General features: G+C 42.3%; 3 protein-coding genes and 1 pseudogene across 3 annotated transcripts; 1 reads left to right on the top strand and 3 right to left on the bottom strand.

Annotated features, from left to right (window-relative positions):
* The first annotated feature begins 641 nt into the window (after positions 1-641).
* Positions 642-47,782, top strand: RNF175 (ring finger protein 175). The gene is made up of 9 exons (XM_021698736.1): positions 642-707; positions 9,907-9,944; positions 12,691-12,832; positions 30,240-30,394; positions 34,814-34,921; positions 38,218-38,338; positions 42,121-42,251; positions 45,282-45,383; positions 47,610-47,782. Exons 1-9 carry the CDS (start codon positions 642-644, stop codon positions 47,728-47,730), a joined length of 984 nt encoding a protein of 327 aa, XP_021554411.1. The 3' UTR covers positions 47,731-47,782.
* LOC110588559 lies at positions 25,029-25,476 on the bottom strand (annotated as a pseudogene).
* A 5,073-nt stretch (positions 47,783-52,855) lies between the features above and the next one.
* On the bottom strand, positions 52,856-55,457 carry TLR2 (toll like receptor 2). The gene has a single exon (XM_021698803.1). The coding sequence runs from the start codon at positions 55,445-55,447 to the stop codon at positions 53,090-53,092; it is 2,358 nt and encodes a 785-aa protein (XP_021554478.1). The 5' UTR covers positions 55,448-55,457; the 3' UTR covers positions 52,856-53,089.
* Positions 55,458-61,804: 6,347 nt separating this feature from the next.
* LOC110588386 (toll-like receptor 2) lies at positions 61,805-70,536 on the bottom strand. Its single transcript, XM_021698735.2, is given in 8 exon segments — positions 61,805-61,947; positions 65,036-65,389; positions 65,862-65,965; positions 67,486-67,566; positions 67,788-68,424; positions 68,427-68,506; positions 68,508-68,668; positions 70,486-70,536. Coding segments are annotated over 8 exon segments (1,611 nt in total).
* Positions 70,537-72,089: the final 1,553 nt, after the last annotated feature.

A 72,089-nucleotide genomic window follows, 5' to 3' on the forward strand; every position in this document is an offset into this window, starting at 1 on the left:
CTTCATCAGGGACCTGTCCAGATTATTAAAACTGCAGACAACAGGGAAGGAGGGGCGCTGGGCCCAGGAACAGGAACGCAACTGGAGATGAAACCAAAGTTCAGTGTCCCAGTTTTGGACAGCCACCTGAACTCCCGTCTTCGGATAAAGGCTTCTGAAGGAAAGAGCCAAGAGAAAACGACCCCTCGCTCCCTCTCTCCTCTCCATTTCTCACTCTCGGTACTCCCCACATGTCTTCCCACCTTACTTCTGAGCGGCTCTCCGGCCCTGCCGCCTGGGACAAAACCGCCGGCAGGAGCCAGGCGCAGGACGCGGTAAGAGCCACGGTGGCCGACAAGTGCGTGACTGCAGAGGGAAAGATCCCCAAAGGCTCTCCTGGGCAGTGACAGGGAGGAGGATCCGGAGCCCCCGCCTCTGCGGGCGGCGGGGGCGCGGGCGCGGGGCGGAGGGGCGGTGCTCCCGGAGGCGGTCTGCGCGCGCTACCGCAGGACCCGGGGAGGGGCCGCCGCAGGCACAGCTCGCCCCCGGCGCGCGCGGGGCAGGGCGGCCCCCCCACCCCGCCCCGCGTCCTCCCGGAGACCCTCCCCCGCCCGCGCGGCGCGAGGGACCGCGCGGCCGAGGGCGGGCGCCGCGGCGGAAGCATGGCCGCGGCGGCCGCGGTGCGCAAGGCGGCGCGGGTGCTGGAGGCGCCTCCCCAGCACGAGCAGGTACCGGGCGCGGGACGCGGGGCGCAGGCCGGGGAACACGGTGCTAGAGTCCCGAGGCTCACGTTGGGGCTGGGTGGCCGCACGGACGGGTGTCCGAATCCCCCGCCCCGGCGCGGGATGGAGGGGCAATGACCTTTCTGGAAGGTGCTCGTTGCTTCGCCTCACCCTACCCTACCCCAGGGGAGATGAACCCCTCTCCATTTCCCTCTTTCCTTCTCCCTCTTCTGCTCCTTCTCCCCTTTCTCCTCCCCTACCCCTCCTTCTTCCAGCTTCTCCCCCCCCTCCCCCCCCCCCGCCCACGCAGCGCCCCCTTCCCCCCCCCCCCCCTCTCCTCCCCCCCCCCCCCCCCCCCCCCCACGTCTCCTCCTGAAGGACCCTTATCCGACTCATCCCTATCTATTCCCTGTCCTCCGTACTGGCTGCCCCTCTCTCCTCCTCGCTCCCTGGCAGAAGCCCCAGGGCCCAGGTGAAGGCCGTGGGCATTAAAAGAGGACAGCTGAAGGGTGCTGGGTGTACCTCACGCTTGACTTTACGGTTCTCAAACTGCAGCGTGCATCACAATCACTGAAGGCTAGTTAAAAAGCAGATAGACAGTTGGGCTCTGCCCCCAGCCAGGGTTTCTAATTCCTGACATCAGGGATAGTGCCTGACTACCTATTTGCAAGTCTGACTAGTTACCAGGAGGTGCTGATGCACAAGCTTTGAGAACCTCTGGGCTAGCACTTTCCTCCCCCAGACTCTCCCCCCATTGCCCTTTAGTGATTTCAAATCCAAGTCATTAATATTTTTCATTTATAGACGATTCGTAGGCCATGATCACATACTGGGAACTGTGCTACTCATGGGTAAAGAGGCGGTTAGAGGTATACTCTGGGAGTTCACATCCTGGGAAGAAAGTATAACAAGGATAAAATAACTCATAGAGGATGGGAAGAGATTACTGTCCCCAAAGAGGTTCGAGTGAAGTTTTGTAGGATTTCTAGGAGCAAGGAATTGCTTCTGACAGGGAGGGTGGGCAAAGCTGATTGGAGGTGGGGGTGTGGCATGGCTATTGTGAGCTGGACCTCAGAGGATGGATGAGATTCCACGTGGCCATGAGGGGAAATGAGAATTCTCCATGGAGGAAACAGGAATACCAAATTACTTGAGGTGAAAAAAATTGTTGGGGAGTGGTCGTGGATATTCACTATGATCCTGGCAGAAATCCAGGGTTCATGAAGGCTTGTAGGAAGGCAGAGCTGAGTTATGACAAATCTTGTAACACACTATGCATTGGGGATCTATTCTCTAAAATGGGGAAGCTATAAGGGAACTCTATGACTTACTTGCTGGTTTCAGACCCAGATCAGATCATTCACAGTGGGTTATGGATGAAGAAGTCTGCAAGCTGGGAAGGGCAGAAGACTGGCAGAGTTACTTCGGCAGCTGATGTTTGCTGTCCCTTAAGGCTGTCATCACTGCCTTGCCCACTGCCCTCAGGAGACATGGTCCCTTGTTAACTCTTCCCCAGGAGGAACTCACAGCTTTTCCCTCAATCCCCCATAGCAGAGCCATGTGGTCCAGGGACCAACAGCCAAGGTGTCACCTGGGAGCCAATTAGAAATGCAGTCTCAGTCCCCCACCCCAAACCTGCTGGCCTAAAATCTGCATTTTAACCAAACCCCTGGGTGACTGCACATCAAAGTTTGAGAAGTACTAATTTAAAACAGACTTTATAAGAGCTGAGGATAAGACAGGAAAAATAGATATGGTTACTGACCACCCCAACCCCGTAAGAATTTACTGACCACCCGGGGCGCCTGGGTGGCTCAGTCAGTTAAGCGGCTGCCTTCGGCTCAGGTCATGATCCCAGGGCCCTGGGATCAAGCCCCGCATCGGGCTCCCTGCTCAGCGGAGAGCCTGCTTCTCCCTTTCCCTCTGCTTGCTGCTCTGACTACTTGTGCTCTCTATCTCTCTGTCAAATAAATAAATTAAAAAAAAAAAAAATCTTTAAAAAAAAAAAGAATTTACTGACCACCCTGTATATTACAGCACCCTCTGACTCTAAACCTTACTTAGTTTCATTCATCATCCTTATTACCCCCTGAAGCATGTCTAGTTGTATATTTGTTTTTCTGAGAACCTCCATCACCTTGGAAGCTCCAGCAAAGGAAGCACTTGATCTGCTTTGCTGGCTACTGTATTTCCAGAACCCAGCACAGAGTCTGGCAAATGGCAGGGCCTCAGGAAATGTCTATTGGACAAATAAGTGAGTGAATAATAAACATACAACCTCGTGATCTGGGACTTTAGTCTGCCCAGCTCCCTGTGTTACCTCTTTATGACAAACACCATCTCCCTATTCCCCACCCTCCTCCCCAGCTATATCCCCTGTGGTCTTGAGAGCCAGCTACACCCTATCTGCTCCTGAGACTCCTCAAAGTTGGGGTGCAAGAGAGCAGATAGCGGGGATTCAGCAGTTTGTTCTTCTGCTTGTCTGAGGCCTGCTTTGCAACCTCTGATTTCCCCCAGAGGACCTACCTCTGCCCCAGCATTGTTCTCTGCCTTGGAGTAGGCCTGACATAACCCCTCCCTCCCCCTCCAGCCATGGAAGCTTTGTCCTCACCCGGTGACATGGATTCCATATCACTAAACACAGCCCTCCAAGCCTGACACGTCCTTACCTCCCTCACATACGTCCCAGGGACACCAGTAGTTTGAGTTGACTGTTCTGGTTTTGTCAGGCATTTTAGCAAGATTTTTCTTTTTCTTTTTTTTTTTTTTTTAAGATTTTATTTATTGAGAGAGAGAATGAGATAGAGAGAGCATGAGGCGGGGAGGGTCAGAGGGAGAAGCAGACTCCCCGCCGAGCAGGGAGCCCGATACGGGACTCGATCCCAGGACTCCAGGATCATGACCTGAGCCGAAGGCAGTCGCTTAACCAACTGAGCCACCCAGGCGCCCCATAGCAAGATTTTTCTAACAGGTGGGTTTTTGTGAGGAAAAAGTTGAAAGTGGGGAAACCCATTTGGAGGCAGCAGCTGAGGTGAGAAATGGTGAGGGCTGGTGCTGGGGGGGAGGCAGTTTTCAGATACACTTGACCCTTGAACAACACGGGTTCGAACCGCACAGGTCCATGTATACATGGATTATTGACAGTGCAGTACTATAAATGCATTTGCCTTAGGGTTTTCTTAATAACATTTTCTTTCCTGTAGCTGACATTATTGTAAGAACACAGTAATAATACATATAACTTACACAGATTTGTTGATCAGCTGTTTATGTTATTGGGAAGGCTTCTAGTCCACAGCAGGCTATTAGTAGTTAAGCCTTGGGGAATCAAGTTATACCCCAATTTCTGACTGTATGGGGGCCTGGCACCCCTAGTCCTTGCATCATTCAGAGGTCAACTGTGTCTTGACTGAGTGTGTGATGTGCCAGACAGGGGGTAAGACCAGTCTGGCACATGATGTGCCATTCAGGGTGGGGTAAGACCAGTAATAAATCACCAGTGACTATGCTGTGTGGTAACAGTGTTCAGTGGACAACAGATCTACTGGAGAGGCCTAACCCCAAAGGCTTCCTGAAGGAAGTGGAATCCAGGGCATCCCCAAATGGTGCCTGGGGGTGGAGGAAGAGCATTCAGGGAAGGAAGGTTCTGCTTGGCTGGAGCAGAGGGTGTGTAGAGAGAAATGAAGCTGAAAAAGGCCACAGGAGCCATGTTAGTGACAAGCGTAGCCACTTGGGTTTCGAGCGGGGGATCCGGTGTGATCAGTTTGCTTGTACTTGGATCACCCTCACTGTCTGAAGGGAGAAAAGGAGTGAAGGCAAGAGTCCCTCCGGGAAGAAGGGAACACTCTACACGCCGGGTTGGATCTCTCCTCAGGCTGAGGGAGGCCTTCCCTTGCCAAGCCGTCTAAAGGGTAACAGCCCCTCCCTGTGCTGGCCCTTCTTTACCACACACTCGGTTTCGTTTCTTCATAGAATTTACCACCTTAGGTCATCGTTTTCCTTACTTGTTTATTGTCCATACTTTCTCTAGAACACAAGGCTCCATTCATGAGAACAGGAGCCTTGTGTGTCTTACCTTTATCATATGCCGGCTCTTAGCCCAGGGCCTGGCGCCCAGGAGGTACTCAATAGATATTTGTTCAATGAATGAAGAGAATGGTTGGCATAGAGGCCGTTGAGGTGGAAGGAAGTGGGTTGCCGGGTATTTTCGTAAGGTCAGCAGGAGAGTACTGGGTTGGAGGTGGAAGGCTAGGGTCAAGAGTGGTGTCCCATATTTCTGTTTTGAATGATTGGATAGATGGGATGTGGAGCTGCTGAGTGAGAAGGGGGAACTGAAATGGAAGCAGGTTGGGGGTAAATTAATATGTTCAGGTTGGGGCAGGTTGAGTTTGTGTGTCTGAGGGACATCCAAGTGGAGATCTGTAGAAGGCACTTGGGTAGAAGAATCTGAAGCTCAAAAGTGAGCTAAAAGGGGAAGAGAGATAAATAGGAATGTGCTGCAGGGAAAAAGGACTTGGCGACTCAGAGACAAGGAAAAAGGAGAAGCAGAATCAAAATGACTTCTTCAACTGAGGGTTGTTGGAGTGGAGGGATGGGGTGGCTGGGTGATAGACACTGGGGAGGGTATGTGCTATGGTGAGCGCTGTGAATTGTGTGATGAATCACAGACCTGTACTTCTGAAACAAATAATACGTTATATGTTAATAAAACATTTTATAAAAAGTAAAACATGTTATTCCTAAAAAAAAAAAAAAGACTTCATTTAAGTGACATATGTTCATGCAGAATAGTCAATATAGACAGGTATAAAAAAGGAGTAAATATTCCAATAGACATCAGCATTCATGGATCATTCCTGTTAGCACTTTGGTGACCATTCTGGACATCTTTCTTCCGGATGGTTCTTGATTCTATGTGACTCTATATTTACATTAATAGGTTTACATTATATAAAACTGTTTTTGAAGCATGCTTTTTCTCTTAACAGTATGTCATGGAGATACTTCTATGTCAATAAATATAGATCTGCACAATCATTTTAAAGAGCCAACAGATTTCCTTTGTTATAGATATATCATAACTCATTAACTGATCCCGCATGGGTTGACACACAGATTGTTGCCAATTTCTCAATATTATAAATAAAACTATGCAAACACCTGTGTCATCTTTCCCTGTGTATTTTTCTCTTCATTTTGTGAGAGAATATTCCTAGACTATTCTACATAGGATAAACGAATACTTAAAATTTTGACATGCCTCGCCAAATTTCTGTCCAGAGAAACTTGTCTTAATGTACACAACACATCTGAAGGGCATGAGAAGACCATTTTTCCTCATCAGCTCTGGCTACTAAACGTTTTTCCCCTTGTCATACTTTTAAGTGAAAATCATATCTTACTGTTATGGACGTTTTTTTCCTTTTAATGTTAATTTTTATTAAAATTATGTACGTCCACATTTTAAGGAGTCCAATAGTTCTACAAGACTTAAAACAAAAAAAAACAATGGGACCCCATGACCACTGCACCCTTTCCCATTCCTGATTTCCCACTCTCCAGAGGCAGCAACCTTCAGCTGTTCTCAGGAACCAGTGGTGGACCCTCCCCAGCAGGCGGCAGGCGGCAGGCGGCAGGCGGCAGGCGGGGGTCCGCACAGGGCAGCAGCGTTCTCATCCGCACAGAAGATTCCAGGGCTCAGAGAGCTTTATCCTTCCCAATCCCACGGATGTCCCTTCTCACCTTCAGCCCTGCAGTTGGAGGGGGGGGGTATCCAGAAGCAGGAGAGTGCAGGGGCTACTTCCCAGCCCACCCCATGTATCCCACCTCCCCACCCCCAGCCCACAGGCACCCTGGGTTCTCTGCCCACAGTAATCAAGTGATTGTGCCTCATCCAGGGCTGGAGTGAATGGACAGCCACTGTACCTTTTCCCCTAGTCTCTGCCTGTCTGCCCCTGGCCCAGCCAGCTACCTCACTGTCCCTAAGAGAAGGTGGGGCTGGGGGACCCTGGGGTCTAAAGATTCAACTAGCCCTCTCAATGGACCCCATGAGGCTCTCCATGTGACCCCAACCTGGTTTCTGGTCCAACCAAATTCCCCAAAGTCCCACAAGTTTTCCACCATCCCTCTGGGCAAGCCTCGGACTCTGAGCTCCTCCTGGCTAACCACCCTCACCCTCAAAATAAAGTTCCAACTTTCATTCTACCTAGGAAAAAAAAAAAAAAAGTCTGTTTTTGTTTTTTTTACTTAATAATTTCTGATCTCTACCTCGTACTTAAAAATACTTTGTCCACTACATGATTATTAAAACACTTACCCATATTGTCTTCTAATGCTTTTAAGACTTTCTTTTTTACGTTTAAGTATTTGATCCATCTGGAATTTATTTTGAGATGGGGTATGGATACAGCTCTATATTTTTTTCCAAATGCCCAACCAGTTGTCTCAGCAATATTTGTTGAACAATCCATTTTTTTTTCTCACTGACTTGAAGTGACTCATTTATCATATGTGCTTGGATCTGTTCCTGGACCCTGTCTGTGTTCTGTCCACTCATCTGTCTTCCTATTCCTGGACCAGTAATACTCTCAATTAATTTCTGTGGCTTTATTGTGTATTTCAGCATTTGGTAGGCCACTTGTCCAGTATTTACTCTTCTGAGTTTTCCTGGCTATCCTTATATGCTTATTTTTCCAAATGAATTTTAGTGTCATTTTAATTCCAAAATAAATCCTCATAAGATATTAAATGGGCTTGCATAATAACATACTAGAAAAATTGTCAAAAAGTAGACTCCACCCTAGGAAAAAAATAGTGTACTATAGGGAACTATTACTAGAAAAGAGATATCTGTGAAAATATCATCATCATCATAATCATTATATTCACTTTTTCCCTAGGAAATGAGAGTATTTTTCAGTACACTTGATCTAACGAAGTTCTTAACTTGTGTTTAGCAGAAAACTTTTCAACTCTAATTTCCACTCCCTAAGCTTTTCTGGTCTTCAGTAGAATAATTTATCATACTTCACTAAAAATGACTTAGAATCTGGTGGATAGTTACACATTTAGGCCCAGGGCTATATGACTAGTAAAAGGCAAAGGTAATTTTTCTTCTCAACTTAACTAAAAATTCAGTTCCCTTTTTTTTTTTTAGATTTTATTTATTTACTTATTTGAGAGAGAGCATGAGAGAGAGAGAGAGAGCACCAGAGGAAAGAGAGGCAGAGGGAAAGGGAGAAGCAAGCTTCCTGCTGAGCAGGGAGCCCGATGCCGGGGCTTGATCCTAGGACTCCGGGATCATGACCTGAGCTGAAGGCAGATGCTTAATGACTGAGCCACCCAGGCGCCCCCTTCAGTTCCGTTTTTTAAGTTGACTTTAATAAGAAGCACTGTGAACCCCATGATCCTGAATAGCAAAAAGAGAAGCAGCCAGGGAATCCTATAGGTTATAACTCTTTTTTTTTTTTTTAAGATTTTATTTGTCAGAGAGGAAGAGAGAGAGAGCAAGAGAGCACAAGCAGGGGGAGTGGCAGGCAGAGGGAGAAGCAGGCTCCCCACGGAGCAGGGACTCCCATGTGGGGCTCCATCCCAGGACCCTGGGTCCACGACCTGAGCCAAAGGCATCCGCTTAACCAACTGAGCCACCCAGGCGCCCCTAGATTATAACTGTTAATTGAGTTAATTGGCCTTTGGATTAAGCACCAACAAAACTCTTATGTAGCATCTTATTTATACTCACAATATTCCCAGCAAAGTTAACAAGAGCAGCTATCCTATCAATCTCCAGTTTCTAATACGGGAACTGAGACAATCACAGGATAGTGCTGTGCCCAGGGTCACCCAAGGAACCAGTTAGCTCAATGTTCAGTGCCGGGTGGTGCTAAATAGATGCATGGTTCAGGGCTCTAAACCCATGCAATATTTCTTTACCCCGAAGCAGCAGTCCGCAGAGAGGGAGGGACCTATCAGACAGGGGGGACTCCTGTACTACTACTCCCTAAGGGTGGCCCCTAAGGCTTTGCTCCTAGAAGGCAGCACTGGAGCCCAGCTGTTTGAATGTCGGGGACCACCTGATGGAATCATCCAGAAGCAGGGGAGCCATAGAGAAGCTGCTGGCATCACCGGCTGCTTCACCCACTTCCCCTTTCCTGGCATTCTCTAGCAAGTCCTGGTACTGTGCAAATTTTGCCTAAGCCTCTCCCTAGCAGTGTCATCTGAAGCCTTGTCCTCTCTTCTAAGGGAACCCCTCAAGCCTCTGGCAGAAGCACAGGTTTTATTATGGAATCTATTTATCCTGAGTCAGAGAAACCTAGACTGAACTATGGATGGCACTGTTTTTTCCCATCGGTCAAACTTGGTGGTGCCATTTGAAGATACAGAAAGAACACCTAGTTAGGATCATATTTGTGTAACAAATGCTTTATTTTATTTGCCTTCCCTTCTTTGCCATCATTGGGGATTTTCGCTCTAAACATATAGGATGAGGGATTAAGCTCTCTGTGCTCTCCATGAAAATTATAAGATTATGTCTTTTCAAGGATTGCCTTAAAGGTCTCAAATGACCAAATGTAGTGGATTAGCTGTGCTCAAGGGAAGGCAGCACGTGGTACAATCTGTAGGTCATCCAAAAGCACTTCCTGGGGTGGGGTCTGTGCTCTCCAGCTCAGTCTGCAAGGGCAAGGCTGTAGATTAAATTAGCAGGACACAAAAAAATGCTCCAAACAAGTAAAGCGTCTGGTCATCTCTGTGTCTAAAACCTTGAACTTGGAGATATTTACTCACCGGCATCATTTAATACACCAGCAAGAGATGTTTTTTAGGATTCCCATATCCTATCCCAAAAGCCAGGGTGACACTGCCTACTGGGAGGCCACTCTCTACAGTCTTCACTGAATTGCCAAATAAACTATGGGACTGGCGCCTCATCTGGTTCTCTGACTTAGGAGCAGAATCAAATATTTATTAATACTAACCTGAATACTCTTGTTGTGTGTGTGTGTGTGTGTGTGTGTGTGTGTGTGTGTGTATGTTAGTTCCGGAAGCAAATATTCTACTAGGGCTTTCATCCTAAGTTACTCTAGTACTAGGAAACATCACTGTTTTTCATGGTTTGGGTTTCCCAAGTAATGCTATAAAATACAAGCTGAAAAAACAAAGAAATTTTGAGAAGGGGTCTTTTTGTTTTTTCTGTTTTTTTTTTCAGATCTCTCACACAAAGCTTTCTGCGGATGATGAGTGGAAGTAAGTGATGAGTCTTTTTTTTTTTTTTACAGCCGTTATACTAAATATTACATTTCCACCTTAACAGTTTGAGAAATTAAATGAAGCTATGATTTATTTGTAAATGTCTCAGGCTACAGACGGCGGGCTAGCACAGCATGCATGCGCACTGATAGCATGAACCAAAACCACAGGGATTTCACCTGTTTCCTACAGTGTGCTTCACGCAGTCCCACAAAGCTAGATTTGTATGTCCCTTCAAAATAGGGCAGTGTCAAGTTAGTTTTTATTTTAGGCACAAGATACATCTGGTTTTCTTTATATGCTGTTTCCCCTGTGTTCTGGTACTTACTAGGGGGCCATTAGGGCTCTGTGGGCACCAAAAGAAATGAAACAAAAATGAAAAGTTCCTCTTTTTTTGCATTATGGTAATCAATTATGAATGTATTCCTAATCAAAATAGGAAATACTTACTATATTTACAAACTACTTTATACTTTCCAAAATACTTCCACATAGGCTAACCATTTGAGATATGTTTTCATTATATTTATATATACACAAAATAGATGAATGTCATAAAGCATATTTTGTTTTATATCTATGCAAGCCCTGTTTTAGACCAATGATAAATTCACTTTTCTATCTACATGGCCTAAGTTGAAAGTCTATTCATTAAATAGAATATTAAATAGTTATTTTGGATTTGGGGCTGTAAAGACTATAAGTGCTTGTACCCTTTTATTTTTCTTCACTTCCCATTTCTTCAAAGGAACGAGTGTATTTTTTAACGAACTTCTGAAAATCATTCTTGTCTCTCAAGCTCAGCTTCCAACGCAGAGACTATTAACAATGTAATTTTATTCAGGTTGCTTACCTGATATGGACTTCAGCCTCTTCATTTGATAAATGTAGGGGTTTCAGTACATCTAATGTACCTGCCAGCGTGAAGGTTCTAAGATTCCATCTCAAAGGTGAACTCAGTATTTACTAGGCTCTGCAGGCTCATTTCTACACATTCTCCAGCAGGGGGCACCCTCAGTGCCCTTTTCAGAGGCACTTGGCACTTTACTCTTTAGTGTAGCTGTAGAAATTACCGGTAAAGGGGGAGAACCCAACCTGCGTACCCAATGAGTGCCTTTAAAACGTCACAATCTTATGGCACAGAATCTTACCCTGCAGTGTTTTCTGATGGGTACATCAAATGCACACTATAACCAGTCATAAGTGGAAACTTCAAGAGATTTCTTGACTGATGGTGCCCCATTGGGGGTGAAATGCTAACCACTATTAATAAAGTATTTGATTGGCGACATTCATAATTTTCCCATTTCCCCTAATCTTGACCCTGGACAGCTCTCTCTTCCTCTAACCCTGTGGTTCTCAATCTTGGCTGCACCTTAAAATCACATGTGGAACTTGAACTGCCATGACAAGTACCACAGCCCTGGTGGCTTAAAACAACAAAAATTTACTTCCTCATGGTTCTGGGGGCAAGAAGTCAAAGGTCAAGGTGTCAGCAGGTCTGGTTTCTCCTGACACTTCTTGGCTTGCCTGCCTTCTCACGGCACCTTCACATGGTCTTCCCTCTGTGTGAGTTTATATCCAAATAGCCTCTTCTTAGATGGACACCAGTCGGATTGGGGCCCAATTCAGGGATGGCATTGAACCTTATTTACCTCTCTAAAGTTCCTATCTCCAAATACAGTCACCTTCTGAGGAACCAGGGGGCGGGGGGGTAGGACTTCAATATATGAATGGGGGTGGGTACGGGTCAGCCCGTAACACGCAGAAAGGGTCATTTAATTGACCTGGGCACAGCTTGGACACTGGGACTTTTAAAAGCTCCCTAGTGATTTCCAATTTATAGCCAACATCAAGAACCACTGCTCTAGGCTTTCTTTGAAGTCACTTTGGCTATAGGAAGTTAAACCAGATTACATACTGTTATAGTGTTTTCTCTACCATTACGCAAACCCAAGAGTCCAGCTAAAAACTGAGACATTCAGCCATCATCTGAATGTTTGTGCCGGCCTAAGATAATACGTGGGCTTCTCCTTTCTCCTTATAATGAAAAAAACATGTATACGGCTCACTCAGGAGTGTTCTGGATCCCTTTGGATAATAATCTCTCCATTGACACCATGTGCAGGATATCCTTTTACTTCAGAATATTAAAAGTTACTTGAAATTACCACTATTTTACTGTTTTGACTTTCAAAAACAGCAATTGCATATGATTTAACCTAATAATCATTATTATTCCTCATTTAAGAACAAATAAAATAACATGGGCTTTGCAGTTTTAGAACAATCCTGTGAAGTACAGAGGGATCATGATTTTAAGTTTGCAAAGGAGGATACCGAGGTGCAGAGAGGATGAGTGACTTTCGAGAGTCTGTATGGCGACGACGTGGCAGATTGGGGACTGGCACCCAAGTCTTTCCAGAGCCCATCAGTGACTTTTTTGGCCCCATCACTTCACTTGAAAGGACAAGGCCGAGGCTAAAACCACACAGGCTAGCTAAGGGCTGAGAGGAATTGGTTTCCCTGATGAACTCAGGCTCCTCCTCTCTGCAGCCCCCTCCTCAAGCCTGGGAGAAAAGGAAAAACCAAGAAAAACTTAGGAAAACTGTAATCAAACTTAAAACCCCCTACATTCGAAATCTCCAATTGCTTTCCATGAGCCCAGACATTTTTTTTTTCCCCTAAATGTGCTGTGCAAGGGTTGAAGGCTTTTTCAGATGACCTCATTTGCTGGTTCCAGCTTGCAGCAGGAGAGGATGTACAAGATGCACCAGGGCCATGAGTCCATGCACGTGGAGATGATCTTGATCTTCCTCTGCACCCTGGTCATCGCCCAGATAGTGCTGGTACAGTGGAAACGGAGGCATGGCCAGTCCTACAACGTGAGTTGCCCCAGGGGCTCTGGAAGCCTGCTCCCATTCCTGCCACATCCCTCCTTTCTTACCGCTTTGAAGGAAATGTTTTGGTCTAAGTCAGTGGTTCTCAACTGGGTGCAGTCTTGCCCCCAGGAGATATTTGGCAACATCTGGAAACATTTTTGATGGTCATGCCTTAGTGGGAGGGGAGAGGGGGATGGGAATTGCTTCTGGCATCTAGCGGGTAGAGGCCACAGATGCCGCTAAACATGCACAGGACAGCTCCTCACGGTAAAACGTCAATAGTGACAAGATGAAGAAACCTTGGTTTAAGTAAAGCAGTTTTCCTTTAGCATGAACAACTTCTGCCAATGGCCTAGGAGAAGGAGGATTAGGAATAGTAGCAACAAAAGATTGAGGCTAACTTTGTTTAATTAGCAATAAATTCTCTTGGCATCGATAGCTGGCGTATCTATGGAAATGTGTTAATGCAAACGTTGCACTGACCTCAGCAACACAGAGCATGATCCCCTTTGCACAGACCAATCCCACTTGAGCATGTCCATTGGAACTTTGCCATCTTGGGGCCTCAGGATCATAGCCGGGGGCCATCTTGGACCTGAGATCTTGCCATCGTAATGTTTCAGCCGTGGTTCTCAAATCTTAAGGGGCATCAGAATCACCTGAGACGTGAATCACATTGTTAATCAGATTCCCAGGTCCCACCCCCAGAGTCTCTGATTCAATAGCAGCCCAAGAATTTGCATGTCTAACAAGTTCCCAGGTGGTGCTGATGCTCCTGGTCCGAGACCACATTTGAGAAACAGTCATTTAGACTAGAGTATGTTGCAAAGAAAGAAGGTCCTCAATTAACGCTCCACATGGTGCTGGCTCTTGGACTGGTCATTGTATAAGAAGACTTGTCTGTGACATACGAAGTGCTGGCTTAGACCAGTATTTTATTGTATTTTATTTTTACCCATCATAAAAACTATTCCCGGTGTAGCACAGGATCTAAAGGAATTCTTTTGAATTCTGTATAATGTTTAAGTTTAGACAATTTGTAAATTTTATTTAGAAAGGGAAATCTTGTCTTTTTGTTGTTTAAGCAAACACATTTATTTTCTGTCGTGCCACCATTGTCTTGTCAATTAAAATAAACATCCTCTATATTGTACTTGAACAAACTGTTTATAAAAGAAAAAGGCTAGAATAAAACTTCATTAGTTATTCACTCATATCAAAGAAAAGCTCCTTAAATATATCTTAACCATGGTTTTCTTATCTGCAAAATGGAAATAACCTAATATACAGAATTTCTGGACTCCTTAAGTAAGAAGAAAACTGGATTCCTAAGGAAACCACTCGTAGCCCTGCTCCATCAGTCCTTTATAACTGATAATGATCTCTGGATTAGATATTTTAAAACATGCTCAGTTTCCATGGCAACACAGGTGTAGATGTTACATAGAAAGCCCCCTGCCCTGGAAAGTAAATGCCTCGTGAGCCAACTGACCTACACTATGTCCCACTAGGAATCTGTCCCTGTCTTGTATTTGGAGAAATTACCCCTTTGTCAACTCCCTGAAGATGTATATCACGGCACCAGTCGACATGGAGCTCACACACTGGCTCTGCCTAGCCACAGATAGATCTGCCCGTGAGTCAGAGGCCACTTGAAGGACTTGTTGCCTTTGGAGTTTCAAACCCTTGATGACTCAGGCTACACCGTCACCAGGTAGACATCCCTGAGCTTAACAACTGTTGGTTAGCTGGAGTGGTCTTCCCAAATTGTTTCCTGTTGCTCACCGTCACAAGCTGTGCTGCCTGAAATAACTCTCTGGGCTTGTTACTTTGGCTGGCACCCCATCCCTCACCAATAACTGGACTCCCTTAGTCACCCCACTTCCGCTCTCCAAGGTTGCTGTTTCTGTGTTCTTCTGTCACACAGCTCCTCTATTTTATGGTTACCAACAGGGGCTCTGTGGTCCTAAGGATCCCCTTGGAGGTGACCAGATGCCTGTGATAGGAGCCTCCCTTAGAGTGATCCTGCCTGGCACTTTAGCAGAACCAGGAGCCTAGGTGAAGATACCCCACAGTGGTCAAGGACAGATTTGGGGTCATGGTGGCCCTGTTGGGATTCTCCTAGATTAGCTCATAGACATGATTGGCCTCTAGAATATTTTCCACTTCTTTGCCCATCAGTCCATCTCTATCCCAAAGGAATGTGTGGAGTAGCCCCTTTCCCCTGCATGTCTCTGTTGATAATATTTGGCTCAAGGTGAGAGCCAGCACATGAGGCTGGTATTTCTCATACTGCTGCCTCAAATTTGCCCCATACTTTGCAATTCTTCTTAAGGGTTCACCCAGGCATCAGAACACGGCCATTTCAGGAACTCTTGGTGGTAGCTGCAACCACTGAATCTGGAAATGGTTTCCAGAGCAACAGTAGCTGATTCCAGCCCTGGTTTCCAGCGTTCTTATTGTACTCTGCGTGAACCGTATCAAAAAAACCTGCGTCTGACATCCTACTCAACTTAACATCTTTGGGATGGAATTTGATATGGTCATGTTTCCACAAATGCTGACCTGAACAGCCTTATCATCCAGGGAGAACCTAACTTTTAAATTGTTTCTCTTGGCATCTAAGATTATGTGACACCTCGCAGAGCTACAGAGAGCTTTGAACACATTTATAAGATTCATGGCTCTTTTTTACAAGGGGCCATATAAGAGAATTTATTTCTATTATTCAATTTTGTAATCTCCACCAGTATATTAGTAATATATTAATATTTATAACATGTTAATTATGATTACTATAATATATTTATATATGTTACTATATATAAAGATTTATATACAAATTACTATTACTATTATAGTTGTGGTAGTGTGCTTTTTATACATTAAGTTACCTTGGGAGATAATTATTTTTTATTCCCTTTGTGAAATATAGTTCAGAGAGATTAAATAACTTGGTCAAGGTTATATAACTAATTAGTTGCAGAGTAGAGACTAGAATCCAACCTCCCTAGTTATTTTTTTTTCATATCAAGGATAAGCTCCTTAAATATCTCTGAGCCATAGTTTCCTAATCTGCAAAATGGAAATACTGAAGAAAGGAACCTGTTTCCAAAGTTACTGCGATTCAAAAACATTTCCCTGTGAGAACTTCTAGCATAGTGACTGATATATAGTGAGTGTTCAGTACCATTAGTTGACTCTGAATACATTCAAGGGCTATTGATATATGTAACAGTTTTACAAATTTAGTCATACATTGTAAAAGCAGTTTACTAATGAAAGAATCCTTTTCTGAACGCTTTTGTAAAGCTAAAGTGAATACTCAGCTATTAAGGTGTTAGGAGATTTCAATGTATTGTTTTTTCAAAGCAGTGCACCTGTCTCTCCTGCCTTGCCACACCCTCTGCTCTGCCATATGCTTTACCTGTAGAGTGTTCCCCAGGCTGATTTTGTGAGATATATTAATAGCAACCAGAGGCAGGATGGTGAATGGCAGAACACCAGCTTAGGAATTAGAAGACTTCAGCCACTCATTTAACCACAGTGAGCCTCAGGTTCCTGATCTTACAAATGATGAAATTTTTTAAAATAGGAAGGACTTTTGGTTATAGCTCTAACATGTAAAAAGCTTGAAAATCATCATCCCCATCTTATAACAAGAAAAAACTAGACAAACTGAATGTCAGTAAGTTTTCTTGGATCGATCAGAGAATTGAGGTCAGTGGAAAAACCACCACCATCTGGAAAGACAGGAGAATGGAGGGAATCACATCTGAGATCTGGCGACTGGGAGCAGAAGTTGTAAGAGCCACACAATGGTAGAAACCCTTAGGGGTAACTTCGAAGAATTGCTGCAAGTGGAGTTTAGAATAGTGTATGAGTGAGAAACTCTTGGGAGCCACAGTGTTAGGGGCTTCCCCATTTTTTTTTTTTTTTTTTAGGTTTTAGCTCTAGGAACCCCACCAGATTCCCATGGTATAAAGCCAAGAAAAACCCTTGTGCATCTGACAGGGGGAGGGAAAAGTAATTATTCTGAACTAGACCCAGAGTGTTCTCCATAACAAAGACCTACACAGCAATATAAATCAGAGCCTTCTCCACTGTGGGGGAAGAGAAATTACCCAACTCCAGCCCCCTCTAGCCTTCCTGTCTCACCTAAAGGGAAAACAAAATATTTAAAGCACTTGTGAAGGTCATGGTGCAGAGAGAGAGGCCCATGAAAAGATCAAGACTTAATCACAGAATAATAGAACACTTGCACTGTCCCCATGCCTTACCACCACATCAACAGGTATCCAGTATAACAGAGCATTAGAGCTGAAAGAGCTGCAAGACTCAGATGCTATACAAGAAGGAGTTTTTATGGAAACCCAAAGACAAAGAGGGAGACACAAACAAGTATACTAGTGGAAATTGAAGCCTCTGATATCTACAGCAGACATTAATCACAGCACAACTCCTAGCTAAATTAATACAAAAGATTTATGTCAGTTCTTATTACTCCACACATTATGTCTGCCTTTCAACCAAAATATAAAAGTCATGCTAAAAGGAAAATAAGACACAATCTGAAGAGACAAAGCAAGCATCAGAACCAGACCCAGATATTGCAGATTTGGGAATCATCACACTAGGAATTTAAAATAACTATGGTTAATATGCTAAGAGCTCTAATGGAAAAAGTAGATAACATGCAAAAAGAGATGAGTGATGTAAGCAAAGAGGTGGAAATTCTATGAAAAAATAAATGCTGGGGTGCCCAGGTGGCTCAGTTGGTTAAGTGACTGCCTTCAGCTCAGGTCATGATCCCAGAGTCCTGGGATCGAGCCCCACATCTGGCTTCTTGCTCAGCGGGGACCCTGCTTCTCCCTCTCTGTCTCCCTGCTACTCCACCTGCCTGTGCTCTCTCTCTCTCTGTCAAATAAATGAATAAAAATTCTTTAAAAAAATAAATGCTAAAATTAAAAAAGAAAACTGTAACTGAAATGAAGAATGCCTTCAGTGGGCTTATTAATAGACATGGTTGATGAAAGAATCAGGGAGCTTGAAGATAATATTAGTAGAAACTCCCCAAACTGAGATGCAAAGAGGAAAGAAAAGAATTTAAAAAAAACAAGAATATTCAAGAACTGTGGAACAGTTCCAAAAAACATAATATACACACATTGGAATACCAAAGGAGAAGAAAGAAATAATGGAGCTGAAGAAATATTTGAAGTAATAATGGCCAAGAATTGTTGTTTAATTAATGACAGACACCAAACCATAGACCTAAGAAGCAGAACAAATACTAATCTATACCTGGACATATCAAATTCCTTCTGCAGAAAGACAAAGAGAAAATTTTAAAATAGCCAGAGGGAAAAAACAGCTTACCTACTGAGGAATGAGGATAAGAATTGCATCAGACTTTTCTTCACCAACCGCATATGCAAGAAGAGAATAGAGTGAAATATTTAAAGTATTGAAAGAAAAACCCCACCAACCTAGAATTCTATATCCAGAGAAATTATCCTTCAAAAGTGGAAGTGAAATACTTTCTCTCTTAGATAAACAAAAGAATGAGGGAATTCATTAATAGTAGACTTGATGGCAAGAAATGTTAAAAGAAGTTCTTCAGAAAGAAGGAAAATTATATAGGTCAGGAACTCAAGTCGACATAAAGAAATGAAGAGTGTCAGAAAAGGAATAAACAAAGATAAAATAAAATCTTTATTTATTCTTAATTGACCAAATAGATAACTATTTGTTCAAAGTAGTAATAGTAACAATGTACATTTGACCCTTGAACACCAGAAGGGTTCGGAATGCTGACCCCCCACATAGCTGAAAATCTGCATATAGCTTTTGACTTCCCAAGAGCTTAACTAAGCCTACTGTTGATCAGAAGCCTTACCAGTAACATAAACAGTCCGTTGACACATATTTGGTATGTTATATGCTATATACTGTATTCTTACAATGAAGTAAACTAAAGAAAACGTTATTAAGAAAATCATAAAGAGGAAAAAATACATTTATGGTACAGTACTGTAAAATATCCACATGTAAGTGGACCCATGCAGTTCAAATCGATGTTCTACTGTATTGGGTGATTGTAGTATATGGATAAATGACATGAGTGACAGCAGTGTTATAAGAACGATGAGGGAGGATTTGGAATTACTGTGTTATAAGGTACTTGCACTACCAGTTAAACAGAATAGTATAATTTGAGAATGGACTTGGGTTAGTTGTAAATGTATATTGCAAACTCTAAGGTAACCACTAAAACACTTCTTAAAAAATATGTAATTGGAGCTCCTGGGTAGCTCAGTCAGTTAAGCATCCAACTCTTGATTTTGGCTCAGGTCATGATCTCAGGGTCATGAGATTGATCCCCGTGTCTGGCTCCGTGGCATGGAGTCTGCTTAAGATTCTCTCTCTCCATCTCCCTCTGCCCCTCTCCCCCACTTGCATTTTTTTTCTCTCTCTCTCTCTTAAAAAATACATATACTAAGAGAGGAGAGAAAATAGAATCATAAAATTCTCAAAGCCAGAGAGGCTAAAAACAGGAGGGGGGCAGAGAGGAAAAGAAAGAAACAAAAAACTATGCAACAAACAGAAAACAGTTACAAACATGATAGATATTAATCCAACTATATCAATAATCACTTCAAATGTGAATGGTCTAAATATACCAATTAAAAGACAGAGATTGTCACTGTGAATAAAAAACAAAAAAGAAAACAAAAAAACAAAACCTAATTATATGTTGTTGACAAGAAACTCTTACAAGAATACAGATATAGCTATCAGGGAGAAAAAGGGGTGTTACATAATGATAAGAGAGTCAGTTATTTAAAAGGACATAACAATTCTTAATGTGTATATACCTAACAAGAGAACATTAAAATATACAAGGCAAAGATTGATTGAACTGCAAGAAGAAATTGACAAATCCACTGTTTAGTTGGCAATTTCAACACCCTCCTTCAGTAATTGATAGATCAAGAAGGCAGAAAATTAGTAAGGATAGAGTTGACTGAAAAGCACCATTCATCAATCTGCATTAATTGATATTTTTAGAATACTTCATCCAACAACAGAAGAGTACACATTCTTCTCAAGCTCACATAGAACATTCACTAAGATGGACCACATTCAGGGCATAAAACACACCAAAAATTTTTTTAAAGAATTTAAATCATACAAATTATGCTCTCAGACCACAAAAATTAAATTAGAAATCAGTAACAGAAAGATAGCTGGAAAAAATCCTGAAATATTTAGAGAGTAAACAACGCATGAGTCAAAGAGAAGGACTCGAGAAATTAAAAAATAATTTTAACTAAGTGAAAGCAAAAATACAACATATCAGAATTTGTGGGATGAAGTAAAAGCAGTGCTTAGAGGGAAATTTATAGCATTGAATGCCTATCTTAGAAAAGAAGAAAGATCTAAAATCAGTAAATTAAGCATCTACTTTAGGAAACTAAAGAAAGGAGTAATTTAAACTTACAGCAATCAGAGGAAAACATAATAAAAATTAGGGCAGAAATCAGTTAAATTAAAAACAGGAAATCAATAGAGAAACATAATCACCTCTAGTTATGCTCCTTACAGCTGGCTCATCCCTTTCCTGGGATCCAATCTCCTTTTCCCCAATATTATGAACAGCTCTATACCCACAAATCTGATCAACTAAATGAAATAGACTAAGTCTTTGAAAAATACAAACTATACCAAAACTCACACAAGGAGAAATGAATAATTGAATAGGCCTATATCTATTTTTTATCCAGATATAATTGATATATAACACTGCATTAATTTTAGGTGTGCAACTTAATGATTTGATATGATGTGAAATTATTACTACAATAAGTTTAGTTAACATCCATCACCACACATAGTTATAATTTTTTGTGTGTGATGAGAACTTTCAAGATTTTCTCTCTTAACAACTTTCAAATATACAATACATTATTGTTAAGTATAGTCACCATGATGTACATTACATCGCCAAGACTTACTTATCTTATAACTGGAAGTTTGAAGATTTGTACCCTTTGACCACCATCACCCGTTTAATACACCCCACACATCCTGCCTCTGGCCTGCATCTATTTTTAAAAATTGAGTCAAGGCACCTAGATGGCTCAGTCTGTTAAGCATCTGACTCTTGATTTCAGCTCAGGTCATGATCTCAGGGTTGTGAGATTGAGCCCCGCATCAGGCTCTGCACTGGGCATGGAATCTGCTTAAGATTCTCTCTCTCCCTCTCCCCCACCAAACCGTGCTCACACTCTGTCTCACTCTGTCTCTCTAAAAAACCAAAAACCAAAACCAAAAAAACTGAGTCAATAATTAATAACTTTCTAAAAAAGAAAGCACCAAGCCCAGATGATTTCGGTGGTGAATTCTGCCAATCATTTAAGGAAGAATTGATACCAATTCTTTACAATCTTTCAGAAAGTAGAAGTAGAAGGAACACGTCAGAACTCATTCTTTGAGGCCAACATTACCCTAATACAAAAATCTGACGAAGACATTACAAGAAGAAGAAATTATACCAATATCTCTCATGAACATAAATGTAAAAATCCTCCACAAAATATTAGCAAATCACATTAAACAATGTATGAAAAGAATTATGCATTATGACCAAGTGGGATTTATTCCAGATATGAAAGGTTGGTTCAACAACTAAAAATGAATTTATGTAATCAATCACATTAAGAAGCTAAAGAAGAAAAATTGTATGATCATATTAATAATGTAGAAAAAAGCATACGACAGGGTCCAACACCCATTCATATAAAAACTATCAGCAAACTAGAAATAGAGAAGAACTTCCTCAAATTGATAAAGAATATCTATAAAAAATCTACAGCTAACATTACACTTAATGGTGAGGAACTGGATGCTTTCCCCTTAAGATAAGGAAGAATACAACTTTGAAAGTCTCCTCTCACCACTCCTATTTGAATTGCACTGTAAGTATTAGCTACTGCAATAAGACAGAAAAAGGCAGGCAGATAAAAAGTATACAGCTTGCAGACGACATGACTATGTGGAAAACTCCAAGGAATCAACAACAACAAAAAAACAACCCTGGAACTAACTGATCTCAGCAAATTTGCGGGATACAAGGTCAATATACAAAGGTCTATTGCTTTCTTATATACTAGCAATGAACAACTGGAATTTCAAATTAAAACATAATACTATTTACAATAGCACTCAAAAAAATAAATAGGTATAAATCTGACAAAATATGTACAAGATACATATGTAAAAACTGAGAAGACCTAAAATAAATGGAAAGATAATCCATATTTATGGATTGGAAGATTCAATATTGTTAAGATGTCAGTTCTTCCAAGCTTGATCTATGGGTTCAATACAATCCCAATCAAAATCATAGCAAGCTATTTTGTGAATATCAACAAACTAAATCTGCAGTTTATATGGAAAGGTAAAAGACCCAGAATAGACAACACAACACTGAAGAAAAACAATGTAGGATTGACACTATCCAACTTCAAGACTTACTGTAAAGCTATAAGTAATCAATACAGTGTGATATTGGTGAAAGAATAGACACATAGATCAATGGAATAGAATAGGAAGCCCATAAATAGACCCACACAAATATAGTCAACTGATCCATGACAAAGGAGCAAAGATAAATCAATGGAGAAAGGATAATCTTTCCAACAAATGGTGCTGGAACAACTGGACACCCATATGAAAAAAAAATCTAGAACATGTATTTTACTAAAATTAACTCAAAATAGATCACAGATCTAAATGTAAAATGCAAAACTATAAACTTCTAGAAGATAACATAGGGAAAACAAAATCTAAGTGAACTTGTGTTTGGTGATGGTTTTAGATAGAACACCAAAAGCATGATCTATGAAAGAAAATATTGATAAGTTGGATTTTATTGTAATTAAAAACTGCTCTGTGAGAGATACTATGAAGAGAATGAAAAGACAAGCAACAGACTGGGAGAAAATAACTGCAAAACAAATATCCATCCCAGGACAGTTACCCCAAATATGCTTAAAACTCAATCCTAAGAAAATAAGTTAAATGGCAAAAGATCTGAAAAGAGAGCTCATCAAGGAAATATACAGATGGCAAATGAGCATATGAAAAGCAGTTCATGGGGCGCCTGGGTGGCTCAGTCGGTTAAGCGACTGCCTTCGGCTCAGGTCATGATCCTGGAGTCCCGGGATCGAGTCCCGCATCAGCTCCCTGCTCAGCAAGGGGTCTGCCCTCTTCCCTCTCGTGCTCTCTGTCTCTCATTCTCTCTCTCTCAAATAAATAAAATCTTAAAAAAAAACAAACAAAAAACTTATTAAAAAAAAAGAAAAGCAGTTCATCATCATATGTTATTAGGAAATTGCAAATAATTAAAACAATAAATTAAGATACTAATACATACCTATTAGAATGATTAGAATCCAAAAATATTGACAATGCCAAATGTTGATGAGGATGCAGAAAGCAGGAAATCTTGGTGGGAATGCAAAATGGTAAAGCCACTTTGGAAGTCAGTTTGGCAGTTTCCCACAAAGCTAAGCATAGTCTTCCTACATGATCCAGCAATCACACTACTAGGTATTTACCCAGCTGAACTGAAAATCTAGATTGACACAAAAACCTGCCTGCAAATATTTAATAGTGCCTTTATTCATAATTACCCAAAACCGAAAACAACCAAGAGGTCCTTCAAAATAGGAATAGATAAGCAAATTGTGGTATATCCATACAATGGAATATTAGTCTGCAGTAAAAGGATATAAGCCATCAAGCCATGAAAAGACATGAAAGAATCTTGGTTAAACCAGGTAATATGAAAAGGCTGCATGCTGTAGGATTCCAATTATATAACATTCTGAAAAATGCAAAGCCATAGATCACTGGCATGATCATAATAAATCGTTGACTATCAACGGTTCAAGGAAGGAAAAGGGAAGAACAAACAAGTGAAATGGGGACTTTGGGGCTGTAAAATTGACCTGCATGATATCCACCATTAGGTGGATACAAAACTGTATGCGTTTGTCAAATCCCATTGAACAGTACAGCACACAGAGTGGAGGTTAAGACCTGCCGATTTTTAAAAATTCATTTAGGAGATTAGAGAATCCTCTGTAAATGAGGATGGTGACAAGAGACTCTAACTGCATTACAAATGTATGAAACAACCTCACTGAAGGGAATTAGTGGGGAAAGGTGCTGCCCTAAGTCCCTCTGGAAATCAGAAGAGTCTGTAAGATTAAGGCAATAGGAATTGCACATGAGCAGGGTACCTCACTGATAAAAGGGTCCTTTGAGAGTATGGATTAACAATTCCGATACTGCTCCGTATGTATCCTGGAAGGAAACAATTAAGTAAATAGATGGTAGATGGTGGGAGCCAGGTTACTTATTATTTATTTACGCCTTGAAGGTATTATTTACTATATATAAAATAGTATTAGTTTCACATTATTTCATGAATAATTTGGATCCTGTATTTCAGAGGTGAGGGGACTAATCCAAAATGCTGAAAACATTTTCAGATTACAGCTTTTAAGAAATATGTCTGGGCGCCTGGGTGGCTCAGATGGTTAAGCGTCCACCTTCGGCTCAGGTCATGATCCCGGGGTCCTGGGATCGAGTCCCACATCGGGCTCCCTGCTCAGCGGGGAGCCTGCTTCTCCCTCTGCCTCTCTCTCTCTCTCTGTCTCTTATGAATAAATAAATAAAATCTTTAAAAAAAAAAGAAATATGTCTATCTTCTGAAGTGACCGTCTGATTTGTCTTAGATTCTGTTCCATGGTCTGTAGGAGCTGTGTATGTCAGAGCAGCTTATTATAAATACCTAAAGCAAAGGAAACATGTTATTTAGAAAACAGTTTAAAAATACAACATTAACTGCTCCTACGTGATGTCAAAAAGTGAAGAGAGAAAGTAGATCGGAAGTGGAAAATTCTTATTTTGTTTGGAATACTACTAAATATCTGGATGTTACCAAATAGTCACAGTTTTAGTACAATATACACAGAGCATCTGGATATTTGAATTTTTCTCTTTTCTGATCATAGTGTTGATATGGTGTGGACATGGCAGAACTTCAGAGTTAAATTATTTCTAAATGCTTTTTTTTTTTAAAGCACTTGTTAGCATTTAATGAACCCCCCCCCACCAATGTGGCTTCAAGCTACTAGAACGCAGGCGCCCCTGACACCCTTAATCTTCTCCTCTGCTCTTCTACTGAAGAATTTGGCCTTCACGATGACAGGCTGTTTTGGGAGTTTTCCCTTTCCCAAAACTTTGTAGTAGCCCGATCACACCACATCAATGATAGGAGCAGCTCCAGTCTTGTTTTTGGCGGCATTTACCCGTGTCTGCTCACTGACCAAGGTCCACAGTTTATCAAGGCTGACAGTTGGGCAGAAGCTCTGATTCCTCTTTAAGTGGTAATGTCTCATACCAACTTTTCCAAAGTAACCTGGGTGATACTTGTCAAAATTGATCCCGTGGTGATGCATGCCACCAGCATTACCCCAGCCTCCTGGGTACTTCCGGTGCTTGCCGACGCGGCCGTGGCCGTGGCTCATGTGGCCCGGAAGTTTCCGGGTCTTCCTCAGTCTGGATGGCATGTCGGCAGCCCAGACGGAAAAGCTTGCTTTTTTTTTTTTTTTTTTAAAGATTTTATTTATTTATTTGAGACAGAGAGAATGAGAGACAGAGAGCATGAGAGGGAGGAGGGTCAGAGGGAGAAGCAGACTCCCTGCCGAGCAGGGAGCCCGATGCGGGACTCGATCCCGGGACTCCAGGATCATGACCTGAGCCGAAGGCAGTCGCTTAACCAACTGAGCCACCCAGGCGCCCCGGAAAAGCTTTCTAAATGCTTTTAACAGCATTTTTTTTAACACATTTAATTAAAAAATAAAATCTCATTCAACACCACCCTCTCTACCTTCTTTTTTTATATCCTAATTTCCGTATCTGCAGGAAATAGGGGGAAGGTGCCAAAAAAGAATCCTTGTACCTCCCTTCAAATCAAGAGAAGGCCTGATGACTCCATACACAGGATTTGTGCTTCAGACACACTGTTAACTTGCCTCAACATACAGGCAAATAATTTGCCACAGATTGAAATATTGCTCTATTTAAATCAACTTCCTGCCTATTAATAGCTGTGAAACACTAGAACATATTACTGTACCAGTAAAGCCTTATGCCTGCCTCTTTTTAAAATGAGACAACACACAAATACATACAGAGTTTCATACATACATAACATTGCAGAATCCCCTTTAAGAATTTAAAGAGCAAAATCAACAGTCTGAATTGATTTGAAGGTAGAAATAAGGACCAAGTGAATTTATAATGGCCCTTCGTGTGCCAAGATTCCGTCCTTTTACTTGTTTGATTTATGTCCACACTCCTTCATTGCCTTTGTACTAACAATAGCGGCAGTATTTCCTGGAGCCATTTATTTACTTGATAATTTCCTGCTTACCTCTGGCATCTCCTTGCTCTTTGCTCTATCTCCACCTATGCAAATACACACAGACACAGGGACAAATGGCTGCAAATACTTAGGGATTTGCAGTGCAAAGGAAATAACACATAACTTCCTCCCTCCTTCCCTACCTCCTTCTCTCTCTCTCTCTCTGTCTCCCTCTCTCTCTCCTCCCTCCCTCCCTTTCCCTCTCTCTCTCTTTTATGTTGTGTGATCCATTCATCATTCTGTATAATTAGGCAAATAAAAAGCTATCTTTGTTTTGAATTGATTTGCTATTCTTTTCAGATTCATTATGTGCCTAGCTTCAAGAAAAAGCATGGTACCTTTGCAGCATCTGATTCATCAGGAAATTCCTCTGCCACAACGTGTGGGTGGGGAGAACATTTGGTGATGTGATCCAGATGCACAGGCTGCCCTTCCCAGGAATGCAGCTGTGTTTTATATGCACATGCCCAGATGGTGACCCCTCTGGCATTATTAATGTGTCCCAGCTGCCAGGCCTCCTCCTTTGCATGCATGCACCTCGATTTCACATATTTTGTGTATTTATTTATGAGGCACCAAATTCCTACATTTCATATGTGGCAGTTGATATTAAAAAGGAAAAGTTTTAACTGCTCTGGAAATTGATGAAGAATCTTTTAAACTGATATGAAATGTGGCCCTCATTTCAAAATGACCTCTACAATTATTGAATCCCTAATGCACGTTTCTGATCTTTCCTCTTACGTGTTGAGAAAATACGGCACTTTAAAGATAGTTAAGAAATTACATATTTGCATTCCTGATATAATGGTTTTTTGCTTTTGTATTATTTCTGATCTCTCGGGCCTATTTTTAAAAAGTACTGTTTGTATACATTTGAACATTGTTATTCACTGCTAATTAAACCCAGGCATCAAGAGAAATTTGGGATCTTCTAGAAATGGGTTGTACTTACAGATTCACAAGGAGAACTAGTATTATAAAAATATAATCCAATCATTGCTCCAAAATATTATAGATTATAATAACTCCATGGATTTGAGGAAATGTATTAGTCTTGTCTATTTTGCCTTATGATCTAAAGTATAAAATATAGCGGCATGGGAGTTTGCTGAATTAAAACAAACTGACTCTTACTATTTTTTAAAAATTCAGGATTTTAACAGGGGAAATGTAAAGATGAATCAAATTGGGGTTTGTTTGTTTGTTTTTCAAATTTCTACTTAAATTCTAGTTAACATACAGTGCAATGTTGGTTTCAGGTGTAGAATTCAATGATTCATCACCTACATACAGTACCCTGAGCTCAAGATCAATCGAACTGTTAAGACAGAAAGATGAAAAATGCTAAAGACAGATGATCAGATTTTGAAAGATGGAGTTCATGTCCATTTTCTTTTTAATATCAGAAGTAATGAACTAAAAAAGCCAGAAAACATATCATTTATCATAGATAACTATCTCCAAAATCAGCTATAGGAAATAAATGAACCAAATACTGGTGTGATCTTCTTTTAAGGCACCGCACACCTTTACTATCAAGAGCAGAGGGTCACAGTTACTAGTGCTGAGTGCTAAAGTAGGTCTGTGTTGAGTCTTACTTGGTATGTGGTTTCTGGCCCTCAGGAACAGTCTTCTACTTCCTTCCGTAAAGCCTGTCTGTCCTATTTAGATATATATTCATCTTGACTTCATAAATAAAGGTGCTAACTCATGTATTCACTATAACCACACTCAGGAGGTAGGGTAGAAAATTAAAGCGATTATAAGCATACCCCAGAGATATGGTAGGTTCGGTTGCAGACCACCACAATAAAGCAAGTATCGCAAGAGAGCGAGTCCAATGAATTTTTTGGTTTTCCAGTGCATATCATAGCTATGTTCACACTATCCAGTAGTCTATTAAGTGTGTAATAGCCTTACATCTAAAAAAACAATGTACATACCTTAATTAGAAAATATTGCTAAAACAATGCTGTCACCTGAGCTTTCAGTGAGTTATAATCACTGATCACAGATCACCGTAACAAATATAATAATGAAAAGGCCTGAAATGTTGCCAGATTTACCAAAATGTGACACAGAACCACAAAGCGAGCAAATGCTGCTGGAAACATGTTGGACGCAGGATTGCTACAAACCTTCCATTTGTAGGAACACAGTATCTGCGAAGCCTGATGAAAGGAGGCATGTCTGCATCTGACTAATTCAGGCCAGAGTAAAGAATACTCTTCCCTGAAAGTCCTGCCTGGAATTTGAAAACATAAAAAGGAGGTTATAGGGATATTTTCTCCCGCAAACGCTCCAGATAGTCCCCTCAGATTGGTTCCATGTGTAATTTTGCTCAAGTACATGTGTTCAGTAACAACCCTAGTGTTCTCCCAAAGATTTAGGGCAACTCTCAAAAGACTTCAGATCAGGTCGTTTATGGGGACGAAGCAATAAAAAAAATGAAAAACCTCAGAAGTGTCTTCTTATTTGATGTGGAAAGAGGAATGGCTGTGGCCTTTTCTTTTTCACGGACATCTTGAAGTCTTATCACATAATTTTGGTTCTTGACCTTAAGGCTATTACAACCAAGACCTTATTAAAGGACCCAAAAAATATATCCAGAGGCTTTTTTTTCCTAAGCTGCCTCCTTTTATCACAAAGATGAAGAAAGTAATAAAAATAATTTAAAAATTTTAAAAATGACATCAGTCTTTGTTCTACTCAGATGACAAATGTATGAAATGCGTGCTCTAACAACTCCTTCCACATTCACCGGCAGACATAATTAACCAATCATGGTACTCTTTACACCAGGCCCCGGGGTTCAGAATCCCCCTCAGCAGAGCATTGCCCGGTGCCACCACCAACGAACGTCCGCACCTGAGACAAACCCTCTTTGCCATCTCCCTCTTACGTTGGTGCTGAGCAAATCATAGGTGGTTAGTCTGCATGTGATCAAACATAAAAGATCTTAGGTTTTGGCTATTGTTTAAACCTATCTGCTTTTCACAAGAGAAGGGATAGCTGGTATTCAGCCTGATCTAAGGAATGGGCATGTCACTGTGGTAACCATATCAAGTTGACGCATGAGCCGGCAGCTCAGTCCCTCCTGTTTCTGCCACATGGCATTGGGGCCAGCCAACTTAACCCTCTGAAGGCCGCTCGCACTCAGGTCAGTGGTAAAGGCCGCAAGGAGTTACACACAGATGAACAGGAAAGAGTCTGCTCCACATCTTGGCTTGCCTGGAAGAGGCACCAGTACCTAAAAAGGAAAGGCCAGAAACAAAAAGATGGGCTGCATATCGAATAGTCCAGGGGGTGAGGGGGTCCCACAGTTGGGACTCCAGGGTTAACCCTGCAGGATGTACTGGGGTAGCAGGCAAAAGAGGTCCCGGAAGCTGCTGTGACGTCACTTCCTCCTTTGACATCACTGTGCATTTGTACATGTGCTCATGATGGAAGAAACAGCCGCTTGGCTCCCTGTATTACATACTGTTTCCAGAGCACTTTCCCATCTGTGATGGTTTGATACCCACCTCAGTCAGCACAGGCAAGCAGGGCAGGCATTGTTATCCCCTATGTTACAACAAAAGTGAGGCTCATTTGTCCAAAGTCACTTAGCTTTTGAAGCCCAAAGTTGCTTTCATCTGAAATATCTAGGCGAAAAGAGGTAAAAAAAAAAAAAAAAGAATATTTTGGGTTCTTTCCCATTTGAATTTTCAGAGGATCATACCAAGTCCCTCCAAAACTTTGCATGTATAGAAGAGCTTACAGCTGGATGGTGAGCTAGTTGCATATTATAGACGGGATGGCAGAGGTGGTTTCCCCAGAGTAGCTTCAGAATCATTTACTAGTGGACTTGACATTCTGGGCCCTCAGTCATTGAAAGAGACTTTCTGTTCATTTTTCTGACAGCTGGTGACACTGTTGCAGATGTGGGTTGTCCCTCTCTATTTCACGATAAAGCTTTACTGGTGGCGGTTTCTGTCTATGTGGGGAATGTTCTCCGTTATTACCAGTTACATCCTCTTCAAAGCTACCCGAAAACCGCTCTCAGGGAGAACACCAAGGTATGTATTCCATTCGTCCCTTCTCTGACATCCTCTTTATTGTAAGCACTAAGAAGTAAACTTTAATTCCATTTTCCCGGGTGGGGAAGGAGGGCATTACACTTCTTTTGCCTTCAGTAGCAAAACTATTTAGATTAGCTATACTGCTGTTAGTTCATGTTCATTATTTAATGGAGACTCAGACACACCTATAACATTTATTACTTCAGATGAAAGCCAGAAGAAAGAGAAGTGAAAGTATTGTTTAAACTTTCTAGAGCACTATTTGCATATTTATTTTCAGCTCAGCATTTTGTTTGACTCCATATAAGTTGGGTTACACACCTTTTTATAATAGAGCAAGAATTAGATGTTTGTATTTCTAACAACTATGTATTTTATATCGGATAAATCATAAGCAATGGACAACTTATTCCGCTCATAACAAATGAGGCTTTAATATTCCAATGATCATCTTAATTACCATTGCCAACCTCTTGACATTTCTATAATTCCATCATATTGTCTACAAATCTCTCCAAAGTGCTTGTAATCTTATAATGTGCCCCTACGTTTGCTTTTGCTCTCTTTGCTCTCTAGATAAAATCTGAATCTGAATCTAGATAAAATTGAAATAGGATAAAGAGAAAATGTGTAAAGTGTTACATGTAATAGGACAATGTCAAATTTTGATCTTTGTTGAAGAATAAACCGTAAGCTCCTGTGAAATGCTCTTATGAGTATTTAGCCATTCAGATGTTTGTTCTTAATCCTCTAAAAATGTGGGAGAGACAAATATCAACTTTTCCTTCTACTTTGGAGAAGATAAAGTATGCGGTGAGAAATCAGATAAATAAATGTAATGATAAAGATTAATCTTCAGAGGCCTCTTGGCTGGCTCAACTGGAAGAGCATGTGACTCTTGATCTCAGGGTCATGAGTTCAAGCCCCATGCTGGATGTAGAGATGGCTTAAAAAAGTAATTTTTTAAAAAGATTGATGTTCGGGCGCCTGGGTGGCTCAGTCGGTTAAGCGACTGCCTTCGGCTCAGGTCATGATCCTGGAGTCCCGGGATCGAGCCCCGCATCGGGCTCCCTGCTCGGCGGGGAGTCTGCTTCTCCTTCTCCCACTCCCCCTGCTTGTGTTCCCTCTCTCGCTGTGTCTTTCTCTGTCAAGTAAATAAATAAAATCTTTAAAAAAAATAAAAAGATTGATATTCAAATAAATTCAGGTTGATAATTTAAACCCACTTTGGGAAGAGCTTTGGGGTGGTGTTAGGAGACCTCCCAAACTGGCCAGTTTGGGGTTTTAGACAGTCTTTGTATGGCCTGGCTTGCCCATCAGCACACGGACATATGGCACACTTTCTCCTTAAAAAATGTTGTCAGTTACTTAAGACTTGTGAAAGTGATCCAAATTTTGGATGAACCAAAATGTACTTGTTTTCATTCCCTGGATATAATCTATACTGTATTTCAGTGAGACTAGTTCACTTCTCCACTTAGAATGAATCACCCAGGTAAACACAGTATTTCTGTGCATCTCAGCTCATTCAGTGCAGAGGAACGTCATGACAAGGAATACGCAAATGATGCCTCGTTACACTCCACGCCTCATTTGTCCCAGATGGCCAGGGGCCCTTGCCCTTCGTGCACCCACTTCAGCTTCTTCTGCCTGCAAGCTCTGAGCCCTGGCAGAGCCTGAGAGCCAACACACCCCACTAACGTTTAAGGAAAGACCTAGCCACCATTTGAAGAGATGACAATGGGAAAGGCTAATTAGGATCCCTTTTCTTCTAGATGAAGCAGTCTGGATAAAGTTCTTGTTTATGAGAGGTAGCAGGTCCTAAAGATCTTTATGGATCTTTGTTTAATCATCATATTATAGGTAAGTCACTTCTTAGGTATTTTCCATTTGGAAACAGGATTTCATTACAGGCTAGGAAAACTGGTCAGAGCAAATCAGCGTGGTGCAAAGGCAAACCCAAGGGGAGGGGTCCCCTGCACCTACGCGGTTTAAAACCAGGCTGTTCCTCCCCCAGAGTATATCAAGCCCTCACTGTGGGTCAGAATAACAGAGAAGGGGAAGTGAGGTTCCTTTCTACCGCATAGGGTTCAGGCTCAAAAACAGGCCACAAACCGGCCACAAAGAGCCTGGCTTGCCCACATCAATTGCAGGCCAAGCTGTCCTTTGTGGAGGCTGAAGCCCTCATCTGGTTTCTCTGCCTTCCAGTTATAATCTAAGTAGCAAGGGGGTTCTGGGCTCTAGTGTTCTAGAAACGTGTACCCCCAATAAGCAGGAAGATCTGGGGGTGGCGGGGATTTGGAAAATCTAACACATCTGTAATAATTACATGACATACTAAGCATTGACTGTGTCGAGGCTTTTGCACATGAACACAACCTTCGGAACTACCCTAGGAGCTAGTGTCGTCATCCGCACCTTATAAATGGGGCAATCGTAGGAAGTAGTGGCCAGTGTCCCACAGCAGTCACGGGGAGGGGGAGTCCAGAATCATACCACAGACTACAAGAATGCAAAACCCCTGCTCCCAACATCATGCTGTGCCTTCACGACGTCAACAAATCGCTTGGCACAGAGAAACCCGGCAGTTCAAAAAGTCAGGAATGCCTGAGGTGCTGGCACAACCTTGAGAGGGGCCCCTCAAGGTGCGGAGAGGGTACGTTGAGTCGGAGTACGCGTGGGGTTCTAGGACCCCCACTCTGGTGCGGGCGGGTGCTGTGGGGGCGGAGGGGGAGGCCCTCTCAGAGCTGGCGGCTCTCCGCACCGTCACCCCTTTTAGCAACGTAAACTTCCTCCTCCACCAGGCTGCACTAAGCAGTGATCCAGACTGCTAGGCCCTGGCAAATCAAAAGGATCGGCAGCCCAAGGAGTCACTGTGGCAGAAAGACCCCCCCACACACAGAACCCTCTCTGGCCCCTTTTAGAGATGACAAAGGGCTCAGAGCGACTTGGCCCACCTTGTGCAGCGTCTGCGAGTTTCCGAGTTTCCGAGTTTCTGGCTCCCCGGAACTCCCCTAGGTGGACCCGTCCCGCGGGGCGGGATTACACCTGCAGGAGGAGAGGAGAGGCGTGGCCCACATAGCCCTGCTAGCCACTTGCCTGAAGTGGGGAAACCTTTCACCCATAGAAACGATCTGAATGACAACTCCTGTCTCAAGCCAGCCCACCAACTCCCATGTAAAGCATCATGTTTCAGAAGGTCCCTTGGGCCTGGAATTCAGTGAAGCAGGGCATCTTTTAAAATAACCTCGAAACATTGCATCAGTAATATCATAGGACGTAAGCATTTGGAGCAATGGCTCCAACAGGGAGGAAGCTGGGAGAGATGAGAGAGTTGGAGGCAAGGCTCCAGAGGTGGGAGGTGAGACGGTGTGGTAAAGTCTCTGGAGTGCGAGTCTGAGTGAAGAGCGCTGTGAAAGGCAGGAACAGGGGCTTCTGAGAACCAGAAGGAAAGAGCTGAGAGACAAACAGGGCCTCCTGCTTGGAAGTAACAGTCCAGCCACCTCCTTCTTTTCTCTGGGCGCCAAGGACAGCACCCAGCTGCTCCTTCTCCTTCTACCGCCTCTTCTAGTTCCAGGGGCAGAACCTTGCCCTGTGACACATGCCCAGTGGGTCTGGGCTCCCCACCTCTTCCCACATCCTCCCAGGCATGAAGCAGCCACGCAGGCCCTTCTGTAGTTTTTCTAAGGGCTTTTACTGACAGGGATAAGGGAAACAAACAGGGTATGGGGCTCCCTTCTAGATCATCTATACCCTTCCCCTCTATCCCCAATCTCCCACTTCTCCATTTCAACCCCGTGGGAAGAAGGAAAGGCATTAACGGTGGTCATGGTACATGCTGGGATACACAGAAGACCGATCCACATAGCAGGAGGCTCACTCGTGATTCCATCCCAGGGCTAGGGGAGGAGCTCTGTGAGTGGAGAGGACTTGGGATGAGGCTGAGCTCACTACCAACGACATCTGCCCTGGGGCTGCGGGGTGGAGGGATAGCAGGAGCAGGAGGGGGCAGAAACTCCTGGGGGAGGAGGTCCCGTCCTCCTGACTTCTCTGCTCATCTTTTGCTTACCTCCAAGCTACTCCTGCCAAAGCCACTCTAAGCTAACCCTAGGGCCAAAAAAGAGATGCGGAGGCAGGGTCCCGGATAGAGAAACCATCCCTGAAGATCACTCTTACCTGAGGAACATAGATAAGTTACAATGAATTTGTATATGCATGTGCATACTATTTATATAGTTTGTTGATGTATTAAAACTGTAGATTATTATTGAGTTTAGCGGATATAAACTACTGGTGTATATCGCATGAAAAATAGAATTCTAGAAATTAAAAACTGACTTACAAAAATGTTTGAGGAAGATAAAATACTTTATAATATATCATGTTCTGTATTTCTCCCCATTTTACACTCCACAGATTGGTCTACAAATGGTTTCTTCTAATCTACAAACTCAGCTATGCATTTGGTGTTGTGGGTTATTTGGCTATCATGTTTACAATGTGTGGATTCAATTTATTTTTCAGGTAAGTATCTCCAATTAAGACCTTAATATCTCCAAGCACTTGTGCGCCACATTCGCCTGGCCGCATTCTCTGTATCTGGAAGTATTTGGCCCTATGATGTTCCATGCCCACATTGTTTATAGCAGATATCATTGGTAGAGTAAATGCCATTGGTGGAAACAACCAGAAAAGTATAAGAGGAAACCCTAGAGAATAAAAAATTTTCACAATTTATAAGCTTTAAAGAAAATCTGTACTATCTGATAGGCAAATTTTAAAGATCGCCATTAAAATTAGGCTTACATTTGTGGTAGAGTAATTCTTACTGAACTACAAATTTCCCCTCCATAAAATTCTGAAGTGTCATTTCCTTGTATGTATCTTCTTTCTTAAAACCTCTAGAACTATGCTGTCCAGTGCAATATATGATAGATCGTGTGGCTATTGAGCACCTGGAATATGAAATAAAGTGTTTTGCAACTATAAAATACACACTAGATTTCAAAGTATGAAAAAATAATTTTTATATTGACTACATGTTGAACTACAGTGGGGTGTATTGGTGAAATTATTTCCTGTTTCTTTTTAATGTGGCTACTAGGAGACTTTTTATTTTATTTATTTGACAGAGAAAGAGAGCACAAGTAGGCAGAGCGGTAGGCAGAGGGCGAGGGAGAAGCAGGCTCCCCAAGCAGGGAGCCCAATGTGGGGCTCAATCCCAGGACCCTGGGATCATGACCCAAGCCAAAGGCAGACGCTTAACCAACTGAGCCACCCAGGCACCCCTAGGAAATTTTTAATCTATATTTCTGTATTGCCATGGACAGCACTGCTCTAGAATTTTGTTTCTGGTACCCATGAAATCCCTTTTCCTGAGGACAGTCAGAGAAGGACAAAACTAAGTGCTTAGAACTTGAGTGAGAGGTAAGGAGATAACAGCAAGAAAGTCTTGGGAGCAGTCAAGGAAATCAGGATAATCGTAACTCAGAACAGAGCTCCCACCAGAAGGATGGTTGCTGAGATGTGCTGTGGATGAAGGTTCTCATGGGCAGAGCCATGACCATGTAATCAACCTGTGGTCTGGAAAGGGAATTTACGACCTACCACACAGCTGTGGGAAGCAGCTCAAATAAAAAATTCCCCAGAATATCTCTCACATCGAAGTTCCTCTAAGTCTCTGGGACCTTAACAGAAATTGAAAGGCAGAGATTGGCGACCCTTAACTCATAAAATAGGGAAGGAAATTGGATGGAGTGTCAGCCCTGAAGGGAAGGACTCTTCCTATGGCAACATCACTGATTTTATAAGCATTTCATGTCACTTTCAGAGCAGGAGCTCCCACCATTTTCTAGCAGGAAAGGGATAGAAAGTAATTGTACAGATCTATGATTTCTATATAATTTTGTGTACGGAAAGACACTGGTTTCCTTTTTCAGCATACCATCTATATAACTTTGTTTTAGTGACTGTAAAAATATTCATAAGGATTTTATGAAATCACTGAGCCTATAATTGTCCCAAGACTATTTTCCATAAGATTGTAAGATCCTTAGCCATGACTTCTCCTACAATGAGGCATACCAAGAACTTAACCCTTCAGGCTGGGAAGGAACTATATTTTCACTCCTTAGTGTTATTGACTATCACTGTTTTAAGATTCTTTTCTGTGGAACCACAAATCTGTCACTATACTTTTTATCAGCTAGATTATAATACATCCTCCCCTGAACATGGAGAGAAGATAATCTTCATTCCTCCCCAATTCCCCCAATTCTCAAATATACTCAGACAAATCTTGAGAGAATAAAGCCATCATTTGTGTTGGAATTCCCAATTCACATCACCAAAAGATCTGTACCTCGAAGTCTACAAAGCTCTCTGCCTGTACCGTTTCCTCCTCAAACTAACAGAGCACAGAACAACCAGAAAAGGTTTCCAGAGACAGACTACCCAGCTCCCCTCCACTTCTCACTTGCTGCCTGACTCAATCAGATCCTACCCAGGTGCAGAGCTAATATTTGAAACTGTTGACGGATATAACAAACCATATGTACAATGATTAAGATTCATTAAATTAGGAGCTAATTACATTAGGGGCTGATTGTTTTTTTGTTTTTGCTTTTTTTTTTTTTGACACAGAGAGGGAGAGAGCACAAGCAGGGGGAGTGGGAGAGGGAGAAGCAGATTCCCCGCTGAGCAGGGAGCCCGATGCGGGGCTCGATCCCAGGACCCTGGGATCATGACCTGAGCTGGAGGCAGACGTTTAACGACTGAGCCACCCAGGCGCCCCTGATTGTTCATTCTTAAAGAAATATTTCCCTTAAAAATGGGGTGGGGATGGGGCGCCTGGGTGGCTCAGTGGGTTAAGCGTCTGCCTTAGCACAGGTCATGATCCCAGGCTCCCTGCTCAGCAGGGAGCCTGCTTCTCCCTCTCCCTCTGCCCCTCCCCTGCTTGTGCTCTCTTTCTCGAATAAATAAATAAAATCTTTTTAAAAATTGGGGTGGGGGTTATCATAGAGAATCCTATTATATTTGACATATGATCCAACTTGCAAAATTTTTTTTCTGATTAATACACAGCAACTACGGCACAGTAGCCAAGGGCCTCAAAATTGGAGCTTGAGCCTAGTACCAATTGTCATGTTAAGCATATAATTTCTTCTAAATCTCCACCTTTTCAAATGCAAAGTGGGGATAATCCTATCTACCTCCAGCATTTGTTAGGGAAGTAAACTTTTGAAAGCCTTCTGTAAAATCTAAATTTGATAGCAGGGATTCCCAACCTGAGGAACTTCTAAAAAGCAATGCTCTGCAGACCCCACCCCAGGCCACTTACAGTTCAGCTCCTGATCAGCAGTCGTAAATCTCCCCCAGGTGATTCTAATCTATATTGAAGGCTGAGAACCACTGCTCTATTAAGGAGGTTCTTAAGGTTAGCTGCCCACTGGAATCACCTGGCTCTGGAGAGGTTCCAAAAATATTGCTGCCCAGGCTTCACCCCCAGAGAGTCTGATGTCATTGGTCTGGGGTTCAGGGGGCACAGTTTTATAAGCTGCCCAGGCCTTTCTTTGCACAGCCCAGCTTGAGAACTGCTAGTTAGAAGACCCTCTCAAGAATTACTTTGTCCACTTGTCACTGAGTAGTAAAATCTGAGGGGAATTTAGAGAATTTAAAATTCTTTAAAAAAAATTTTTTTTAAATCAAGTAATCAAATTTCTGTTAGATACCCTGGCAGGAAATGTCCTCTAAGCTGCAGCCCTTCCCGAGCCCCCCAAATGCCATGTTCTTATTTTACCTTACACTGTTGTTTTCAATAGAATCAAGGCTAGAGATTCCATGGATTTTGGCATCGTATCCTTGTTCTATGGCCTCTACTATGGCGTAATGGGGAGAGACTTTGCAGAGATCTGTTCGGATTACATGGCCTCTACGATAGGGGTGAGTGTTGCTTTCATTCTCTGAAACCACTACAGCACACAGAGAAATGGTCTCATCTTACACGTTTGCATCCGTTTTCAGAAATACATCGATCTTTTTTGGTTCTCCCAGGCCAGCTTCTCCCTGATTCTCCTTGCATCAAAAATTATCTTTGTTGGGCGCCTGGGTGGCTCAGTTGGTTAAGCGACTGCCTTCGGCTCAGGTCATGATCCTGGAGTCCCGGGATCGAGTCCCACATCAGGCTCCCTGCTCAGCAGGGAGTCTGCTTCTCCCTCTGACCCTCCTCCCTCTCATGCTGTCTCTCATTCTCTCTCGCAAATAAATAAAATCTTAAAAAAAAATTTTAAAAAATTATCTTTGCTAATTGCTTTAAAAATATACTCCTTATTTATATAAAGTGGTTGGGAAATAAGGCATCTCATCTTTTTATTTATTTATTTATGTTTAAGTCATCTTTACACCACCATGGGGCTCAAACTCACAACCCTGAGGTCAAGAGTCACATGCTCTACCGACTAGGCCAGCCAGGCACCCCCAAAGGCCTCTTTTTAAATAAAATAATTATTTGGAAGCAACCATATGTAGCATACTCCAATTGCCAACATTGAAAGGATTAGTAGGGGTGCCTGGGTGGCTCAGTCGGTTAAGTGTCCAACTCTTGATTTCAGCTCAGGTCATGATCTCAGGATTGTGAGATCGGGTCCCACGTTGGACTCCGTGCTGGCCATGGAGCCTGCTTCAGATTCTCTCTCTCCCTCTCCCTCTGTCCCGCCTCCCATCTCTCTAAAAAAAAACAAAGGAAAGGATTAGGAAAAATTTAATAATAATAAAAACCTTTCTATCTGCCTAACACAGAAAGTCATATTTGATGCACATAAAGTACTCTGGACTCCATCAGTGCCTCAGGGTTACTCCTCATAAAGATCAGTTATCATTATACAGCATTAGAAGTAGAAGATACAAAAACTGTGCCAAATGTATTCTGACTGTATAAAATTTTTAAAATGCCCCTAATAGCTTTTTAAAAACCTCTCTTAAGCGTAAACTCCAAATAGACTTACTTTCTGGTTAGATGGATTCCAGATTCAGATATTAGAAGCATTCATCTACGCCTGACACATGCGCATCTCTAAAACTCACAGGGGCTCCAGGGATGACCCAGTGGTGTCAAGAATTCCATGTCTCTGCCCTCTACTGGTCTCTTGGTACACAGCAGATACGAAATGGAAAAGCTAGTGCGAGTGGCAAGGGAAGAGTATAATTCAGGACTGTTCTTCCCTCTCTCCATTTATGGGGCAAGACTAAGTAGACATGACCCTAACTTCATCCCCATCCCATCTGCCCTTCTCCATTTATGTAGGCTCTATCTTGCTCCTTTCCTGTAGCCTGGAATCCACTTCTGTGGTGAGATGCCGGAACAAGCTGCTTTTTGGAATTCCTCTGCCATGAGTCCTCTATGGGACAACTGCCTTTTTTATAATGCTTATGGTGAGCACAGGAGGGAACATTTCCACTCCTACTTCCTCCAGCAAAAGCCAGAAGCCATACTCCTTAAAAAATACGTAACCCCTGTAGCAAGGAGCACACCTTGTGCCCAGATCTTTTCTAATACCATTCTACAATAAAAGGAACCAGGGCTCCTTGGAGAAATGGTTGATTCTAGGTCTTGGCAAGGAACATACAAATGCGCCTGGAGTATCTTGTATTGCCAGAGGACAATTCCTTAACGGAAGTGCTCGGAAAACCAACCAGACAAAAAAAATACCACAATGATGAGGGTTATTCAAAAAGATACAGAAGCCAACTGAAAAAGCTGCCAATGGCCAAAGCTGGAACGATGTGTGCAACAAAACAGTAGTAGTAATAGCAGTAGAAGCTGCAGCAGCATTGGCTTATAACCCCACGTCTAAAATAAATTATCATGAGTCCATATTGATATGAACGAATGAATGAATGAATGGAGGAGAACAGACAAATCTCCTATGCAGAAGAATTCCACCTAACTTATGTAGGTACTCCAACCTTAAGATGGCTGTATGGTTAAGGTTTTTGTGTCAACTGGGTAGGCTAAGGTGTTCAATTGTTTGACCAAACACCCGAACACTAGTCTAGGTACACACACACACACACACACACACACGCTATCAGGTCCTTTTCTCTGGAGAAACCTCACTGACAGTGAGAGCATAATGCCCCTCTCCTTATGAATGGGCTGCTCATGGTGATTTCCTTCCAAAGAGTATAGAATAGGAAGGAATAAAAGAACGAGTAGCTTTGGGGCACCTGGGTGGCTCAGTCTGTTGAGCGTGTGCCTTCGGCTCAGGTCATGATCCCAGGGTCCTAGGATTGAGCCCCGTGTTGGGCTCCCTGCTCAGCAGGGATTCTGCTTCTCCCTCCCCCCTCTCCGTCTGTGTGTGCGCACTCTCTCTCTCTCTCAAATAAAGAAATAAATCTTAAAAAAAAAAAAAGAAAGAAAGAAAAAGTAGCTTTATAGTGCAGAAACCTGACAGACACTGCCACAAGCCTGGTGATCAAGGTTAATAGCAACAGTGATAAGTCATATTGATAGCACGTACCTTCGCTATGGTGTGATAAGAATGTCACCTCTGTTATCTTCCTCCCTAAAACCCATAACCTCAGTGTCATCAAGAGAAAGACACCAGCTAAATTCCAATTGAGGGACATTCCACAGGATACTCCTCCCAAACTGTCAAAGTCATTGAAAAAAAGCAAAGTCTGAGAAGCCACCATAGCCAAGAGGAGCCTAAGTGGTATCCTAGATGAGATTCTGGAACAGAATAAGGACATTAGACTTAAAAAAAAAAAAAAAAAAAAAAACCTAAGTAATCTGAATAAAGTATGTATAAAGTATGTACTTTATTTCATAGTAAGTGTCATTGCTGGTTCACTGATTGTGACGAAGTTACCATACTAATGTAAGATGTTAATAATAGGGGACATGGGGTATATGGTATATGGGGGCTTGTACTATCTTCATATCTTTTCTTTAAGTCTAAAACAATTATTCAATGAGTATTTATTTTTTTAAAAAAAGCTTCTTAGGGATTCTAGGGCCGCCTGGGTGGCTCAGTGGGTTAAGCGTCTGCCTTCGGCTCAGGTCATGGTCTCCGGGTCCTGGGATCCAACCGCACGTCGGGCTCCCTGCTCGGCAGGGAGTCTGCTTCTCCCTCTCCCTCTACTCTTCCTGTTTGTGCTCTCCTTCTCTCAAATAAATAATCTTAAAAAACAAGCTTCTTAGGGATTCTAATGTGCTGCCAATATTGGAATCATTCTTCATCCTCAGTACTAGAAAGATGCAGGTATCCCAAGTTAGAATTCTAAAAGCATTGCACCCAATGGGGTTAGTCTGTGTGCTCCTTCTCATCACATGGGAATTAAAAAATATAGCGATGCCTCAGCTTACTCCAGACCTGTGCACTAATCTCTAGAATGAGAGAAAGGGTCAGGCTATAGGTAAGCTTAAAAAGCGTCCTTAAAAAGCTCTGAACTACAGCCCCGGATAAAAGACTTTTCCCCTTGAAGGATTCCTCATTGGGGAGGTTGAATTGGAGGTCATAGTTAGCCATGTGCTTTGGGTCCATGTGGGGTTCAGTGGGTTCTTGCCTGGAGACCCTGACCCTACTGAAGCATTCCTATGGGGAAGAGTGTTTCAAGTTCTAAACCAAGGAAGAAGCAGTACAGACTCAGTGGCTTCCCTGTGTTCAGAGAAGGAATGGTATGTGCCTTCTTTTCCAACAGTGCTCTGTGTGTTTCCCCAACAGTTCTATAGCATCAGTGGGATGCCCACAAGGAGCTTGTCAGACAACGTCTGTGCCGTCTGTGGGCAGATCATTGTGGAGCTCGATGAAGAAGGGCTCACTGAGAAGACCTACCAGCTCTCATGCAATCATGTGTATCCTTTTCACAGGAAGCCATACGGGCTTCATCAAGCCGTGATGCGAGGCAATTTCATATACTCTTTGTTGGTCACGGGAGTTGGTAACTCACCCTTTCCCCCTCCTCCTTCTCCTCCTCCACCTCTCAGCATCTCCTCTGCCTTGCTGAGCTAGCTCCCATCCCCTAAACCCCAGGCCTTGATCCTCCACCATCTCTCTTGTTGAGACTTTCTGATAATCCCTGCTGAAAAATGAACTGCTACTCTTCTGCTAGTAATTGCCTTTTTAAAACTGAATCTTACTGCCATACGGACTAGAAAAGCTGCAGCGTGTGCCCGAGACTCTGGCTGGGAAAGTTAGCAAAGCTGTAAGTGAACAGATAGCCAAGAAGGACCAGGGAGAGAAGGGTTTGGGGGTGAGAAAAAGTGGAGTTTCGGGTGCAGGGAGGAACTCAGGACTCTCCAGGTGGAGCCTGGGTCTGAATCTCACAGGACTGAACACAGCAGACTGTGCCTGGAAATAATCCCGGGAATGTGCTTGTGTCCACACTGGTAGTGGGGACAGCCAAGTATCAGCTTTGGTCTTGGAAAGAGGACAAGGCCATAGGCAGCAGGATACCTTTGATTACAGAAGGAGGGACCAAACCTTGAGCACCCAGTTCTTGGACCATTTGACTCCTCTGCCTGTGAGTTCTGCCCTAGATGGCTGATGGATCTTTAGGTGTTAGGAACCAGACAAGCCTGGGCCTGGAAACTAGCATTCTTTGGGAATTCCAGTAACTGTGGAGGAAGACCTCAATATGTGGAAAGATACTGGGATCATGAGCCCCAAGCCAAGCAGCCCATGCTGCCCCAGCATATAACTCTGGAGACCAAAGTCATGTTTGGGTTGGCGGACAATCAGTATTTTAACTCTTTTGTAAATACAGGGGAAAGAAGGTGTCATTTATCTTTATTTTATAGTCAATATCAATTTGATAATGTTGCTCTACACTCAGTTCAAAGTTCTGGCATTATGAGGTGGTTAAGCCACCTGTCTTTCGCCTCTGAAGCCCACCTAACTCAGTAATACTCTAGACATGCAGTGCCTATGATTTGGTTTAATTTGGACAGATTGCATTTATTCAATCCTGAGAGGTAAAAAATGGACTAAATGCATCTGAAATGTAATAGGACCCCTCACTCCAACATTTAAGCCTTACTATTTTAAGATAAGAAACACAAAAGTATCCCACATGGAATTCTATGGTGGCTTCTCAGTGTGATACCTTTCCCAAAAAACTATCCTTCTTTGGAAGAAATTTTCCAAATCTGGCCCTAGTTTTAAACGTGATTTACTTTTCAAATGTTGAACCAGAGCCCTTTCTGCCATTTGCAAGTGGAAATAATTTCTCTCTCCACCTTTAAAAGCGCTTAGGGATTGTTGTACATGTGTGCATATGTAATCTAAAATGTAGTCACCCTTAAATTTGCTTTGCAGGGAGCATTATTTATGGCCCACTTTAGCATGAGTCATATGAGCAAGGAGTGGGAAAACATGACTCCTATTAACAAGGTGGAGCAGGGGAAGGAATCTAAATATTGCTCTGCAGCAATTCTGCCACCTTGGAGACTTTTCAGCATCGAGATTTTGAAGATGAGACAGAGAATATTAAAGAGGAGGTGGACATTTCAATGCTGTCTCCATGACCCCTGACCTCTATACCTATCTAGAAGATGGGGCTGTACTCCAGCCCTTTTGAATAAAGGGCTGTAAGGGCTTTGGGTTTAAAATCTTTGCTATAATACACCGCTTTATGTTAATTCAAGCCTATTGCAAAAATGACCCAATTCCAAGAACATAAAACAGTGGAAACTCTTAGTTGCAGAAAGATCTATATTGAGGACCTATATACATGGCCTTGACTTGTCTACACTTCACAGTCCTCCATTTGTTAGGGAGGAAATTTCCACATCATTGCTGTTCACATGGGTGACAGCAGGCTAGTCAGAAAAATCGTGTGATCTGGATCCAGAGAGCCACCCTGGGATCAACAACTGTAGAAATAAATAAACCAGTAGGATAGATCAATAGGATGGATCTCATTACTGTTAATCACTTTGCTCAAATCTACAATGTTGTGGAACCCGAGAAAATATATTTGCAAAAGTAGTTGGTTTTGAGTGATTCATTCAAATATTTATTTAATAAATAGGCCTTTAGGCACTGCTTAAGGTGCTGAGGACAGAAAAGAATGAGACGTGGTCCCACAGGTAGCCGGTGGTCCAGAAGAGACGTGTATGCGCATGGAATGTCATGATACAATGTGATATGAGCTCTAATAGGAGCATTCCCCTGCTGCTGTGGGAAAACATGGGATGCGCTCTCAACTTTAGGGGCAAAGGGTCAAACTCTGCAGACAAGGCGAGATATACAAATGAACCTGTCAATGCCTAGAGTTTCAGAATTTTATTAGGTTTATAGTCTAATAAAAGTAAGTGACTCCTTATCAGTAATAAAAAAAAAACTTGAGGTAGGACTTATGAAGCTAACAGAAATATGCGTTAAGTTTGCAGTTTATGACTACAAATAACTGAAGCTTGTCTAAGTGCCTCGGACAAGTCTGATTACATAGTAGGTAAGGAATAATGCACAGAAACTAGAACAGGGATGTGCTATGGTGAATGCCTAAGAAGAGCACAGTCAGCGAGGCAGAGAAATGCCATGATACATTTACCTAAAATATTACTGTAAAAAAGCACTTTCATATTCTTTACTTTAAATCTTGGGAGGATCAAGTGAAGCAAGAAGAACAAGTAAAGCCAAGGAGCTGTATAGACTCCTCAGGGTCCTAAAGCTATGGCAGCTCTGACTGCAAGCTCCCAGTCCTTGGGGGTTCCATCGTCCTGCAGAATCTTCCTTAGATAGTGATGTACACAGTCAAGTCACGACTGACAGCCGCTCTCACCCTCGACTTCCTCCCCGCAGATGGGGTCATTTCCATTATGCCATCATGAAGCAGACCTTGCCCTTTAATATCTAGAAAATTCCCTAACAAGATGCCTAAGCTTTCATGAATTCTGCATCCGAGGTTGGTGTATAGTTGGTAAAAAGCAGACTTGCCCTTACTGCAAAGAGAAGGTTGATTTGAAGAGGATGATCAGTAACCCGTATCCTTTTTTTAAAAAAAAGTTTGAAGTATTACCTTAAATGTTCCTGGTAATGCATTCTTCAATCTGTATTTTCATTTTCTTCATTACAGTTTTAGCAGAAATATTTGTTTTCCCTAGCCATTTATTTCAAAACGACTTCCTGGTCTCTTTTCTCCCCTGGGCCCATGTTACTACTCTGGCTAGGAACTTAAATGCCAAAAAAGATACATTCTACTCTTCATATTCCATATATTCCACTATAAGCACTTTAGTGGAAATGTAATGGGATGTTGCAAGAGATAGGTAAATATATGGCAGGATTAGAGAGATGGATGATAGACCTATAAATAGATGATGGATGGATGGATAGGTACGCAGGCAAATAGGTGGATGACAGTGGATGGGATGAGTGGATGGGTAGACAAACATATAGACTAGAATAGAAATGAAATTTTTAAAAAGATTTTATTTATTTATTTATTTATTTATTTATTTGCGAGAGAGCGAGCATAGCGGAGGTTTGAAGGGGGAGCAGCAGAGGGAGAGGGAGAAGCAAACTCCCTGCTGAGCAGGGAGCTCAAGGTGGGGCTCGATCCCAGGACCCCCGGGTCATGACCTGAGCCAAAGACAGATGCTTAATCGACTGAGCCACCCAGGTGCCCCTGGAATTGAAATTTTAAAAGCCCCAAATGTGAACTAGGGTAGAGAAAAAAAATTTTAAGGTGTACTAAATTTTATTATTTCCAGAGAGAGGATTTCTTTACCCCCTGTATTTTGGCCTTTTAAATTCCTTGGCATGCCTCATCTCGTCTTGGGCTAAACCCTAGGGATAATAATAGTGAAAGAAAATGAGGACCTACAGACAGCTTATGGCAACAATCAGGATTTTTATAGACACCAATGTTCTCCAACTGAGGCCACAGGAAGCCTCAATGGTCCCATCCAGAGCTGATTAACAAAGACTTATTCCTCAACTCCACTGGCCCAAGACCATAATATATCTCTTGGGGGGCGGGTAGTAAATGGGATTAAAACATATCCCGACCTTATGCAGAAAACATTGAGAGGTTGGCGTCAACCTCCCAAGTACTCTCTCTTCTCCTAAGAGACAGCCAGCCTTTCTATACATTCTGTGTCCCGGTCAGCTACATTGTACAGTGCTAAAGGAGACACCTCCCTTGTTCCCTGCTCCCCCTACTCTTCACCAACCCTAAATATACAGGTGTAACCATGGCTGTTGGCAGCAGTAACCCCCATCCCTGAGAACTGCAGATCAAGGAAAGATTTGCCCTTAGGGCAGCGAGGAAGCAGCACCATGGGTCTCTGTGTCTTAGGGGGCGGCAACAGAGAACACCTCTGCGGCCCCCAGCTCCAGGTACAGGCCTGAGCTTTCTCAGGGAGTCAGTGCAACTGGAGCACAACCACCGCTAACGGCTGCTGATGGATGTGTGATGCTTCTCCCTCCCTCCTTTTCACGCACTCTCCCTGAAGTTCCCTTCTGATATGAGGAGACCGAGTCCAGAACCACTTTTGGTTAATACCTTATGAAACGAAAATATATGCATCTTTGTTATAAAACTGATGATAATATAATCCTGAACATCACCTTAAACGATCATGTAAATAACAAAGGACAATGGGTTACTCTATATAGTCTTGTGAGAATAAACTTTTGAGTATTACATGTGCTCTTTTTATTGAGACTCAGTAAAAAAAAAAAAGCTACTTGGGGAATATTTGCCTTTATGTATATAACATTGCTATCAGAGATATTATGTATTAATTATGCCCCCTTAGCACAACTTATCAGCGAAATCAGGAAAAAGTATATCTTATCTGTGATGTTTTTCTCTGAAATACACAATGCGCTCCCTCTGATGAGCCAATCACAGGAAAGCCCAAGGCTGCCTTGGCTCACTTACAAAAGCTTCCATGATCCTTGGTTTTCCAGTGTGGCCATTTCCCCTTTCCCACTCTTAGTAGTGACCCTCACCTTTAGTTCTTGCTTCATAGTCTGGGATTTTATTGTAAACTGTTTTGATTTACTTTTGGAAATTCGGTGTAGTGTAAATAACAATGATAACCAAATGCTATAAAAATCACAGAAGGGGATTTTAAATGAGCACACAGAATTAATAAGAAAGGAAATAACCACTCATTGCATTGCTTATTATATTTGCAAATGAGATTGAATATTTCTGCTACTTGACTGCATAGAGAGCAACCTCCTTAACTGAGATTTAGCTGGGAGCGCACACACTTTCTGTATGGACAAATCCTTGATTGGCTTCGTTATTTGGTGGCCTGGCAACCCGTGGTGATTGGAATAGTTCAAGGCATTAATTACTCACTAGGGCTGGAATAGTACAGCAGACCTACTCTGGAAGCAACGTGTTGCATGTTGAAATATTTTTAAATCCTTGGTCCTACATTTATTATTGATAATCTTTTTTTAACTTCAGAGGTGAGCCCCAGAGTTTAGAAAACTGAATAAAACTCAGGGCCCTACAAAAGGCAATCTGTCTATGTGGAAAGAATTTAAAAGAGAAGCTGAATGTCAAAAGTTCAGGAAAAAACAGAAGTAAAACCAATGAATCAGTAAAGTAGTAATCAGTAAAAGTTTATTGTGCACACATCAGAAAGATCGTTTGCAAACCAAGAGCACTCAGACAAAAACACAGAATGAAGCTCAGAGGTGTATGTTAAGGCAACAGCTTATATAGTGCAGACGCAGGGACTGTGTATTCTTCACAGTGATTGGTTATAATACTGGAATTCTCTTAAATGAAAGGGAATTGGTTAGTGATCACCTCATATCAATTTTGGGAAAACAATTTAAGTCTTGCTTATGATTTTCAGAGGCCTAAGCAAGAAGTACCCGGATCAAGTTAGCCTTACTTGTCTTGCAAAATAAGCTAAATCAAGCTTTGCTTGTAAGACTAAACTGGTTTGGGGGCACCTAGGTGGCTCAGTTGGTTAAGCATCTGCCTTTGGGTCATAGTCCTGGGGTTCTGGGATCGAGCCCCGTGTTGGACTCCCCACTCCGGGAGTCTGCTTCTCCTCTGCCTCTCCCCACTGGCTTATGCTCTATCTCTCTCAAATGAATAAGTAAAATCTTTAAAAAAAAAAAAAAAAGACTAAACTGGTTTTGTCCACTCAGGGAGTTTTCAAATCTGGTCTCTGTGTTTGATTTTAATTATGAACAACAACATAAACAAATACAGCATACTTTGCATCTTTCCCATTGTGATCATTTTCTAATCCATGCAACACATTTGTTACAACCCACCAGGGACACCCAACCTCTAATTTGGCTGATAATGTACTTTGCATACAACCTTTAGTGATAGCTAATATCTTCTGGTGAGTTCAACATCTTCAACGAAGTAGGCAGAGTTGTTATGTAATCTACAGCTTCAGGATATGGTCTTCTCTGCTCTATGTGCTTGTCACCACATGGCGGCTTTGACCAGAAAGCCCTTCGGCATAGACGGTGTTATTCTGGAAAAGTCTAGCATTAGGTGCCACAGCCCATTTAACAGGCCGGGCTGGAGGTGCGCTGCGTTCCCTGGGCCTGCCAAGTGCACCTGCCCCATATAGGGCTGCACTAAAGGGGAGGAGAACCACTCTCTTCCATTGTGCTCTGGTTTTATTCTCTTCATAGCGCTTATCAATACCTGAACTCATTATGATACATTTATTTTTTTATTGTGTGTTTCCCCTCCATGAAGGCAGAGAATTTTAGGGATCTAGTTCCCTGCTGTACCTCCAGCACATGGAGTAGCCTGGCATCTAGTAGGCACTCAATAATTATTTGTTGAAAGAATGAATTAATCCAGCAGGAAGGGATAAAAGTAATGGAATAGGAAAGAACGGTCAGAAAGAATTAACTCAAGAGCAATACATTGGCCTCCCAAAATGTATTTGTTTTAAACTGGTGGTGAGTAGTTAAAACAGCCACCACTGTATACCTAATATCAGACATCTATTCTGCATACCTGGAGACATTACACTTACATGAAGTAGAAAGGAAACACGCCTATTGTCAAAAACCTAGGCAACGTACTTAACTTAATGCTCTTCAAAGTCTTACCATGGTTGTAATGAAGATAACTCATGCTAAGATTTTTACCTGTTGGTAATATTCCTTCTTGAAACTGCTCAGTACTTCAGTATTATGACTGGTTCACCATCCAGATTATTAGATTTAACTCTGGTTTATTTCTCTACTCAACAAATACTTCAATAGTTCGATACATATTATATACCAGGCATGTGCAAGGATTAAGGAGATAAAACAAGATTCCTGAGCTTATAGTCTACTGACAAAAGTCTTCACTGTTGGATAAAGCATTAACTAAAAGTTTTTTCTTCTATAAAAGAAGGAGCCCTTAAATTGACCTCTGATGTATTTTCCCATTTATCTTTTTTTTTTTTTAAGAGAGAGAGCGAGCAAGGGGCGAGGGGCAGAGGGAGAGGAAGAGAGAGAATTTCAAGCAGACTTCGACCCGAGCGAGGAGCTCAACGTGGAGCTCGATCTCACGACCCTGAGACCATGACCTGAGCCAAAATCGAGAGTTTGATGCTTAACCGACTGAGCCACCTGGGCCGCCCCTCCCATTTATCTTTTATGGACAGCTGCATGAGGGTAGCCTTGAGGCTACCCTCCCATTTATCTTTTATGGACAGCTGCATGAGGGTTAGTACTTGGATGGGAAGGTAGCCTTTAGAACCCTTTAGAACTCTGGGCAGTTAGACCAGTATGTATCTATGTGGAATTCTGAATGACCCTCAGAGTTCAGAAATTTTGGATAATCACTAAACAACCTCACACACACAAAACAAAGATGCTATTTTCTTTATAGTTAAGGTATTTAAAATCTAATCCCAATTTTGTAAGGTAATATGTTCATATACATTGAAAAAATTATGCAGAGCTATATACACTACACAGTTACCAGTGGTTCTCCCAAGGTTGAAGGGATAAGAGTGGATTCTTACTTTCTTTATATGCTCCTATCTCTTTCCAAAATTTCTATGGTGAACATGTTTAACATCTGTGATGAGAAAAATAAAGATTATTTTTATAACATTACTTTCAATCTACCAACTAACTATGGAGCTCTTTCTCTTGCTATTTAAATTATTGGAAATAAATCTACAGACCAAGTCTATGTTAAATTTGTCTGGTTCTCATGATAATTAACATCGTGCTTAAATGTAAGACATAAAGAAATAAAGCAAGAAGTCCATTATTGTCTTTGGTTTTTGTAACACCCTTCCTTCTCCTGAACTTGTCCATTTTATTGCTTAGGCTGGCTACTATCTCCTCCATAACACTTTCCCAAGAGTTGGTATGAGAGAGAAGAAAGACTCTGTGAGTTTCCCCAGGACTAAAACTGCTCTGCCCTTAATGAACTTATATCTCTGGAGTATTTTTCTGCAAAAGACAGGGTCCCTTGTATCACTGCTAGTACCCGTAACAGAAAAATATACATTTACAAACTAATCTATAAGAAGACAAACCACTTCTTGGAAAAAAAATAATAGCTAACATCTACTATAGTCACTGCTGTCACCCCACGCTAGCACCCATGGTTCCCATTCTCAAAGACTTGGTCCTCTTGCCCTCCTCGACCCTCCAGAGGGGATGGTAACCAAGGGGCACGCGCTCAGTAGTTTACCTAAACTACTATACATTCAGACCTACGTGATGTAGATACTAGTGTTCCTATTCTAAGGGCAGAAAAATATTTGGGGTCAGTTAAGTGACTTGCCCAAAGATACACATCTACTGACCCAGGTTTTTCTGACTCCAGAGCCCAATCAACCACACAAACCCAGTTCTGGCTAAGAACAGAGCAGGTCAGAGGAAGTTCGCTTCCTTTCACAAGTGGTTCCCAGTTTAAGAAGAAATTTCCATTGAATCAGTAAATAGCCCTTAGCTTAATTAATTGCATTAAACGTAATGTAGAATTAATTCTAGATTATAAAAATTAACATGTGGAGGGCTCCTGGGTGGCTCAGACGGTTAAGTGTCTGCCTTCGGCTCAGGTCATGATCCCATGGTCCTGGGATCGAGTTCTACATCAGGCTCCCTGCTCAGCGGAGAGTCTCCTTCTCCCTCGGCTCCCTGCCCCCGGGGCCGCCCCCCCCCCCCCCCCCCCCCTCTCCCCCCCCCCCCCCCCCCCCCGCTCATGCTCATTCTCTTGCAAAAATAAAAATAAAATCTTAAAAAAAAATTAACATGTGGACGTAATATCTATCTTTAAATTATTGTGTATCAACTATTTTGGGGGTCATTTTGAGGAATCACTAGCTATATACTTGTTTAAAAATCTATTTAGCTCACATGTGCTTTTGTAAATGTTCAGAGGGGGGAAAAGAGGCTTTTTGAGAATGAGAAATAATACTTTCAGAGGAAAAAAAAAAGCAAGATGCTGCAGGGAAATGGATTAGAAGATGGAGTAACTAGAAACTCATCAGAACTTCACACAGAATGCTGAAGGAAGGCTGAAGGAAGATCAGAGTTAGGGATGTGGGAGCTTCTTTGGAAGTCCTCTAAACTGAGTTATTTTATTTACACTTGACCCTTGAACAGCACTGGTTTGAACTGCGTGGGTCCATTTATGCGCAGATTTATGATTTTTTTTTAAAGATTTTATTTATTTAGTTGACAGAGAGAGACACAGCGAGAGAGGGAACACAAGCAGGGGGAGTAGGAGAGGGAGAAGCAGGCTTCCCGCTGAGCAGGGAGCCCGATGCGGGGCTCGATCCCAGGACCCTGGGATCATGACCTGAGCCGAAGGCAGACGCTTAACGACTGAGCCACCCAGGCGCCCGATTTATAATTTTCTTAATAACATTTTCTTTTTTCTAGCTGACTTTACTGTAAGAATACCATATATAATACATACACAAAATGTGTGTTAATCGGCTGTTTATGTTATCGGCAGGGGTTCTGGTCGACCGTAAACTACTAGTAGTTACGGTTTTGGGAAGTCAAAAGTTATATACACAGATTTCCGAGTGCACAGCGGGGAGAGGGTATGTCACTGCCCCTAACTCCTGCGTTGTTTAAGGGTCAGCTGTACTTCATTAGTTTCATTTTCATGGAAAGATATAATTTACTGTTTAGTGTGTTCTATACCCTCTCTCAAGTGACTGGGACTGGAGAAACCTATCCAACACTCAGACCCAGGTCACGTAAAAACACCACCTAGGTATTTTGCATCCTGTAAAGTTTAATGAGGATTCAAGGCACTTTTTTTCTAGGAATAGCAACAAGTTTGGCTGAGTTCCCCAACCTTTTCCCTTGTTGTTCTTGAGAGCAGTCACACAGAGAGGAGACAGCTAAGTGGGGTAGAGAATGCCATCTACGGGGATAAGAGTCCTTGCAGAAAACTGACCAAGAATTCATATGAGATCTGTTCATTTGTGCTATTTCCTAATGAACTAAGCCAATTGCTACAGATAATTCTGATGTCAATAATGCACTTAGATCATGATTATCTCACAGGATAAAGAAAAACCAAGAACCTTTTATTTTCAATCTGGTAGTTTTTATAAAACAAAATATGAACAATTTTAGTGGTTTTAGTAAGCAAGTCTGCAAAGGATAGTGCATTTGTGTAGTTTGCATAGAACTGTGTCAGAATGGACTTAGCTACCACTAGTGACATAAAGACCTCCACCAGACCCAGACTGGCCTTTCATGAAGGAATCTAGGACTTTACTGCTGTTCTCAAATTTAACCAAAACCCCTCCTGCTGAGTTTCATCTGTGGGCCACTCCAGGTAGGTCTTGGTGTTCATTATCTTCCGCAGCTTACAGAAACGCTGGGGGATGGCCTTTTTCTCAATGGGCTCCAGAAGAATGAGAATAGCAGCATCGTTGTTCTCATCAAAGAGGCGAAAATGGGAGAAGTCCAGCTCATACTTGCACCACTCGCTCTTCACGAAATTTTCAGACAGCACGAAGATGGTCTTGTGGCTCTTCTCGATGGAGTCGATGATATTGTCAATGATCCATTTGCCAGGGATGAAGTCCCGCTTATGAAGACACAGCCTGAAGGGAGGGTCGAAGTGCTCCAGCTCCTGGACCATCACGTTCTCCACCCAGTAGGCATCGTGCTCACTGTAAGACACAAAGGCATCGTAGCAGAGGTCCCTGGGGGGCGCTTTCCTGGGCTTCCTTTTGGCCTGGAGCCAGGCCCACATCATCTTCAGGTACCACAGCCCGTGGCAGCGGTGGCACAGGACCCCCGTGAGCAGAAGCAGCAGGAGGAGCACAGAGCCCACGGCAGACACCAGAGCTGCCCGGTGGCATTCAGAGGCCGGGAGATGCGCGTCCCGAACCCGCCGGCCGCGCACGGAGAACGGAGAGTCACACCAGTAGTTCTCTGGCCAGTCGATCAGGATCTGGACCAGTGCTCGCTGCTCCTGAGTGAACGACAGGAATTCACAGGAGCAAAGGAAATGGTTACCGCCGGCGTCCAGGGCCTCCAGTGTGTGAAAAGATTCAAGCTGCTCCTTCGAGAAAGTACTTATTATATTTCTGCTGATTCTCATGACGCGTAACATGGGTAAGAAGGAGGCATCCGGTAGAGTCTTCAACTTATTTTCGGAAATATAAAGTTCTTTGAGTTGTGGCAAAATGAGGGAAAATGAATCGAGATTGTTATTGCTAATATCTAAAATTTCCAGTGTCCAGGGGATGCAAGGGGTGACACTGTGTATTCTCGTGTTGGATAAGTTCAGGTATTTCAACTTCTCTGGCCACTGACAAGTTTCAGGCATAGAAACATAATTATTCTTACTAATATCAAGGTTAGTCAGGTTTTTCAGAGTAAGCAAAGTTTCTCCGGTTTTTTCTAATGATTTCAAACGATTTTGCCTTAAAATTAAGGTTTGCAGGAGGGGCCAGGCATGCTCACAGGCTGAGTTTCTCAAGTATTCCTCAAGCATTAAATTGTCACTGAGATCCAGATATTCTAGTGATTTTAGATGTTGTGAAAGTGAACAAGGAACCAGAAAAACCTTACTGCTTTCTACTGTGATTCTTTTAACTTCTACTGTAAGTGAATAGATACTACTCATATCATAAAATGAGTAAAAATATGGAATATACAACCTCCGTACTGTTAATATCTCTATCCCACCTATACTTTTAATTTTGTCCTCACTGGATATGTCAAAATCACCAAGCCCATCCAGGGTACAGTCCTCAAACTCGACTTCTGACACTCCAGAAATATAATTCAACAGTTTCACAATTTCGCTAAAACTTCCATCGGTGACTTTCACATTTCTAAATGTCCACTTTTTAATCAGTGTATTTGTTTCACTGATGGATGCTTCTGAAAACCGGAAAGTGTTCAAATGAGTGTCTCTCAGTTCTAAATGTTTCAAGGAACTTGAAAGATCTACAAAAATCTCCAGCAGTAAAACAGGCTGCTTCATACGAAGAGCCAAGTGGCTGATGTTCTGAATTGACTTCAAACTCTTTGGCTCGTACCTCTGGAGATTTGAAGCATCAATCTCAAGTTCCTCAAGAAAAGTGAGTCCAGCAAAATCCTTTTCCTGAAGCTCAGTGAAGTGGTAAATATTTCCTACTTTCAGAATTCGCAGATTTGTGAGCTGAGAAAAAAGAGGCGTTTCCCCGAGTGATTTGTAAAGATTTCCCAGTAAGTTTAAGAACTTCAGGGAAGAAAGGGGCCTGAACCAGAAAGATGATAAGTTAGATAAGAGATTATAGGATAAGTCCAAGTGTTCGAGACTCTGCAGGGAAACAAAAGATTCTTCCTCTATCGTGGTAATTCCATTAGACGCCAGCTTCAGAGCCTTGAGGTTCACACAGCCCCGCAGGTCATTGTCGCTGATGGAGGCGATCTCGTTGTTGGAGAGGTCGAGGCTTCTCACAGCTGCCGTGAGCCCTGCCGGGATGGAGCTTAAAGATCTGGAGCGGCCATCGCAGATACCAGTGGGGTCACAGGACAGAGAAGAAGCCTGATCAGGGGCCTCTTCCTTGGAGAGGTTGGTTACAGCCCCCAATACCCATACTGTCCACAAAACACGTGACATGGTCCAGTGGTCCAACCTACAAATAAAGGAGGTTCAAATGAGCGATTGTGTTTGACGGCTTATCAAGATTCTAGTTCCTGAGAAATGTTCTGTAAAGCATAACACACACACACACACACACACACTGAGCTACCAGGAAATAACAGAGAGGCAAATGGACACACACACACACACACACACACACACACACACACACACACACTCTGAGCTACCAGGAAATAACAGAGAGGCAAATGGAATCTATGAACGGGGATAACAAATGAATTCCCTGACACATCGAGCAATACCAACACAGAGATTCTTTCCCTGTGCCATGACTTAAAAGCCCAATACCATCTGGGAGTACAGAGCAGGACTCACTAAGCATGAGCCGAACCGAATGATTAAATGAAAGAATGGAAGAATGAATTAGCAAGCAGGTTAAGAAATGAGCTAGGCTTGGGTGGCTCAGTTAAGCGTCCAACTCTTGACTTCAGCTCAGGTCATGATCTCAGGGTTTTGAGATCAAGCTCTGCATCGGACTCCCCACTGAGCTTCTCTCCCTCTGCCCTTCCTCACCCCGTGCTCATGCTCACGTTCTCTCTCTCTAAAATAAGTAAATAAATCTTTAAAACAAACAAACAAAAAGAAATGAGCTAGGCTTAACCATATGGATTTGCAATCACTGACTCCTGCACTTCAAACACTCTTGTATTTAAGCATGCCTCCTCCCTGCCTCGATGTCCCCTGTGAGTTAGAGATCTCACAGAGCCCAGCCACACCTCTCATTGGACAAGGATTCACTGAGCGCAGCTCCGGTGGTAGCATGCTTTCACCGAAAGACAAAGGTCCCGTGCTCCTCAAGCTTGTCTGGCACTTACTATTAGCAGGCAGGAGGGATGCTGGGCACGCCCGGCAGAGCATGGTGGTTTGCTGGGCTGAGGGACAATCAGACCATCAGAACCTTCCCTTCCTGCAGAGAAGTGCAGAAGCAGTGCTCAGTCTCCATGCGCTGTTCGGATGAATGTGGGGGAAATAAAGCAGTCTGCACACTCTCCACCACTGCAAGATTCCTTGCAACTGTGAATCCAGCACTTTCTCTCTCTCTCTGCCTGCCTTCTGGGCCCTGTATCCTCTTTGGCTCCATTCAGCTCTCTCAGTCCTTTTTTTTTTTTAAGATTTTATTTATTTATTTGACACAGAGAGACACAGCGAGAGCAGGAACACAAGCAGGGAGAGCGGGAGAGGGAGAAGCAGGCTTCCCGCCGAGCAGGGAGCCCGACGCGGGGCTCAATCTCAGGACCCTGGGACCACGACCTGAGCCGAAGGCAGACGGACGCTTAACGACTGAGTCACCCAGGCGCCCCTCAGCTCTCTCATTCCTTGTGCCTGCACTCCTTCGTCTGTATTTGCTCACTACAACACAAACTGTACAAAACACTTTTAAAAATGTAACCCCGGGCGCCTGGGTGGCTCAGTCGGTTAAGCGACTGCCTTCGGCTCAGGTCATGATCCTGGAGTCCCGGGATCGAGTCCCGCATCGGGCTCCCTGCTCAGCGGGGAGTCTGCTTCTCCCTCTGACCCTCCTCCCTCCCGTGCTCTCTCTCTCTCATTCTCTCTCGCAAATAAATAAATAAAATCTTTAAAAAAAAAATAAAAAAATAAAAATGTAACCCCAAGAACACCACTTTTCATGGGTAAAACCAATTTCCCACATTCACAGAATGAGAGATTATCAAGGCCTAGGCTATATAATTTATAGGCACAGAGAATTAAAACATACATAATGTTAATACATACTTGATTTAGAAATTTAATAGCTGTTGCCGCCAGATTTTTTATGGCCGCCCCAATGCAATTGCTTTGCATCGCCTCCTGTCTGTCTTAGATACGTGGGGCCATCCCATGCATAGTTATCTGAGACCTAACAATGTAGCCTGACATCTTCCTATGTCCACATGGAGACATTTCTGGCTCTTTCCCGGTGGGTCGCAGTGCTTCACAGTATGGATACCCCCCGGCAGGCACGCCCATCAGCACCGTGTGAGAGCCCAACTGCTCCGTATCGTGCTGCATTACGCACGGCCAGTCTTTTTCATTTCAGCGATTCTGGTGGGGAGGTAGTGCCATGTCCTTGGGGTCTAAATTTCATTTCCGGGACTAATAACGAGTCTGAACGTCTTTGCAAATGATCATTTGGAATCCTCATTTGTAATGTGCACTGTCTCAGTGTTTGGTCTACTGTTTTCTACTGGGTTGTCACCCTTATAGTAAGTATTATAAATATTAAATTCTATATATTTAATAATTAATTTAATAATTTATTCATTATGCATATATATAAAGCTATAGCCTCTCAACATAGAAGATGCATGTGTTACAAGCATTCGTTAGAGATACTGCGGGCCCAGTTCCACAACAATAGAACGACTATCCCAATACAGCAAGTCAAATGAATTTTCTAGTTTCCCAGTGCACACACAAGCTATGTTTATACCACACAGTAGTCTGTTAAATGTGCAATGTCTTAAAAAAAAATAGTACATACCTTCATGTAAAAATGATTTATTGCTAACGGAGGCTAACCATCATCTGAGCTTTCAGTGAGTCATCATCACTGATCACGGATCATCAGAATGAATATAATAATCATGGAAAAGTTTGAAATCCATATGGTTAACTTTCTGTTAACACCAAACATCAAAATGTGACACAGAGACACAAAATGAGCGTGGAGACATGACAGCAACAGATTTGCTCGATGCAGGGTTTCCACATGCCTTCAACTTGTAAAAAACGCAGTACCTGCCACGCGCAATGAAGCAAGGTATGGCTAGCTCCTCTCCCATTCTGCGCCTTTCCTTGTCACTTTCTACACGGACTCTTCTGATGAACAGATGTTCTTACGGTTTTCTATTTTGTTTCTTAGTAGTGATTTTTGTGGCCTGTTTAAAAAATCTTTCTTATCATGAAAATATTCTCTTTATTCTTTTTGCTTGCTTGCTTGCTTTCTTTCTCTTTCTTTCTTTCTTCTTTCTCTTATTTATTTGAGGAGAGCAAGAGCAGGGGGCAGGGAAGCGGCAGAGGCAGAGGGAGAAGCAGACTCTCCTCTGAGCAGGGAGCCCGACGTGGGGCTCAGTCTCATGACTCTGGGATCATGAGCTGAGCTGAAGGCAGATTGAGCCACCTAGGTGCCCCTCTTTATTATTCTCCAAAATCTTTATGGCTTTGCCTTTCATTCTTAGGGATTCATATTTGAGGTAGTGGACAGGATTCATTTTATTTCCAATATGGATATTCAACTGACCCAACACCATTTTTAAAAAGATCATTTTGGGGAAACAATCAATAATATTTACCTTTGCCGATAGCCACATGTCCTCATAGGAGTAAGTGTGTTTCAGGGCTCTCAATTCTTTTTTTTTTTTAATTTTTTATTAACATATAATGTATTATTTGTTTCAGGGTTACAGGTCTGTGATTCATCAGTCTTACACACTTCACAGCACTCACCATAGCACATACCCTCCCCAATGTCCATCACCCAGCCACCCCATCCCTCCCAGCCCCCACCACTCCAGCAACCCTCAGTTTGTTTCTTGAGATTGAGTCTCTTACAGTTTGTCTCCCTCTCTGGTTTCGTCTTGTTTCATTTTTCTCTCCCTTCCCCTATGATCCTCTGTCTTGTTTCTCAAAATCCTCATATCAGTGAGATCATATGATAATTGTCTTTCTCTGAATGACTTATTTCACTTAGCATAATACCCTCTAGTTCCATCCATGTTGTTGCAAATGGCAAGATTTCAATTTTTTGATGGCTGCATAATATTCCATTGTATATATATACCACATCTTCTTTATCCATTCGCCTGTTGATGGACATCTAGGCTCTTTCCATAGTTTGGCTATTGTGGACATTGCTGCTATAAACATTGGGGTGCACGAACCCCTTCGGATCACTACATTTGTATCTTTGGGGTAAATACCCAGTAGGGCAATTGCTGGGTCGTAGGGTAGCTCTATTTTCAACTTTTTGAGGAACCTCCATACTGTTTTACAGAGTGGCTGCACCAGCTTGCATTCCTACCAACAGTGTAGGAGGGTTCCCCTTTCTCTGCATCCCCGCCAACATCTGTCATTTCCTGACTTGTTAATTTTAGCCATTCTGACCGGTGTGAGGTGGTATCTCACTGACGTTTTGATTTGTATTTCCCTGATGCTAAGCACTTTTTCATGTGTCTGTTGGCCATTTGGATGTCTTCTTTGCAAAAATGTCTGTTCATGTCTTCTGCCCATTTCTTGATTGGATTCTTTGTTCTTTGGGTGTTGAGTTTGATAAGTTCTTTATAGATTTTGGATACTAGCCCTTTATCTGATACGTCATTTGCAAATATCTTCTCTCATTCTGTCGGTTGTCTTTTGGTTTTGTTAACTGTTTCTTTTGCTGTGCAAAAGCTTTTTATCTTGATGGAGTCCCAATAGCTCATTTTTGTCAGGGCTCTCAATTCTGATCCAATGCCTATTTATCTTATCTTTGTTCTGGTAACACTATATTAAATATATAATATATCTTAATATCCTGGAGGGCAAGTCCTTCCTGCTTGTTCTTCTTCTTCAAGTGAGGCCTGGTTAGTCTTGGCCCTTTGCATATTCTTATAAATTGCAGAATCAGCTCCTTTTTCTTTTTTCTTAAGATTTTATTTATTTATTTTGAGAGAGAGACAGAGAGAAAGTGTGAGTGGGAGAAGGGGCAGAGGCAGAGGGAGACTCTCAAGCAGACTCAAGCTGAGCGTGGAGACCAACCCGGGGCACTCGACCTCAGGAGTGTGAGATCACAACCTGAGCCAAAATCAAGAGTCGGACACTTAACCAACTGAGCCACCCAGGTGCCCCAGCTTATCAGTTTCAAAAACAAAACTTGTTCATTTTAACTGGCAATACCATGAATCTGTAGATCAATTTGGGAATTACTGACATCATTACAATACTAAATCTTCCAATCCGTGAGCAAGATACATTTTTCCATTTATTTAGGTTTTCTTTAATTTATCACAAGAATATATTATGGTTTTCTGCGCAGATATCGAGTGTATTTTTTGAGATTTATTCCTAGGCATTTGATATTTTCAAAGCTTTGAAAATAGTAATATGTACTTATGTGTCGTGTGTATATGTGTGTGTATATATATATGTGTGTGTGTATATGTATATATATATGTATATATATTCAATTTAATTTTATGGGTTTACCATGCACTTAAGCAAAATTGCTAAATTGATTTAGAAATTCCACAGTTTATAGATTATTTTTTATTTTCTACGTACACAATCATATCACCCAGATATAACTTTTTTCTTTTTTCCAATCTGTATATCTTTATTTTGTTTTCTTGATTACTGAATATTGAATTTTATCAAACTCTCTTTTGTTTTCCTGTATCTATTGCAATAATAACATGAATTCCCTCCTTCACCCTGGTAATACTAGTGATTACATTAATCAATTTAGTGTTGAGACAATGTTGCATTTTTAGAATAAACCTGCTAGTCTGGATATATTATCCTTTTTATATTTTACTGGATATATTAATTTACTAATATTTTCTTTAGAACTTCTGCATCCATATTCAGAGTAAAATTGCCCTATACATTTCTTTTCCTTGGGTAGAATTCACCAATGCCACCTTCTGAGCCTGCAGTTTTTGTTATTATCTATACATTTATCTTGATTTTGTAAAATACATTAAATATACTTAACAGCTATGGAACTATTCAGATGTTCTTTTTCTTCATCTGTCAGCTTTTGGTAAATTGTGTTTTTCAAGGGATTTATCATTTTCTTTTAAATTTTCAAATTTATTGACACAGTTACTCAGAACATCCTCTCACTATTTTAATGTCCTGTCTTATTCCTTAGATGAGTTCTTTGTGCCTTTTTTGATTGTCTTGACTGTCAGTGGTTTATCATTTTTTACTAGCATTTTCAAAAACCAGCTTCTCATTTCATAGATCCTCTATTTCTTTTCTATTTCACTAATTTCTATTCTTATATTACAATTTTCTTCCTTCTGCTTCCTCTAGATTTATTTTACTGTTCTTATTCTAATTTCTTAAGGTAGATGTTTGCTCATTAATCTTCAGCCATTCTTCATTTCTAATATATTCATTTAAGGTCAGACATTTTCATCTAAGCACTAGTTTAGCTCTGTTTTCCAGGCCTCCTTCTCTTCCGTTCTTTCCATATTTTGCCTTTCAAGTTTCAGGCTCGCTATTTTCTTCTGATCCACTTTCTAGTTTATTCTTCTCTCTCCAGCTGTGCTTAATCTACTGGTAGATCCATCCATGGCTTTTAAATTTTGCGGTTATTGCCATTTTCATCTATTTAACTTCTCTTTGGTTCTTTTCCCCATCCACTATGTCATTTTTTATAGTTTCCAGTTCTCTGCCAAAATTTTCAGTCTCGTCCTTCATCACCTTGAACACAGTAAGCCTCGTCTGATAGGCTGCATGACACTGATAGCCTTGAAGGACAGGGAGTTTAAGGTTAAGGTCTGGGGCAATCATGGATGGAAAGGTAAAGCTGAACCAGGGGAAACCGAGCCCTCAGGGAGACTGTAGCACAGCTCTGATTTATCTGGATGGCTCAGACAGTCTCAGTCTCTGAAGATGGATGAAAACAACTTCTGGAATGCTAGTGCTCACAGGTACCTGCAGAAGCAAAGGGAAATTCTAGAAGAGGCTAAGATTATCCGAGGCCTCAAAATTATTCCTACAAACAGTTTTTCGAAGTGAATGTCCAGTACACCATAAAAAAAAAACAACCAGGTACTACAGGAAGCCAGCTAATGAGTATGAGAAGAGCTGCAACAGCGGCCAACGGAAACGAACCATTAAGACTATTGATCCAATATTGTCCCCACCTCTAAAATTGACAGGCAGAAGACGAAATGAGATTACTATTTGGTACTATAGTTATCCCACTGTCTTTCTCCTGAATCAGTTATTGAAAAAAATCATCTTAGTATTGATTATTTTAGTACTGGGCAACCAAAATTTACTTGATCATTTCCATTTTGTAATAAATAGCACCAATCTTAAGAAATCTATACCAGTTTTCAGCTGAGATTTAAAGGTCAAATACATCTATTTTTTTATTTTTCCTAGCCTTTTGTCTTTAAACTGTAAAATTCATAAGAGCAGGGATCTTGGGCTATTTCATACAAATATCCTAATATTTGTATGAAATTTACATGGTGACTTTTCAACAAATAATAATTACTGGTGATCCCAAAACTACCACTAACAACCTGACACTGAAGATGAGAGTCACATCCTTCTCCTCCCACTTCCCCTCTACATTACAGCCTGGGACAGAGAGCTCCACGGAGTAAGACACTGAGAAAGGGAAGAGCAGTGGCTACAGTTAGACTGAGTGGGATCCTATCTAACAAGAGTTGTGGGTCTGGATAAAGTATAAAATCATCTGCTTGAAGAATTCAGAAAATCGACAGAGTGGTGAGGCATTACTGGCCCAAGACCCAGGAAAAGATGGCAGTCTGACAAGTAAGCCTGGCAGGACAGGCAACTTATGCTATGTACATCTGCTGCTCCAGAATTGGGAGGAAGTTGAAGGCCCGTGGCCCCCGGCACAACCACGACCAGATACCCACATCAGGGCTAGGGTTGTAATGGTCGAGTGAAGCAGGAGGGGTGAAGGGACGCAGGGCCCAGTGCATGGTTGGGAACTGAAAATGCACTCTCCATAAAGCCACAGGCTGGGAAAAGGCTACTCCTTATGTAAACAGGGATCTAAAAAATCTCTACCCTCTGGCCCTAGCTGAAAGCCAGCCTACCAGAAATCTCCTGTAAGAAATCAGAACTCCAGGCCTACCGTGTATGGTGTGGATCCAAATATTAAAAGACAGAATAACTAAACATTTTTTTCGAATTGGAAAAAAAAAATAAGTTGCCAAATTATAAATGCATATTGAATCCCCAGCAAAAAAAAAAAAGAATAAAAATTCCTCACCTAGCCTGAAAACAATGTAATGATATCCTCAAAGGGCAGGGGAGACACACCTGCCAATCTAGACTTCAAGACCCATTTAAATTATCATTCAAGAGTAAAGGTGAGATAGACATTTTCAGACACTCAAAAGCAAAAAAAATAATTTTTATCCATAGTCCATCATTGAAAGAAGCACCCCAAAACATATGTTCTTCTGTAATTTGGAAAATAAACCTGGTAAGAGTAGACAGCAAGGAGCAACAACTGCATTTTTTTTAATTTAATAATTGATAAGAAAGAAGACAGCATTCAAAGACTCAGGCATGGCTTTTTGGTATGAGGAAAAAGTAATATAAATTTTAAATGCCATTGTGGGGGAAAACATATTTTTGAAATGCAAGCCTCTTATTTATAAGGAGTAAATACAACTTACATTTATTAGATCTTTATAAGAATGTCACACTCACAATGCCGTTTAACCATAAATCATGCTCAATCACGAAAATCAAAATAAGATATTTAACCAACCAAGCCAAATTCTTAAAGAAATGCAAAAAATTAACTGATAGCTTAGAAACTTACAAAACATGCTGTAAACTTCTGGCAATTTTCATAAAATGAGTGCATTATAAAAAGTTTAAAGATGCAAAAGTTCTCTGCTTAGAACAGGAAGAAACTTAAAATATCGGTGAACAAGCCATTTTCAATAGGATGTTTGCCATTTCCTTTTTTTAGTCTCTGCTTTCAAGTCAGGCCACCCTATCTACCAGTTGCTTTTCTGGTAAAGATCTGAGTAACAATGCGGACAAGACCTTCTGCAAGATTAGCATCATCTCAGCCAGCTGAGCTGTTTACCCCTAATCAAGCAATCAATTCCCGCCCCCCCCCTCCAAAAAAAACAGTAAAAAACACAATCCTGGCTTGCATCTAAGTTCTAAACACAAGTTCTCCTTTACGGAAGTTGGAGAAGTTAGAAGGGGAACTTCAGGGCATTTATTTTTATTTTTATTGTTATGTTAATCACCATACATCATTAGTTTTTGATGTAGTGTTCCATGATTCATTGTTTGTGCATAACACCCAGTACTCCATGCAGAATGTGCCCTCTTTAATACCCATCACCAGGCATTCTTATTTAAAGAACTCACCTAAACTTAAATGCTCTAAGTTTCTCATCAGAGACATAACTCAGATATTTTAAGAATGGAGGAACACGCAGGGGGCGTGAAGCTCACCCCAGCGCAGAGACCGGGCTCGGAGTTAGGGTGCGAGAGTCCCGGGCGGATCCCGAGTCCCGACCCTTTCCCACTTCTCCCAGCGAAGGATATCCAACGTGCGGAGTTTGGTCCCTGCAGTAACCAAGGCGCGCAGACACGCCCCCAGCCGGACGCACGCGTGTCACCTGCAAGCCCTTACCTGACCGTCGTCGCCCCCGCTCGGAGAGAAGGGTGGCGTGCAGACCGGGGCTTCGGGTCGGGTCCTCGTTCCCCAGGTGCTCTCCCCCCAACCCCAGCCCGCCCGCCGGCCAACCAGCCTCAAGCCCCGCGCGCAGGCGAGAGGGAAGCAGGGATCCCCCGCGCCCGCGTCGGCGCCCAGCGCACCCCGGCGCACGGCTGCGGGGGAGCTTTGGGGCGCGGCGGCGAGAACGGCCCGACGTACCTGGGAGCTGACGGAGCCGCCGTCGGGCCGCGCCTCCTCGCCGCCTCCGGACGCGACGCGCCGGGGCCGAAGCGGGCAGCGAAAGGGAAAGTGCGTGGGCCGGATGTCCCTCCTCGCCGGCTGCGGGGACCGCCCGTCCGCTAAGCGCGCCGTCGCGCACGGGGAGGCGAGGCCCGAGCTCGGTGCGCACGCCGGGCGCTGTGGCCCCGCGCCGCCCGCCTTGGCCCCGGGCTGCGTCAGGTGACCTTGACGGAGGTGGCGGCCGGCGGCGCCCGGGTCCGAGGAGGGCGCTGGGGCTGTTGGAGGTCAGGGGCGGAGAAAAGAGAATCGAGATTGCCAGCGGCCGCCCTGCCTGAATTCCCGAAGCACAGAGGAAGATTTCAAAATCAGAGGCTAGTTACCCAACCAGTGTTTTCTTGAAGCTCTGGCATTCAAAGCCTCCCGTACCCGGAAACGCAGTCTTTAAATTCCCCTTCTCCGTTTCTCTCCATCCTCGGGAGCTGATTCATCCTTTCACCCCGCCCTGCTTCAGCATATGTTCACGGGCCAGTATATCCCCGGGGTCCGCTCCCACCAGCATGGCTATGCTCTCCTATATTAAAATAGCTTACCAGTCACTGTCCAGACTAACTGAGCAACATTTTGCCTGAGGAGCAGATAAGGACTTTTTTTTTTTCAAATCCTGGGGCAGTCCCTGGTGGTTCACTGACTGTAGGTCCTATGTCACATCCCTACTCTGACCATGAAAGATGGGGGGCTCCCACTTACCTCGAAGATTTTGAATCCAAATCCCAACCTTGCGCCTTCCATCCCTGCCTCTGAAAGTAATTCCAAAAACGGTCTTAGATTGGCCTTTTTCATTGCCGCAGAACCTAGTGAAGAATATTTATAAGGGAAACAAACTACCTTCTAAAAATTAAACTGCCTTAATAATATTCATGCAGTACATTTTATATTCATAATTACATTTGATCTTCACAAATTAAGGCGAAGAAAACATTCTTCTCTTTTACACAGGAAGAAATGCCATGCAAATTGTGGCAGAACTGAGATTTGAAATGAGAATTTTACCCTAAATCCAGGGTTCTTTGTCTTGCCCTATTCCACATCCCTAATCCTCATGAAAGGTTCCAATATCAGGCAAACTTAATAGGCATGAATGTGAACTTGAGAGGGTGGAGTCTGATTTTCTATACAGGTTACTGACTATGTGGATATTTCTCTCTATCCCTAATGATCGGGGCTCTGCTGTTGCCTGAAAGACTTTCTTCTTCCTACAAAATTCCCACCTCTCTTTTTCGTGAGTTCTCAATTGTGTACCTCAGAAAACTTCTTTCCAATATTTCCCCCCGAATCTAAAACAAACAAACAAACAAACAAAACTCTTTTCTGTCTCTATATGTCTTTAGTTGAAATGCCTAGATTGATGTTATTGCTTTGTATCCCAAAGCCAATTAGAATGTTCTGGCAAAGTCAGGGAGAAATCATTTACCCACAAGTTATTACCAGTGTCATCTATGTACAGTAAAGATTCGTAAACATTTTCAAAGCACTTGCAAATATATCTTTTCATCTGAATCTCATAAGAACACATGAAATAAATAGTTCTGATATTATTGCACCTTCAGCTCAGGTGATTGGAGAACTTCTCCTAAGTCACATGGCTCACAGCTAGGTGACAAACCCAGATCACACTCCAAGACTCCTTAGTCAGTCTGCTTTTTTTTGGCATAAGACCTACAACTCACTATAAAGCTTATTTTTTAAGGTTAGAAAATGAGCACAGAATATGAAAAGGTGTTTGGGAAGGGATAACTCATGGTAGATATTTATATTTTTGAGCATCTGACTGAAATTCTAAAATGAAGTTATCAAAATTCAGTCTGTCTTTTTCATATAAAGCGCCTTGTAATAGTTACATAAAATACTAAGAAATACATCTGTCAAAAATCACTTAATGAAAATCTAATATAATCCCTGCACTATTTTATTTTTAAGATTTTATTTATTTGACAGAGAGAACACAAGCAGGGGGAGTGTGAGAGGGAGAAGCAGGCTTGTGAGGAGCAGGGAGCCGGATGCAGGGCTCGATCCCAGGACCCCGGGATCATGACCTGAGCCGAAGGCAGACGCTTAACGACTGAGCCACCCAGGCGCCCCTCCCTGCACTATTTTATACACGTTTGTAAACACAAATGCCCATTCCTCAAAATTTTACTATTCTGAAAAGATTTCACCAACATCTGCAATTTTTGAAGAATGTTCTTAATACTGCCTGTGGGAAATAAGAGTAAAATTCTAACTCAACTTAGAACGAAGTTTTGAAAACTGAGAATATTTCACTGTATGAATATTTCCATTTTAAAAACTAGAATTATTCTTCAACTCAAACACTTCCTGTTGGGGGATGGCCTTTTCCCCCACGGGCTCCAGAAGAATAAGAATGTCAGCATCGTTGTTCTCATCAAAGAGGTGAAAATGGAGGGGGGGGCACCTGGGGGGCTCAGTCGTTAAGCGTCTGCCTCCGGCTCAGGTCATGGTCCCAGGGTCCTGGGATCGAGCCCCACATCGGGCTCCCTGCTCAGCGGGAAGCCTGCTTCTCCCTCTCCCACTCCCCCTGCTTGTGTTCCCTCTCTCACTGTGTCTCCCTCTGTCAAATAAATAAATAAAATCTTAAGAAAAAAAAAAAAAAGGCGAAAATGGGAGAAGTCCAGCTCATACTTGCACCACTCGCTCTTCACGAAATTTTCAGACAGCACGAAGATGGTCTTGTGGCTCTTCTCGATGGAGTCGATGATATTGTCAATGATCCATTTGCCAGGGATGAAGTCCCGCTTATGAAGACACAGCCTGAAGGGAGGGTCGAAGTGCTCCAGCTCCTGGACCATCACGTTCTCCACCCAGTAGGCATCGTGCTCACTGTAAGACACAAAGGCATCGTAGCAGAGGTCCCTGGGGGGCGCTTTCCTGGGCTTCCTTTTGGCCTGGAGCCAGGCCCACATCATCTTCAGGTACCACAGCCCGTGGCAGCGGTGGCACAGGACCCCCGTGAGCAGAAGCAGCAGGAGGAGCACAGAGCCCACGGCAGACACCAGAGCTGCCCGGTGGCATTCAGAGGCCGGGAGATGCGCGTCCCGAACCTGCCGGCCGCGCACGGAGAACGGAGAGTCACACCAGTAGTTCTCTGGCCAGTCGATCAGGATCTGGACCAGTGCTCGCTGCTCCTGAGTGAACGACAGGAATTCACAGGAGCAAAGGAAATGGTTACCGCTGGCGTCCAGGGCCTCCAGTGTGTGAAAAGAATCAGGATGCTCTGAAGAGAAAGTATTATTTTCCAGAAGGAAATATCTGGTGGTGTCTTCAGCACATACCTGAGAAGGTCAAGTTCTTTAAATTGTGGCAAAATAAAAGATACTGCTAATGGCTACTATGACTCGTGTCTGGGAAACACTGTGGGTTAAACTGTATACTTTTGTGTTGGATAAATTTGAGTATTGGACCTTTTCTGGCCACTGATAAGTGTTAGGTACAGAACCAAGTGTACATTTACCAAGATTAAGATTAGTCACGTTTTTCTAGGGTGAGGAACATTTTCCACAGTAGCCCGACGCGGGGCTCGATCCCAGGACTCTGGGATCATGACCTGAGCGGAAGGCAGACGCTTAATGACTGAGCCACCCAGGAGCCCCCTTATTTTATTTTTTTTAAAGATTATTTATTTATTTGACAGAGAGAGAACGCACAAGCAGAGGGAATGGCAAGCAGAGGGAGACGGAGAAGCAGGCTTCCCGCCGAGCAAGGAGCCCAATGTGGGACTCGATCCGAGGACCCCGGGATCATGACCTGAGCCAAAGGCAGTTGCTTAACCAACTGAGCCACCCAGGCACCCCGATTTTGTCTTAAATTCAAGGTATGCAGGGAGTGACAGGTATCCTTATAAAGTGAATACTTCAGTTATTCTTCAACTATCAAATTTTCACTGAGATCTAAATACCTTGGGGATTTAAAATACTGTGACAGAAGTTACAGTATCAAGCCAACTTGGGCAGTTTCGACTGTAAATATCTTTAGTTAATATAAAAGCATGGCTTTAAAGTTCCATCATCTCAGAAAAATTCTCGCAATTTTCCTGAAGTACACGGTCTTTCAGTTCTACCTCTAATAACTAATTTTCAAATTTTATTGTTTTACTACTTTAACTCATTTTAATATTAGTTTTTTCACTATGGTCTTGACCATAGGGTACTCTTCTGTTACCTCTCATCTTCTATGAAAAGCAACATCTCTTACTTCTAAACATTTTGGAACCTTGAAAGATCAACCAAAACCTCTCAGAGTAAAATTGACTGCTTTCGGGCGCCTGGGTGGCTCAGTTGGTTAAGCGACTGCCTTCGGCTCAGGTCATGATCCTGGAGTCCCGGGATCGAGTCCCGCATCGGGCTCCCTGCTCGGCGAGGAGACTGCTTCTCCCTCTAACCCTCCCCCCTCTCATGTACTCTCTCTCTCTCATTCTCGCTCTCTCAAATAAATAAATCTTAAAAAAAAAAATTGACTGCTTTCTATGGGTCAACAGGTACAAACTTCCAGTTATAAGATAAATAAGTTCTAGGGATGTAATGTACAACATGAGAACTATAGTTAATAAATACTGTACCGTATATTTGAGAGTATAAGAGAGTAGATCTTGAAAAGTTGTCATCATAAGAAAAAAATAACTAGGTGGGGTGATGGGTGGTAACTAAACTTAGTATGGTAACCATTTCATAATATATATACTTTTCTCAAATCACTATGTTATAAACATTTAATACAATGATATAAGTGAGTTATAGCTCAATAAAACTGGGGGAAACACTGTACTGAGATACCCCTACATGCTAACAGGAATGACTAAAATTAAAGACTGACGATACCGAGTGTTGGTAAGAATGTGCAACAACTGAAATTCTCATACATTGCTGGTGGAAATGCAAAATGGTATACCCACTTCGGGAAAGTTTGAGAACGTCTTATAAAATTAAACATGCACTTAATTTGTGACCCAGCAATCCTCTTTCCTAGGTATTTACTCTCTAAACATGAAAACATAAGGCCACACAAAGTCATGTACTATATTCAAAGCTAGAAACAACTCAAATATCTATCCACTGATGAATAGATTTTAAAAATTGCTACTTAACTATACAAGAGAATACTACTCAGCAATGAAAAGGAAGAACTCATACATGCAAGAACATGGATGGATCACAAAAGCATAATGCTAAGTGAAAGAAGTCAGACACAGCAAATAGATACTGTAGGGTGCATTTAGATGAAATGCTGCACAGAGCAAAACTATGACAAAAGGTCACCCAGGAGAAGCCAGGGAGCCAGGTGGCAGGAGGGGACTGACTGCAAAGAGGCACCCGAGAACTTTGGGAATGCTGGAAAGGTTCTGCATCATGATCGTGGTGGTGGTTACACACTGCATGTCTTTGCCAATGCTCATCAAATTGTATCTTTAGATTGACAAGTTTTATTGTACATAAATTATCTCAATAACTGACTTCTAAGGATCCTTTTTTTTTTCTCCTTGAGCAAAGGATAGACAGACACATCAGGCCTCCAAAAGAGAGGAGCTGGCTTTTTGCTAGCCCTTTGAGAGAAGGAGGGAGAAAACATCTAATTTCTCTAGCAAGTCATAAAATAAATATACTCACTTATAAAATATCTCCCTTTTCCTTAATAAGTTGACATTGATTTCTCTCACAACCAAAAGAGCTCTAAATAAGATATTTATTGATGGAAAGAAAATTAAATTTCTTAAATACCTCAGAAATTCCAAATGACCTAGAAACATAACACTATAAACTCTTCTTATATTGTATTCAGATAGTTTTATCCCTTATGTAATGTTCATCTTCAGCTTGCCATCTTCCTAATATCACTCCATGCCTATTCAGAACAATTCACCCAACTTCCACAAAGTCTATTCAAGGACTAAACTCATGATCCTGTAATGATTCCAGAAAATAAGATATTCTTGGCAGAATAATTTCAATGTTCATTCTGGAGGGAAGGAGGGATGGGAAGGAGGGAGGGAGTGAGGGAGGGAAGATAAAGAAAATCTCTCCAAATAAAATTGACTGTTTCATATGTTGGCCCAAGTGACTGATCTACATTGATTTCAGGCTTCTTGGTATATATTTCAGGATTAGAAGCATCAATGTTAACTCAGAACAGAAAGTTCATAAAAGTCCTGTTTTTTCTTTAATGTAGAGCATTTGTACATATTTCAGAAACTATTTGGGAAATGGAAGAAGAAAGAGAGAAAGAGACTTTCCCTCCAAGTTCTTTGGTGGACTGTCCCAGAAGCAAATGACCAAACCATGAGGATAATATACGAGGTAAGTTGTTATAGGATACACACAAGACTATCAAAGATAAGGCCAATAGTTTTCATCTATTGCAAGAATTCCATTAGGTGATAGAAAAGGAGACTCCAAAATTTACACACGTGCGCTGAATGTAGCTGGATGTGCATTTCCTGAGGGCGTGGATGTTATTCTCCCTTTGCAGTGAAGTATCTCCAGCCCCTAAAACAAAGTAGGCACTAATCGACTACTAGTTGTCAAGTGGTGAATTGACATGCCTTTTCAGAACATCAGTTAGGTCTGGAGAAATGGGAGTAGAAACACCTCAAGTGGCCATTGCAGACACACAGTGGGATTTCAACAGGGGAGAGAAGTCTGACCAATGGCTCCTTGCCCTGATTTCCTAACCATGCCACACAACAGCTGACCTCTTTTAAAGATGCAAATGAAGAAATGTAGAGCTTGATTTCCAAACCTATAGTTAAAGAAAACCATGAGTGAACGACTGGTATTACTTTGCTCTCGGTAAGGGTTGTATAGTCTCATTGGGCAGGAAGGGTATGAAAAGAAGGCGGGATTTTTTATCAAGTTCCAACTTCTTTGGAACTCCTTGGAAAATATACTGAAATCAAATAATTGCTAA

Source organism: Neomonachus schauinslandi, chromosome 2 (assembly GCF_002201575.2).
Source record: "Neomonachus schauinslandi chromosome 2, ASM220157v2, whole genome shotgun sequence".
Lineage (NCBI taxonomy): Eukaryota > Metazoa > Chordata > Mammalia > Carnivora > Phocidae > Neomonachus > Neomonachus schauinslandi.

Bases quoted from the DNA above. Each gene is read 5' to 3' on its own strand.
- RNF175 (XM_021698736.1), top strand. From the start codon at position 642: ATGGCCGCGGCGGCCGCGGTGCGCAAGGCGGCGCGGGTGCTGGAGGCG. The intron at 12,833-30,239 runs GTGAGTTGCCCC...TTTTTCTGACAG, and splicing joins GGCATGGCCAGTCCTACAAC to CTGGTGACACTGTTGCAGAT. The intron at 30,395-34,813 runs GTATGTATTCCA...TACACTCCACAG, and splicing joins CTCTCAGGGAGAACACCAAG to ATTGGTCTACAAATGGTTTC.
- TLR2 (XM_021698803.1), bottom strand. From the start codon at position 55,447: ATGTCACGTGTTTTGTGGACAGTATGGGTATTGGGGGCTGTAACCAAC.